Source organism: Narcine bancroftii, chromosome 5, assembly GCF_036971445.1.
Source record: "Narcine bancroftii isolate sNarBan1 chromosome 5, sNarBan1.hap1, whole genome shotgun sequence".
NCBI classification, from domain to species: Eukaryota; Metazoa; Chordata; class Chondrichthyes; order Torpediniformes; family Narcinidae; genus Narcine; species Narcine bancroftii.
The window spans coordinates 6,633,144-6,705,232 of NC_091473.1; the positions used below are offsets into that span (position 1 = coordinate 6,633,144).

Here is a 72,089-nt window from a genome sequence, read left to right on the forward strand (position 1 = left end):
GGACAACATTTCTTAAAAGACCATAGTAGACTGAAGTCATTCCACCCATTGATTCTGCTCCACCATTCAAATCATATAATGTAAAACAATACAGCTCAGTCTATGCCCTTTGGCCTACAATACTGGGCAGCACAGTTAGTGTAGTGTATAGCGCAACGCCGTTAAGTGCCAGCGATCGGGACCTGGATTCGAATCCCGCGCTGTCTATAAGGAGTTTGTACATTCTCCCCTTGTCTGCATGGTTTTTCCCCGGGTAGGTGGGGGGTCTGGTTTCCAACCACTGCTACATAGAAACATAGAAGATAGGACCAGGAGTAGGTCATTCGGCCCTTTGTGCCTGCTCCGCCATTCAATGAGATCATGGCTGATCTTAAAGTTCAGTACCCTGTCTCTGCCTTCTCTCCGTAACCCCTAATTCCATTATACTGAAGAAATATATCTAATTCTCTCTTAAATATATTCAATGAACCTGCCTCTACTGCCCTCTGTGGCAATGAATTTACCTCTTGGTAAAGAAATTCCTCCTCATCTTGGTCCTAAATGGTTTGCCTATTATCCTCGAACCATGGCCCCGGGTTCTGGACTCCCCCACCATTGGAAACATCCCTTCCTCATCCATTCTGTCCAGTCCTGCCAGAATTTTATATGTCTCTATGAGATCCCCTCTCAATCTTCTAAACTCCACCGAGTACAATCCCAAATTGCGCAATCTTTCCTCATAAGTCATTCCTCCCATTCCAGGTATCAGCCTGGTGAATTGCCTCTGCACTCCCTCCATTCCAAGAACATCCTTCCTTAGATAAGGTGACCAAAACTGCACACAATACTCCAGGTGTGGTCTCACCTGCAGTAAGGTATCCTTGTTCCTATACTCAAACCCTCTTGATATGAAGGCCAACATACCATTTGCCTTTTTAACCGCCTGCTGTACCTGCATGCTCGCCTTCAGTGACAGGTGCACAAGAACCCCTAGGTCTCTCTGCACTTCCCTATCTCCCAATCTATTGCCATTCAAATAGTAATCTGCCTTCTGGTTTGTATTACCAAAGTGGATAACCTCACATTTATCCACATTGTAGTGCATTTGCCATGTATCTGCCCAGTCCCCCAATTTATCCAAATCACACTGGAGCTTCCTGTCCCCCTCTTCAGTGCACACAACCCCTCCTAGCTTAGTGTCATCTGCAAATTTGGAGATATTACATCCAATCCCCTCATCTAGATCATTAATGTAAATTGTGAACAGCTGGGGTCCCAGTACAGATCCCTGTGGCACCCCAACTGGTCACCGCCTGCCAGTCAGAAAACGAGCCATTTATCCCAACTCTCTGTCTTCTATCTGCCAGCCAGTTCTCAGTCCACATCAATACCTTGCCCCAATCCCATGAGCCTTGATTTTGTAAGCCAGTCATTTATGCGGGACCTTATCGAAGGCCTTTTGGAAGTCCAGGTACACCACATGCACTGGCTCTCCCCCATCTAATTTACCTGTCACCATCTCAAAGAATTCCAATAGATTTGTCAAGCATGATTTACCTTTTGTAAATCCATGTTGACTCTGTCCAATCCCTTCTCTGCTAGTCATATGCTCCGCTATTACATCCTTAATAAATGGATTCCATCATTTTACCCACTACTGATGTAAGGCTCACCGGCCTATAATTCCCCGCTTTTTCTCTACCCCCCTTTTTAAATAGTGGGGTAACATTAGCTACCCTCCAATCCATGGGTACTGATCCTGAGTCTATCGAGTTTTGGAAAATAATTCTTAAAGCATCTGCTATCTGAAAGCTCACTTCCTTAAATACCCTAGGATGTAGATTATCAGGCCCTTGGGATTTATCGGCCTTCAATCCCTTCAATTTCCCCAAGACCATGTCCTTAGAGATACTGATTTCTTTCAGCTCCTCCCTTGCATTAGTCTCTATGTTTCCCAACATCCTTGGGAGGTTATTTGTATCCTCTCTTGTGAAAACAGAACTAAAGTAAGAATTTAATTGGTCTGCCATTTGCTTATTCCCCATTATATATTCCCCTGATTCTGACTGCAAGGGACCTACTCTGGATTTCACCAATCTTTTCCTCTTGACATATCTATAAAAGCTTTTGCACTTGGTTTTTATGTTTGCCGCAAGCTTACTTTCGTAATTTATTTTTGCTCTCTTGATTAATCCCTTCGTCCTCCTTTGCTGTATCTTGAACTGTTCCCAGTCTTCGGATTTGGTACTTTTTTTGGCCAATTGATATGCTCTCTCTTTGGACCTAATGCTGTCTCTAATTTCCCTTGTTATCCATGGTTGAGTCACCATTTTTGGTTTATTTTTATGCCAAACCGGTATAAACGATTTCTGCAATTCTTCCATTAGATCTGTGAATGCTTTCCATTGTCTATCCACTGTCAACCCCACTCCCCCCCCCCATAAACACCACCCAATCAATCTTACTCAACTCCCGTCTCATACCATCATAATTCCCTTTATTTAAATTCAGGACCTTAGTCTCGGTTTTAATTTCTTCACTCTCCACATCGAGTGAGAATTTGATCATATTGTGATCGCTCCTACCCAAAGGGCCTCGTACAACAAGATTGCTGATTAGCCCCTTTTCATTGCATAATACCCATTTCAAAATGGCCTGCTCCCGAGTTGGTTCCTCAACATATTGGTCTAGATAACCGTCCCGTAAACATTCAAGGAATTCCTCCTCCTCAGTATTTTTACTAATTTGGCTAGTCCAATCTATATGTAAATTAAAGTCTCCCATGATGACAGCTGTTCCCTTATTGCAAGCTTCTCTAATTTCTCTTTGCTAGAAACATACCAGGGGTGTAGGATTTGGATGTAATTGGGCGGGACAGGCTCGTGGGCCAAAAGGGCCTGTTACCGCGCAGTATGTCTAAAGTTAAAATATTGTGCTGACCTATGCAAACCTACTCCACAACAATCTAATCCCTTCCTCACACTCATAACCCTCTTTCTCTTACATCCACGTGCCTCTTTAAGAGTGGTTTGAATATCCCCGTTGTACCAGCCACCACCGTCAATGCATTGCAGGACCCCTCTCGGTCAAAAAAAAAGTACCACCGCTTCTCCCCTAATCTCTCCTCCACTCACCTTGAACTATGTGATCTCATATTTGCTATTGTTGCCTCAAGGAAAAATCATGGCTGATGTATTTTCCCTCTCAACCCCATTCTTTTGCTTTCTCCCAGAACATTAGACACTCTTACTAATTAAGAATTTAATCACAAACTCCAGATTATTAACGGAATTTAAATTTTGCAGCCACCAATCGTAGGATTTGAACTTTGCTTCAAGTTTGGTTAATGTAGGCCTCTAGGTTATTAGTGAAACAAGAAAAGCTGTGGATGCTGCAAACAGACAAAAGTGGTGGAGAAAGTCAGCAGGTCTCTCAGCGTCCAGAGGAGGCAAAGATACATAACTCACATTTCGGGCCTGAGCCCTTTGTCAAAATGTGAGTATAAAGCAGGCAGGGTCCCGAATAAAAAGGTTGGGAGAGGAGAAAATAAGGGACAGGAGGAGGAGCACAGGCCAACAGCCAAGAGGGCAGAGGTGCACATGGGTAGGAGGGCAGGAGAGAATCGATGGAGGGGGAGGGTAATCAAGTTTTGTCATCTGATTGTACAAGCATATAACCCAACAAAACAGCATTCTCTGGTCCTTGGTGCAAGACATGCAGGAACACAACCAGATCTAACACACATACAGACAAACAATACCTATGCAGGACAAGTATTTTATCAATAAAAGTAAATAAATATTGTTTTGTACTTGATTTACCATCAATATTTCACAAAAGGCTGATTAGTGAAACAATCAGGCTTACAACAGCTAAAGACCGGAACATCTATCAAACAACCATCCACCTCCTTGACTGATCAGATGAAAAGGAAAAGGGAAGGTGCAAGGGGCTATGGGTAGGATCAGTTTTGGGGGGCATGACCAGTCGATAGCAGCCAAATCAGAGTGTAACAGTGGTTTACCATAGTGCAAATGAGAGTCTCGGATGGTCAGTGTGAGCCGTTCCTTTAGGCATTCAACGTTCTCACTGCCCATGGGAAGAAGCTGTTCCTCAGCCTGGTGGTGCTGGCTCTGATCCTCCTGGATCTCTTCCCCAACGGGAGCAGCTGAAAGATGCTGTGTGCAGGGTGGAAGGGGTCCTCAACGATTTTGGGCGCCCCCTTCAGACCGTGATCCTGGTAGATCATATCAATGGGGAAATGGGGGGGGGGGGGGGAGTGAGACTCCAGTGATTCCCCTTTGCCACTCTTATCGTCCAGTGGATTGACCTCTGATCCATTTCTCTGTAAATGCAGAGCTAGAGGAAAGGTGTCAGTAGGGTGGAGAAAATAGACAAGGACTAGGGAACTGGAGGAAAGAGAAAGATGGAAGGGGTCTAACAGAAACCAGAGAAATCAATGTTAAGGCTGACTGGTCGGAGTTTATTGCATAATTTAAGGGTAGCACAGTTAGCTTAGCGATTAGTGCAAATTCTATTAGAGCACCAGTGACCGGGTTCAAATCCAGCTATCTGTGAGGAGTTTGTATGTTCTCCCTGTGTCTGTTTGGGTTTCCTCCAGGTCCTCTGGTTTCCTCCCACCCTCCAAAATTGTACGTTAATTGGTATATTTGGCCAGCACAGGCTCGTGGGCCAAAAAGGGTCTGTTATCATGTTGTAACTCAAAGTTCCTTTGGAGGAGAATAAATTGCTGGTTATCAGGTATTAATAGTTTTTCATGCAGAACTATTCTTGGGGTTATGGATTAGAGGTAACAACTGATGAGGGTTTCGATGGGGTAAATGCAAGCAGGCTTTTTTTTCCCACTGAGGTTAGGTGAGACAAGACCAGAGGACATGGGTCAAGGGTGAAAGGTGAAATATTTATAGGAAGCATGAGAGAGAACTTCACACAGAGAGTGGTGGGAGTGTGGAACCTGCTACGAGTTGAAGTGGTGATGGATGGGAGGCGAATGGAGGGATATGGTTCCAGTGCAGGCCAATGGGACTTGGCAGAATAAGATTTTGGCACTGTACTGTACAATTGCAGAGACTAACCATCGTTAGTTACGGAGGGAATGTCATCTTCAACCCATCCGCCATGATTACAACTCTCAGCATTTGGCCTAGGCCACACAACCTATTCTGTATCCATTGAGAAAATATTTAATTGTTGCATGCCACAGTAGAATATAAAAAGGAGGGATGTAACGTCGAGGCTTTATAAGCCATTGGCCAGAATGCTCTTGGAGGATTGTGAGCTGTTTTGGGCTCCTTATCCAAGGAAGGACATGTTTACATCAGAGAGGGTCCAGAAGACATTACCTACAATGATCCTTGGAATGAAAGAGTTACCATATGAGGGACCATACTCGTTGGTGTTTAGTAGAATGAAGGAAGATCTCATTGAAACTATTAAATACGGAGATGACTGGATAGAGTAGATGTGGAGAGGATGTTTCCTCTAGTGGGGAGGTCTGGGACCAGACTACAAAAAAGTCCCTTTAGAGCAGAGATGAGCAGAAATTTCTTTACCAGAGGTGGTGAATCTATGGAATTTGATGCTGCGGACAGCTGTGGAGGCCAAGTAATTGGGCATATTTAAGACAGAATTAGATATATTGATAATTAGGAAAGGAATCAAGGCCATGGGGAAAAATCAGGAGAATGGGGGTTAAAAAGAAAGTAAATTAGCCATGATAAAATGGTGGGGCAGACTCGAGGAGCCAAATGACTACATTCTGCTCCACTATAGGCCACAAATTTGGAGTGTTGAGTGTAGTTTTAGGAAAGATATCAATAAGATAGAAAGAGGGCAGAGAAGGTTTACTAGGATGTTGACCAGACTGAGTTACAGGCAAAGGTTAAACAGGTCAGGACTTTAATTCTCTGGAGTGCAGAAGAATGAGGGGAGATTTGATAGAGGTATTTAAAATTATGAAGGGATAGACAGAGTAAATTTAGTTAGGCTTTTTCCACTGAGGGTAGGTGAGATACAAACCAGAGGACATGGGTTAAGAGTGAAAGGGGAAAAGTTTAGGGGGCGGGGGAACATCTTCATAAAGAGAGGGGTGGGGGTGTGGAATGAGCTGAAGTAGTGAATTCTGGCTCAGTTTTAACATTTAAGAAGAATTTGGACAGATACATGGTGGGGAGAGGTTTGGAGGGCTAAGGACTGGGTGCAGGTCGGTGGGACTAGGCAAAAAATGGCACAGAGTAGAAGGGCCAAAGGGACCTGTTTCTGTGCTGTAATGTTCTGTGGTTCTAATGGGTTTCAGCACGGTTCATTGAGCTGCATGCAGCTGAGGTCCAGGGATTGAGAACGAAACATGAAAGTCTGCAGACGTTGTGATTGTAGTAAAAACATAGAAAGGCTGGAGGAACTCAGCAGGTCTCGCAGCATCCATAGGAGGAAAAGATATATTACTGACGTTTCAGGCCTGAGCCCTTCCTCAAGGTATGAGTAAAATAAGACAAGTTTATATAATAAAGGGCTGGGGTAAAAGGGAAGAATGGGAGAGGGAGAACTACGGACAAACAGACAAAAGAGACAGAAGGTGTAAATTGAATATGATAGGAGGTCAGGAAAGAGGAAAGATGAGAATTTATGAGGGGGTGGCTCTGTGAAAGGAGACAGGGGAGAAGGAGAGAGAGAAAGAGATAGGGGAGGGGGAGAGAGAACTGGGGGAAAGAAGACGGGGGAAGGAGAAGGAGGGGTTTAACGGAAACTGGAGAGGTCGATATTAATGCCATCCGGCTGGAGGGTGCCCAGTCAGAAGATGAGGTGTATCTCCTCCAATTTGCAGGTAGTCTCAGTCTGGCTGTGCATGACACCATGGACAGACATGTTGGCAAGGGAATTGAAATAGGTTCTCATTGCAGCGGACAGAGCTGAGGTGCGATCTCCCAGTCTCTCTGATGTAGACGTGACCACAGTGGGAGTACTGGGTGCAGCAGATGGCCCCTGAAGATTCACAAGTGAAATGTTACTTCACTTGGAAGGATTGTTTAGGGCCCCAAATATTGGTAAAGTAAAAGGCATGGGTGCAAGTGGAGTATCTCCTGTGGTCACAGGAGTAGGCGCCATGGGGGCGATTGATGGGGAGGGAGGAGTGGACAAGGGAGTCACGGAGGGAGCAGACTCTGCAGAAGGCGGAGAGGGGAGGAGAGGAGACAATGTGTATGTGTTGGTGGGTTTACATAGTAGGTGGCAGAAATGATGGAGGAGGATGTGTTGGATGTGGAGGTTGGTGGGGTGGGAGGTGAGGACAAGAGGAATCTTCTCCATGTTACACATTGGGGTGGTGGGGGCTAGGGGGTGGGTAATTGAGGATATGCAGGTGAGGGCTGAGTTGATGGTGTTAGAGGGAAAGCCATGTTGTTTAAAGGAGGAGGAAATCTCTGATGATCTGGCATGGAAGTTCTTGTCCTGGGAGACGGAGGAATTGAGAGAAGGGAATGGAATCCTTACAGGGGACAGGGTGGGAAGAGGTGTAGTTGAGGTAACTGTAGGAGCCGGTGGGTTTGTAGGAGATGTCTGTCAAGAGTTTGTCTCCCAAGATGGAGACAGGGAGATCGCGGAAAGGGAGAGTGTTGCTAGAGACGGACCAAGTGAATTTGAGGACAGGACTGAGAACCAATGAGGTGGAACCTTCTCTGTTTCAGTCTGACTGTGAAACCAATGTCTGTGAAATTAGTTTTATGTTTTCTCTCCTGTTTTCCTGATATTTGCAGTGAAAACGCTGCCTGCGACCAGCAAAAGGCTCCGTAATCGCCCAGAGAAAAAAGAAGTCTGCAGGGGCTGGAATCTTGAGCAATGAGCAGCTGGAGGAGCTCAGCAGGTTTGACAGCATCGGCATGATGGGCCAAAGGGCCTTCTCTCCCTCCCCTCCCTCTCTCCAACCTCTCTTCCTCCCTCTTTCTCCCCATATCCCTATCCTTTTTCTTCCTCTCTCTCTTTCCAACCTCTCTCTACCTCCTTCTCCTTTCTCTCTCCTTCCACTCTGCCTCTCCTTTCTCTCACCCCTTCCCTCCCACCCGCACCCCCCCCCCCCCACAAGTATGGACACCTTTCCCTTCGAGAACACCATTAAGCTTAGCTTCCAAACCCTGAGGAAGATTCGATGATGGTTGAATGGAGATAAGTGTGGGTTAGCTGTGGAGAGGAGGGGAGATGATGAGTACTCAGAAGCAGGAACCTTGATTGATGTCCCCCTTGACACTCACTGCCACCAATTCCTGAGACTTCGGATGCAACTGTCCAATCACTGAACGATGTCTTGCACTATGTCATATGGCCACTGGAGGGAACTTGAAGCAGGATTGAAGCAAGTTGTGATGCAAACTACACAGGTAGGGGGTCACAACAGGGAAAAGACACACACACACCAGATTCTCCGGCCACTGGCAGCCGCTCGGAGATATAAGGCTTTATAATCAGCATACAATACCCGCCACCCCTTGATATAGTGCTGGCTTGGCTCTTAGCTGCTCGAAGCGAGGGACAGTGATTTCTAAGCGCACAATGCACCGGTCCCCACCCTTTGCCTGCGCCCACCTTACCAATGCCTCTCCAGCGTCGCCCACCTCTCAGGGGGCTGAAGCAGTCCAAGTTATTGGACGTACGGGTTACCCTGTTACCACTTTAAGGGACAGTGGAAAAGGAAAGAAGTGAAAATGGTCCCTGGAAAGATTGACTCTGTAACCAGGAGAGCAAACTTCAAAAAATGGGCTCTGACTGATGTTGGGACTTTTTTTTAAATTAAATTTTAAATTTAGACATACAGCACCTTTTGGCCCACGAGTCCGTGCCACCCAATTAACCTACACCCCTGGGACGTTTTGAACGGTGGGAGGAAACTGGAGTCCCCAGGGAAAATCCTCGCAGACGCGGGGAGAATGTACAAACTCCTTCCAGACAACGCGGGATTTGAACCCCCAGTCGCTGGCGCTGTAAAGACGTTGCGTTAACCGCGACACCAACTGGGACACCCAACTTGGGGGAAATGCAATGCCAAACGCAGGGTCAAAGAGACGGCTGTCTATCAAACCTGATTGAAAGCATGGGTTGAAACCACAGAAGATGAGTGAAAGGTATCAGTGACTTATGTTAACTTACTGAACATCTCCCCCATTCCCAAAATTGGATTCCGACCTGTTATCCCGCAGATTCAAGGGCATTTTCCTCCCAGTGGCGGATTAACCATTAGGCCGAGGAGGCTGAAGTCCAGGGGCTCGGAACCAATGTAACCACTTGTCATTATGGGCTCGCGTTAGTCCTGGGTCCACCTGTCAATCAAGGCTCGCAGAAGTGCTGTGTTCACCTGTCAATCAGCAGTGGGGGCTCGGTCCCATTTATCGGCTTCACCATTCCCAGGGCTACCTGTCAATCAATGCTCGCATTAATACGCCCGTGAGTCTGAGATCCATCTCCTGCAGCAGAGCTCGGCTCATGCAGCGTCGCTCACGGGAGGGTTATTTCTTTTAAAAAAAGACTCTCTTCTCCCGTGTTATTTTCTATCGAAACTATTTATCCTTTTGTAACATTTCAAATTATTCAGGGCCGGCAGACGGCTTCAGACAGGTTTGTTTGATAATGAAGTTTTTCCTCTCCTCCTCCAACCAAACACCAACTGGTGTATTCCCAGCACATCCCCAGCAGATACATTTAGAACCTGTGAGGGCATCACACCTCAAGGCTAATAAATGGAACAGCTTTACTGTATTCTATTCAACAAAGGGTGGGGGTCATGGGGCAGAGGGGGGCAAGGTCGGGGGTGTCTTACTAAAGCTCAGCCTCGTGCCCAGGTGGTAGTTAATTCGCCACTGTTTCCTCCCACTGTTATCAGGCTCCTGAATTAGCCTCACTGGAGTAAAAACGATGTCGCCTTTTCTCTGTACTATCTGATCTCTTTCTGCCACCCTGGACTTCTGTACTGCGTTTTAATGGCCATACTATGCATGAGATATCTCGATGGTCTGCTTGCAAAACAAACTTCATCACGGAACTTTGATAAGTGTGACAATAAACTTGAACTTCCATTCGAATTTTTGGTATTTAATTTAGACAAACAACACAGTAACAGCCCATGCTGCCCAATAACATCCAATTGACTTACAACCCTTCTACATTTAGAAGGGTGGGAGGAAACCAGAGTCCCCGGAGGAAACCCAAGCAAACACGGGGAGAACGTACTAACTCCTTACAGACAGCACTGGATTCATTCCTCGGTTGCTGGCGCTGTAACACATGGCGCTAACCTTGCGATATTAATGATCTGAGTGTCTCAATTGAATTCTTCTCTGGAACACGTTTACAGGAGTCAAATATCACCCATAATTAAAGATCAAAATCAGTCCCCTTGATCGGGAGGAAGTTATTTTTCCAAAGAAAAAGTCCTTAAAAGCTGCCAATCAATTCCATTCTCCAAGGCAAAGGCCACCAGCCCAGAGTTAAACAGGAACATCTGCAGATACTGGGACCTAGTGCAATACACAAAAGTGTTTTTTCCAACAGCTCAGAGATGGAAATCAACATTGGTTTCCAGGGGTACCTGACAGCTAATTCCGACCTCACGTACTGTCTGCACAAAGTTCGCATGCTCTCCTGTGACTTCAAGGGATTCCCCAGATCTTCCCGTTTCCTTTCACGGGAGGGAGATACAGGAGCATCAAAGTCAGGGCATCCAGATTGGGAAGCGGCTTCTTCCCACAGCCTGTGAGATTGATGAATGGTATCTTGTGACCTTGAGTCTCTTATAAATGAAACAATAAATTATTCAGAAATATTTATTTTATATCTTTTTTTTAAGTACATGTGTGATGATTATGTGCTGTGAACTGTGGTCTGGAAAATTGCTGTTTCATTGGGTTTGTTTATGTACAGACTGATGAGGATAAAGTTGAATTTGAACTTGTAATAATTACTTTCTTGGAGAAGCTTTCTGCCCTGTATCGTTAAAGTAGTTTCAGGTCTCTCCCAAGGGTATTCCCTCCTTATTTTGGATGAACAGTAGATGGAGGCCGTATAAACACAGTGCTGGAGAAACTCAACAGGTCAGTGTCCTTTATTCTTTCTTTTCCCTCTTTGGCTTGGCTTCGCGGACGAAGATTTATGGAGGGGGTAAAAAGTCCACGTCAGCTGCAGGCTCGTTTGTGGCTGACCAGTCCGATGCGGGACAGGCAGACACGATTGCAGCGGTTGCAAGGGAAAATTGGTTGGTTGGGGTTGGGTGTTGGGTTTTTCCTCCTTTGCCTTTTGTCAGTGAGGTGGGCTCTGCGGTCTTCTTCAAAGGAGGCTGCTGCCCGCCAAACTGTGAGGCGCCAAGATGCACGGTTTGAGGCGTTATCAGCCCACTGGCGGTGGTCAATGTGGCAGGCACCAAGAGATTTCTTTAGGCAGTCCTTGTACCTTTTCTTTGGTGCACCTCTGTCACGGTGGCCAGTGGAGAGCTCGCCATATAATACGATCTTGGGAAGGCGATGGTCCTCCATTCTGGAGACGTGACCCATCCAGCGCAGCTGGATCTTCAGCAGCGTGGACTCGATGCTGTCGACCTCTGCCATCTCGAGTACCTCGACGTTAGGGGTGTGAGCGCTCCAATGGATGTTGAGGATGGAGCGGAGACAACGCTGGTGGAAGCGTTCTAGGAGCCGTAGGTGGTGCCGGTAGAGGACCCATGATTTGGAGCCGAACAGGAGTGTGGGTATGACAACGGCTCTGTATACGCTTATCTTTGTGAGGTTTTTCAGTTGGTTGTTTTTCCAGACTCTTTTGTGTAGTCTTCCAAAGGCGCTATTTGCCTTGGCGAGTCTGTTGTCTATCTCATTGTCGATCCTTGCATCTGATGAAATGGTGCAGCCGAGATAGGTAAACTGGTTGACCGTTTTGAGTTTTGTGTGCCCGATGGAGATGTGGGGGGGCTGGTAGTCATGGTGGGGAGCTGGCTGATGGAGGACCTCAGTTTTCTTCAGGCTGACTTCCAGGCCAAACATTTTGGCAGTTTCCGCAAAGCAGGACGTCAAGCGCTGAAGAGCTGGCTCTGAATGGGCATTCAGAGTGTCCTTTATACAGCAACGGTAAAAGTACATAACCAACGTTTCGAGCTTGAGCCCTTCATCAAGGTATGAAAAATGTCACCATGTGTCTGAATTAAAAGGGTAAGGGGGGGGAGCATGGTCACCAATGCAGGAGGTGATACAGATGGTCCTTTACTTACAATGGCTCAATTTACGATTTTTCAAAGTTACGAAGGTCGATATCGCTGTATTTTATGATTAAATTTTTTTTTTCCATTGGAATAAAAGGTGTTCAACATTTAATTAAAAATAGGCTTTGCTTTAGATACATTTTTCCCAGCTGAGGCTATGGTAAGTGGTCTGAGCACGTTTAAGGTAGGCTATCCTATGGTGTCTTTTTCGACACGATTTTTCCACTTCCGATGGGTTTATTGAAACGTAACCCCACCGTAAGTAGAGGAGGAGGGAGAGAGGTGACAGTAGCAAGCAAGGGGAGGAGGGATAGTGAAGTGAATAGAGAGGAAAGGGGGTGGAGAGCTGACAGGGGGAAGGGAAGGGAGGGGGAGAGGAGAGCAGCTTAGCAGAAACCGTAAAAGTCGATGTTAATGCTGTCTGGTTGGATACTGCCCAGACAGAAAATCAGGGGTAGTTCCTCCAATTTGCAAATGGGGGTTTGGTGGGATAGTACATGAGGCCATGGACAGACATGTAAGTGTGGAAGTGTGACACAGAAATGAAATGGTTGGCCACGCGGAGGTCTCTGTTACTGGTGCGGACGGAGCAAAGGTGTTCAGCAAAGCGATCTCCCAGTCTGCACTTAGTCTCTCCATGTAGAAAAGGCCCCAAAGGGAGCACTGAGTGCAGTAAATCCGTCCTGTGGATACACAAGTGAAGTGTTGCTTCACTTGAAAGGCCTATTTGGTACCCCAGACTGTGGTGAAGGGAGGAGGTATAGATGGAGACCTTTTTGGGGAATATTCCTAACCTTCCTCCTTTGGAAGGTTTCATACTTTGGATCAGAAAGGTTTAGAAGGAAATGGGCCAAATGGAAGGAACTGGGATAAGCCAGAAGATCAACTCAGTGAGCGAGGAGGATTCGGGACGTAAGGCTTCTCTGTGTCATGTGACCATGACTGGGCCAGCAAGGCAGATTCTCCTTCTTCTAAAATTCCTGCTGGTGTCCTCTCGAAAAATGATTTTGCATCAAAATAGACTTCTTCCTTTTTCTGTGGATAATCAATTTTTGAGCATTTGGAGTCAAATGGGAATTAAAAAGTAGAGGATTGTTTTGAAGCTAATAAACTTATTACTTTTCAACAAATGAAGGAAAATTTTAATGTCCCATAGAGAAACTTATTTTGTTACTATCAGGTTAAGGCTTCCTTAAGTTAGGCTCTAATTTGACACAACGTAGCCAGAATGAATTAGAATTATTGACATGTAAAGGTGGTACAAATAAGCTTATTTCAGAGAGGTATTAATTGCTTCATAAAGTTGCTCCAAAGTTAGGAATTCATATTCAAAATTGAGATGGGAGGTTGATTTAAATAGATGAATAGATGAAAATGACTGGATGCAACGATGTTAGGAAAATATGACGAAAATTATTAATGTTAGAACAGTGGTTCTCAACCTTCCCTTCCCACTCACATCCCACCTTAAGCAATCCCTTACTGATCACAGAGCACCAATGGCATAGGGATTACTTAAAGTGGGATGTGAGTGGAAAGAGAAAAGGTTGAGAACCCCTGTGTTAAGTATAGACTGGTTCAATATAATTTTCTACATCAATTATATTTAACACCTCAAAAATTTTTAAAAATTGAAGCCAGCACTATCAGATTTATGTTTTAGATGTGATCAGGGAATTGGTTTGTTTTTTCATTCTTCTTGGGTGTGTTCTCAAGTAATCCCTTTCAGGTTAGAGGTTAAAAAAAATTTTGGAGAAAATATTAGAGGTAAAACTCCCACAGGATCCAATGTTATTTTTGTTGGGTAATATTAAAGTGGTTAGTCCGATATTACGATTAATTATGTATCAAATTGAATTTTTACCATATAACATGGAAACAGGCCATTTTGGCCCTTCTAGTCCACACCGAACTAAGTACAATTGGCTTTAACTGTTTCTAGGAAGTGCATAGCCATTGCTTGAAAATCTGTAACGGATTTAGGGATGGAGAGATGGCATGCAGGATTACGTTCTTGTATTCCACTTGAGAAAATAACATAATATACGTAATAAATATAATTTTTTCTTGGAAAACATGGAGCTCATACTTATAGAATGATGGTTTGAAAGTATGATGGTCCCGTTGGTAAACCTTAACTCCATCACTGTTTGGATTGAGAATTATATTTCTTTTTCCTTTCTTTCTTTCTTTTATACTTAGGGTCGGGTTGATGGTTGAGGGGGGGTGGGGAGGGATGGAGGATGGGAGGGATTTAAGTGTTTTATGGGTTTTTTTTCTTCTTTCTACCACATTTGTACTTGCTGTGGTTTTATTAACTATGTATACTGCACCATTTCATCGGATGCAAGGATCGACAACGATCCTTTCCAAAGACAAATAGCGCCTTTGGAAAACTACACAAAAGAGTCTGGAAAAACAACCAACTGAAAAACCTCACAAAGATTAACGTATGCAGAGCCGTTGTCATACCACACTCCTGTTCGGCTCCGAATCATGGGTTCTTTACTGGCATCACCTACGGCTCCTAGAACGCTTCCATCAGCGTTGTCTCCGCTCCATCCTCAACATTCATTGGAGCGACTTCATCTCCAACATCGAAGTACTCGAGATGGCAGAGGCCGACAGCATCGAATCCACGCTGCTGAAGATCAAACTGCGCTGGGTAGGTCACATCTCCAGAATGGAGGACCATCGCCTTCCCAAGATCGTGTTATATGGCGAGCTCTCCACTGGCCACCGTGACAGAGGTGCACCAAAGAAGAGGTACAAGGACTGCCTAAAGAAAGCTCTTGGTGCCTGCCCCATTGACCATCGCCAGTGGGCTGATATCGCCTCAAACCGTGCATCTTGGCGCCTCACAGTTCGGCGGGCAGCAACCTCCTTTGAAGAAGACCGCAGAGCCCACCTCAGTGTCAAAAGACAAAGGAGGAAAAACCCAACATCCAACCCCAACCAACCAATTTTCCCTTGCAACCACTGCAACCGTGTCTGCCTGTCATGCATCGGACTTGTCAGCCACAAACGAGCCTGCAGCTGACGTGGACATTACCCCTCCATAAATCTTCATCCGCGAAGCCAAGCCAAAGAAGATATATGAATGCGGGCTTTTTTACATTCGTAAATAAAATGTTCAAAAAAATGTTCTTACTGGTGGCCCTGACAGATGCAGTGATCAGCACAGAGCAACAGACATCTTCTATCAGTGACTGACAGTTATCCAAGCCTCCTCAAGGTTTGCTTTCATTAAAAGACTCCCCATCTGAAGCAGCCCCTCATCAGGGGTTCGACTGCTTGCTTCTCATGGTGCAACATGGTTGCACCCTCGATAATATTACGTGCCACCCTTCCATACTCGGCAGTCTGCAAGCTCCCCTGTGGTGCTAGTTATTGGTTAAACCCCCTGAAAGCAGGCAAAAGACGGAAATTCATTTTGTTTCTCCGGCAATAAAACCAGTGTCACTTCTCTATTGCCGGAGGACGCTTTGAGAACCCATAGCCTCTTCCCTGAAGAGAGAGCCAGCCATTTCCCCATCCATCTAACATTACCCTGAACTGGTTCAGCAGTTGAGCAAACTTCATGGTTGACACTGCACATTTACCTCCAAATACAATCTGCAGTTAGCAGAACCCATGCAGGTCCAGTCCAACACACAACCATGCTGGGGAAACTCGGCACATCATACAGCATCCATGGGAAGTAAAGGATAACTCAAGTCACATGAACTGCAGACCAAGACTCTGAAAAGTGGAGGAATAACACCTTATATTCTGTCAGGGCACTCCCCAACCAGACAGCATTAGTATTGGCCTCAAATTTCTGTTAAACCCCTCCCCTTAGTTTCTCTGTTTCCTTTCCTCCAAGTCCCCACTTGCTTCCCTCTCCTCTCCTCTCCTCCCATCACTTCTCAGCCTTCCTCTCTTTCACTCTTCCACCCATACCCAGCTACAACCTTTTACCTCGGGGTTAGTAGGTCAATGATTGGCGTAGCAGTTGGTGCCATGCCTTTATTACGCCAGGGATCAGGACCGGGGTTCGAATCCCGCGCTGACTGTAAGGAGTCTGTACGTTTTCCCCGTGTCTGCGTGGGTTTTCCCCGGGGGCTCCGGTTTCCTCCCACCATTCCAAATGTACACGAGGTTGTAGGTTATTGGGGTGTAAATTGGGCAGCACGGACTGATGGGCCGAAATGGCCTGTTCAAGTGCTGCATATCTGTTTAAATTTAAATTGCTCTTCCCTCTGCTGGTTCCTCTCTCTTCTCCTCTCCACCTGCAACCCCACCCCCATCTTTACATTCAACTGCCTGCCTGCTTTTCTTGTCCCTGATGAAGGGCTCAGGGCTGAAAGGCAGCCACTCTTTTCTTCCAGTGGATGCTGCATAACCTACTGAGTTTCTGTATTGCACTTGACCTCAGCGTCTGCAAACTTCCTTGTTCCACAATGTTACTAACAACATCAATACTGCTTTCTGCTCTGACAAGGAGCACCAGGTACACCAATATGTGATCACACACCACCAGGTACACCAATGTGTGACCACACACCACCAGGTTCACCATCGTGTGATCTCATTCCACCAGGTTCATCAGTGTGTGATCTCGCACCACCAGGTTCACCAGCATGTGATTACACACAATCAGGTTCACCAAAATATGATCTCATACCACCAGGTTCACCAGAGTGTGAACACACACACACCAGGTTCACTATCATATGGTCAGACACCACGAGGTTCATCAGAGTGTGATCTCGCACCACCAGGTTCACCAGTGTGTGACCACACACCACCAGGTTCACCAAAATATGATCTCATACCACCAGGTTCACCAGAGTGTGAACACACACACACCAGGTTCACTATCATATGGTCACACAACACCAGGTTCACCAGCGTGTGATCTCATTCCACCAGGTTCATCAGTGTGTGATCTCGCACCACCAGGTTCACCAGCATGTGATTACACACAATCAGGTTCACCAGTGTGTGATTACATACCATCAGGTTCACAAGCATTTGATCACACACCATCAGGTCACCAGCATGTGATCACACACCACCAGATTCACTTTCATTTGGTCACACACCAGGTTCACCAGTATGTGATCTCACACCACCAGGTTCATCAGTATGTGATCTCACTCCACCAGGTTCACTATCGTGTGATCACACACCACCAGCTTCACCAGCGTGTGATCACACACCACCAGGTTCACTATCATTTGGTCACAAAACATCAGGTTCACTAGTATGTGATCTTGCACCACCAGGTTCATCAGCATGTGGTCACACACCACCAGGTTCACCAGCGTGTGATCACACACCACCAGGTTCACTATCGTTTGGTCACACAACACCAGGTTCATTAGCATGTGGTCACATACCACCAGGTTCACCAGAGTGTGATCACACACACCACCAAGTTCACTATCATTTGGTCACACAGCACCAGGTTCATCAGTATGAAATCTCACTCCACCAGGTTCACCAGCATGTGATCACACACCACCAGGTTACCATCGTGTGGTTACATAGCACCAGGTTCACATGTGTGTGATCTTGCTCCACCAGGTTCACTATCGTGTAATCACACACATCATCATGGTGTGGTTGAATCCTGACGTCCAATGCTGTCTGTTTGGAGTTTGCACCTTCTCTCTAGGACTGTGTGGGTTCCTTTCAGGGACTCTGTTTTTTCCAGTCTCGGAAGAAAGATAACCTTTTAAAATCTCTGAACCAACAACAATGGGGTACAATAGAACCAGAATCAAGTGTAGCATTCAAAAACGGGCTGCCTAAGTAACTGAAAGGAAAATCACTTTTGAGGCAATTTCACTTCATTTGAAGAATTAACAGTTAAATTCAACCTTCCCAATAGGCATTTGTTTAGATATCTACGAATTAGGCATTTTGTTCAGTCTAATTTTCCTTGAATTCCTGATACCAATATTCTTGATTTATTGTTGGATTGAAAGTTTTCCCATGGTGGATCTATGAACTCTGCTGGGCGAATGATTCTGACGCAAAGTCCACAGACTGTACAACAGGCTTTAATTAGCTTAAACGTACACGTCAGGCCTCAGTATACTCCTGGCTCCACATGTCTGATTGCTCCCAAAGGGGTTCAGCTCGAGTCTTCATATGGGCCAGTGATTGACAGCGGGCAGGTGGGGCCAGCCTCCCAGGTTGCCTACCTGCAGGTACAGTGGTTTCCCCCTGCAGTAGGCCGGTAGGGGTGCGGCCAGTGTAGTACAACAGGATCGCTAGTAATTATTTATAGCAGATTGATGGACTTAAGAATATGTTCAGGGCCGGGAATCAAGAATGAATGGGAATGAGATTTGAATACATAAATTTCAGATGAAAATGGGGATAACACGCTTGATCTGATTACTATACTTCATTCTGTGTACAATATTTTAAAGTTGTATATAGAATACTATATACTAACGAGAAATTAGATGATCTTGTTTTTATCCTGATGTTGATGTGACAAATGTCAAATTTTGATTTGTTTATTCTGGGAGAAGATTGGGAACAATTCTTGAAAACTCTATCACAGATTCTTCAGATTAAATTAGAACTGTGTCCTTTTATCACTTTGTTTGGTTATTCTCTAGAAGAGAGGATTTCCTTGAATTCATCTTGAATGACAAGAATAGTAGCTTTGACAGCCAGAGGAGCAGTGTTGCTGAGATGGAAAGGCAGCAGAACACCAACTCCTAGGCCATGGTTACAGGGAGCTTGTGTTTGGAGAAAATTAAATCTAATGTTAAAGAGATCAGGGTTGATTTTGACAAGATATGGGGCCCATTCATGGGCTATGCTCATAACTTGATGACTTCGGCAGGGGTGCTCTGATGTCCGAGAGCCAAGACCCGATTCTTTACCATGTATTTGCTGGTGACCGTGTTTAGTGGGAGGGGTTAGATTAGTATGGGGTTTTTCCTTTTGTTCTTATTTTTGTTCGTTTCTATAACTAGAAGAGATTGGTCTATTTCGATATCACATTATTAGTATAGGATTTTTCACTTTTTTTCAAGAATGATATTAGACCATGTGACTCAAATACTGTATTGCATTATATAAAAGCTATATAATTAATATCTAAGGACCTCAGTTTTCTTCAGGCTGACTTCCAGGCCAAACATTTTGGCAGTTTCCGCAAAGCAGGACGTCAAGCGCTGAAGTCAGCCTGAAGAAAACTGAGGTCCTCCATCAGCCAGCTCCCCACCATGACTACCAGCCCCCCCACATCTCCATCGGGCACACAAAACTCAAAACGGTCAACCAGTTTACCTATCTCGGCTGCACCATTTCATCAGATGCAAGGATCGACAATGAGATAGACAACAGACTCGCCAAGGCAAATAGCGCCTTTGGAAGACTACACAAAAGAGTCTGGAAAAACAACCAACTGAAAAACCTCACAAAGATAAGCGTATACAGAGCCGTTGTCATACCCACACTCCTGTTCGGCTCCGAATCATGGGTCCTCTACCGGCACCACCTACGGCTCCTAGAACGCTTCCACCAGCGTTGTCTCCGCTCCATCCTCAACATCCATTGGAGCGCTCACACCCCTAACGTCGAGGTACTCGAGATGGCAGAGGTCGACAGCATCGAGTCCACGCTGCTGAAGATCCAGCTGCGCTGGATGGGTCACGTCTCCAGAATGGAGGACCATCGCCTTCCCAAGATCATATTATATGGCGAGCTCTCCACTGGCCACCGTGACAGAGGTGCACCAAAGAAAAGGTACAAGGACTGCCTAAAGAAATCTCTTGGTGCCTGCCACATTGACCACCGCCAGTGGGCTGATAACGCCTCAAACCGTGCATCTTGGCGCCTCACAGTTTGGCGGGCAGCAGCCTCCTTTGAAGAAGACCGCAGAGCCCACCTCACTGACAAAAGGCAAAGGAGGAAAAACCCAACACCCAACCCCAACCAACCAATTTTCCCTTGCAACCGCTGCAATCGTGTCTGCCTGTCCCGCATCGGACTGGTCAGCCACAAACGAGCCTGCAGCTGACGTGGACTCTTTACCCCCTCCATAAATCTTCGTCCGCGAAGCCAAGCCAAAGAATTAATATCTAAACAGTATATACATGTAATATTTCTCTCTATCAAATTAATAAAAATGTTTTGAAAAGAAAAAACAGAATTTGCAGAGGTCTGCGCAGAGAGCACAGGAGTGACTTGCTTTGCGGTAGCAGAGTAAATGAATCCATGCAACCAATCAGAGAAATCCTATCCACAGACTTCTCTGTTTCCCAAAAGACCCCTTCATAAATCCCTAAAAATTCACTTAAAGCAAAACAGAGAGAAAAAAAATCTCTTGAAACTTGACCACCTTATTTTCTGGCCAGGGACTGTGTCTTTTGATGACCTGGATGCTATTCCTAAAGCTGTCAATATTTAGAAAAAATAGTTGGAAGGTTTAAAGAAATGGTAGGAGTGTTGATCAGAGTTTTAATCACACTGCTCAATAGTAATTCTAGCGATTTACACTTTTGAATATACACCTTTTCAATTACAGCAGGTTCTACATTTCAAGTTTCTTAATATCTCAATTTTTAAAATATTTTCATGAATTTTTAATAGTTTTTGCATGTTCCTGGCATTCCACTGATTCTGATCCTATTGACAACCAGCTGTTAGGCAGGGGGCCACAGCCACACTGGTCATTTGATCCCACCACCATGCTGGAATTTTGCAGGTGGGATTTAATCTGTTCTCACCCACCCCCTGAAGATGTCAAAATCGTCTTGAGGGGAAAGCATTTGGCAATGAATTTTCGCAAGTGTGGACCCCCAGGAAGTAGGCTAGGGGTAAATGCAGGCTGCTTGCCGATGAGTAGAAGTTCCAAGACACATGTTATTAGTTTATGCAGGTGATTTTAAGAAAAGGCACTGATACAATTTTGCTTTAATTGTTCAAATTAAAAGAGATTACTTGGCATTTTTTAAAAAAAGCTATTTCCATTCAAGGTGGCTGCTTCGGAGAGGAAAGCATCAATGGCTAGCTTGATAATGTTGACACTGAAAGTATACTTGTTATGGGATACCTCAAGTGTCGTTCTTCAGCTTCACCTATGTATATCAGATACAGATTTCAGATTTATTGCCCAAGTACATACATGGCATCACACACAACCTTGAAATTCTTTTCTCTGCAGGCGCAGCAGAATTACCACTTATTGGCAATGCAAAAAAAAATAGACTCAACATACACATGTAAACAAAGAAATGTAAACAAACTGACTGCACAACACAGAGAGAGAAAAAAATCAATAAAGTACAAAAGTAACAGTCCTTAAATAAATCCCTGATTGAGTTTGTTGTTGAGGAGTCTGATGGTTGTCGTGCTTACTTCCTAACAATGAGTTCTATTTGAGGAGGCCATTCAGCCTTTCAAAGCCCTGCCAACACCTGTGAGAGAAATCTGGATTGTCTCACTCTGGACCTCCTTCCCCATCACCCTATATTTGTGTGTGAGAGAGAGAGAGAGAACAATAGAGCAAAAGTAAGAGATAAGTTTAGTATTTATATAATTCAATTAGCTCAAATGTGTTCATCTATCCTTTTTTACGAAAGAGGGTATTTATGGTTTGAACACCCAACATTCTTCTTCACCAAAGAGGAATGTTATTGGGTGTTCAAACCATAAACTAATCAACAAAAGCTTTGAGGGCAACATTTAGTTTGGAAATTTAAACGGTTGTGAACTCTATGAACAGGCTCATATGAGCAAACAATATTGGACGACATTGCTCCTATATGTTATGTAATACATCTGTATACTTGGCAAGGCTGAGAACTCTCAACAAAGACAAAACTGACAGCAAAATTCCATTGAAGAAAGGTTGTGGCCATAATCAAAGAATTTCAAAAAAGTTCTTGTTCCTCTTAATCAATTAAAATTAATGTGTTTTTAATTTCAAAACTTGCACATGTCTGATTATTTGATATGTACAAAGCATCTAAGAGATGCAAGGCTTCCTGAATGATTTCATCAATTATAAAACACAAAATATGCTTGTTCTCATATTTCTTAAAATATTATCATTGAAAGAGGGAAGAGAAATGTTCAGGTGCAAAGAAAAACACCAGAACACTGAAAATACTTAGTGGTTTCATCATTGCCTAACGAGAAAAAGGATGATCAATGGAAGATCAAGAGGTGGTGTCTTAAAAAAAGCAGCCTCTATCTTCAAGGACCCCCCACTGCCCAGGCCATGCCCTCTTCACTCTGCTACACATTGGGGGAAAGGTACAGGGGCCTAAAGATGAGCACTCAGCGGCACAATTACAGCTTCTTCCCCGCTGCCGTCAGATTCCTGAATGATCGATGAACCACAGACACTGCTTGGTTTTTCAGGCACTATTGACAGGGAGACAGAGAGATAAAGAGGGAAAGAGATGAGAAGATGTGAAAAGAAGGTTTCCAATGTTGGGGGCCATGGTCATTGGAATAAATAAAACCAGAGGTGCCCAGGAGAACAGTTTTGCAGGAGAGAAGCAGCAGAGGCTGCCTTATTGAAGGTATTTAAAATCTGGAGAGAGATTTTTGAAGAATAGGGGATTTAAGGGTTATGGGGAACAGTTCATGTTTGTTGTCACGTACCAAAATGCAGTGATAGACGTTCATCTTTGGAGTCGCGCCCACAGCCAGATCAGCCATGATTTTATTGAATGGCAGAGCAGGAGTGATGGGCCAGATAGCCTACTCCTGCTCCTATTCTTTCTTATGTGAATGGATTCTTTTGGCCCACGATGACCAGGATGCCTATCTAAGTGAACCACATTTGCCTGAATAAGACTCGTAAACTTTTCCTTTCCAAGTACGGGTCCAAACGTCTTTGAAATAGTGCCTGCCTATCTAATAGAGCAGTCAGTGATACCATTCTATGAAAAGTAATTCATCCACACTGCACTTGGAAGTCTTTCCATCCATTGGACTTTAACTTGAACCTACATTTCTGAATCAGAAAATTGCGCTAGGAACATGGGGTGGCAAGGTTTGATGTTACAGAGCCAGCGACCAGGACCTGGGTTCGAATCCAGTGCTGTTTGTAAGGAGTTTGTACATTCTCCCTGTGGATTTTCCCTGGGGGCTCCAGTTTCCTCCCACCATTTGAAGCGTACCGGGAGGGGGCTGGTGGTGTGTAGGTCAATGGATGGTAAATTGGGTGGCATGAACTTAGGCCAAAATGGCCTGCTACTGGGCTGTATGTCTAATTAATATAAATTAAAAGAAATACTCTCCGAACTGCCTGTGGCTACAAATTCCACAGATTCACCACCCTCTGGCTGAAGAAACTCTGTCCTAAGCGGACATCCGATGACCGGAATTCATTCCCAGAATCAATTTTAAAATATATTTTAAAAATTCCAGTGAACAATACTACAAGACCACCAAAGATTTGTTTTGCCTGGCTGACACACACACTTATTACACTATTGGCCAACTATAGTATTCAAGACTTATCTTTTTCTAATTTGTAGCACCTTATTTACACTTACATTGTTATTAATGTGCTTTAGATCATGGGAAAACTGCTGCAAGTTAGACATTACGCCTTTTTATAGAGAAAAAAAGCAAATGTAAAGACAGGGATTCTCCATCTGCACTTACCTTCATAAAAGGTCTGAAGGCGGATGGACTGCAGGAACTTGCTCCAGTTTCCATCCACCTGGGGAGGTACATTTAAATGTGGAGTGAAGTTGCTCCACCTCCTCTCTAAAAGGATGGCCGCTGAATATGGCTGCAAAGGGGAGGGCTGATGACATCACGATGATGCCGTCAGCCTGCGACCCAGCAGGGCGAATTTAAAAAAAAACCCATGTGGTTAATAGAGGCTATTATGTTGTGCAGGAGATCTGCCTGAGTCCTAAGGCTGCTTGCACAGATCTCCACTAGTGCTCGTACCTGCTCTTTGGTTGACATTTTCCAGTATAGGCCACTTTCCCTTCTTGGCATGTGAGTTTGACGTCATAGTGATGGGCGGCATTACTGCACCACTCACCCTGCCTCCCTCAGCTCTGGAAGCCGGTTCCCAACTCAGCTCTACATAAAGGGACTGCGGGATCCACCTTATAGGTAGTCAGCATAAGGTTAAAAATCATCTTTCTTTTACTTGAGATGGCTATAATCGGGATTTCACCATTAAAAAGGCCTTTCCATTACATCTGTATATTGTACTCTTGTATATAACAATATATTCCCATTCATACAAAGCAATAAGAATAATAAGCAATATTCCAGTTTGCCTATCGTAGTAACAGGTCTAAGACAGATTCCACCCCACTGACTCTACTCAAAGCCCTGGAACATCTGGACAACAAAGATGGATACATCAGGATGCTCTTTATCAACTACAATTCGGCATTTAATACCATCATCCCCTCAAAACCAATCAGCAAACTCCAAGACACACCTCACATCTATTGGATCATAGATTTCCTCAACTCCAGATCACAATCAGTGAAGATTGGTAAGAGTATCTTCTCCACAATCTCCACCAGTACCGGAGCACCATAGGGCTGTGTTCTTAGCCCCTTGCCCTATACACTTTACACTTATGGCTCGGTACGACAATAACACCATCTACAAATTTGTTGACGATATCATGGTAGTGGATTGTATAAAGGAAGGGGATGAGTCAGCAAACAGGATGGAGATTGAAAACCTGGCTGAATGGTGCACCAATAACAACCTTGCACAAAATGTCACCAAAAACTAAGGAGCTGATTATTGATTTTAGGAAGGGAAAGCCAGAGGTTTACAATCATTGGGGGATCAGAAGTGGAGAGGGTGAGCAAATTTAAGTTCTTGGGAGTGTTACAGAGTTCTGTGTTGTCTATTGGCCTATGTGTTGTGTGGCTTTATGTTAAAAAGTGGCAGTTTGCCTTAGAGAGTCAAGGTGAAGGTGGACTGCTGAGAGAGTGGGAGACTGACTGAGCATGTGCAGAAAATGAAAAAATTTTCTGGACTTGGATGATAAACTACCATTGGGTGGTGCTGTGGAGTGGAAGGAGACCCAGAGCACAAGTCATGGTCTGGAGGACAGTTTAGAATGTTGGGATTTGAAAAGGGATGAAGATTCCGAAGGCAGCCAGAAGGATCCGGACCAAGTCAGTGGTTCCTCTCTCTGCAAGCAACACAAGAAGACAACTTCAAATTTTGTGCTCTCAAAGACCTTTTGGCTTCAGTTTACCAAACAAACTGAATTTTGTTTATGACCTTTGCTTTGGTTGAGATCGAAGTTTTGTGAGTCTTGTGTGTTTTGTGTTTGTTTTGTGTCTAAGTTTTTCTGTGGGCTGGTTGAAAATATAACTTAGACTTTAATTACATATGTTATATTTAGGCTGGGGAATTTATTAGTTTTACACTGTTATAGGAATTTGCATAGTAACCAGTGGGCATTGTTATAAAAGGGATTAAAGATTAAGATGAATTAAAGATGAAGGTGAATTTTTGTTAATAAAGTAATTGTTCATCTTTACCCCTGTGTGATATGCCTTCTTTGTGGTTGCTGGTTTGATCTTGTAACAGGAGTCACCATCTCAGAGGATCTTTCCAGGACTGAACACATTAAAAGCTTCATGAAGAAATCACGTCAGCGCCTCTACTTCCTCAGGAGTTTGCGGAGGTTTGGTATGACAACGGAAACCCTGGCAAATTTCTACAGAGATTTGGTGGAAAGTGTGCTGACCGGCTGCATCATGACCTGGTATGGGGATTCCAATACCACTGAGCATAAAGCCCTGCAAAAGGTAATGAACACAGCCCAGAACATCACAGAACAAAACCCTCCCCACTGCTGAGAACATCTACAGGGAACGCTGTTCTCGCTGCTCCCATCAGGAAAGAGGTGTAGGTGCTACAAGACTCGCACCACCAGGTTCAGGAACAGCTGCTACCCCTCCACCATCAGACTCCTCAATGACAAACTCAATCAGGGACTCATTTAAGGACTCTTAGTGTACATTTTTAAAAATTCTCTCTGTGTTGGTTTATTTACATACATTATCTGTTTACAGTTCTTTATTTGTTTGCATGTTTATTCTGTGTACAGTTTATTTTGCACTACCAATAAGTGGTAATTCTGCCTGGCCCACAGGAAAAAGAATCTCAGATGTCATGCATGTACTCTGACAATAAATCTGAAAGGAAAATCAGTAGTAAGCCATTCAGTCCACCTGCTATTTAATACATGATGGCTGATGTTCTCCCACAGTGACACGTACCTGCACCAAACACATATCCCCTAATTCTCCTAATATCCACCTTCCTTTGTGCTATCAGGGCTTGCACATTAGGAAGGCTAAACAAAACTTGATTCACCCTATTGCAAAAATTCTTCTCCCAACATGCTGCAATGGACCCACACCATTCCCCCCCCCCCCCCCCACACCCCCATCTTGAGCTGATCCCAACCATTATCGTCATCCTACCATTTCACTTACACACTCTTAACCTAACAGATAAACTCGTGGCTGAGAAACTGATGCTAGAGGGCAGGGCTTCAGGTTCTTGGATCATTGGGATCTCTTTTGGGGAAGGTACGACCTGTATATAAAGGATGGGTTACACCTGAACCCAGAGGGGACCAATATCCTGGCAGGAAGGTTTAGTATAGTTGTTTGGGAGGGTTAAACTAATTTGGCGGGGTGATGGGAACCAGAGGGCTAGGGCTGAAGTAGGGGGAAACAACAGTAAAACAAAGACAGGGTGCAGCAAAGATGACAGGCAGATGACAAGACAAATAATAACCGGAGGGATGACAGAGACACAGTACATTCAAAAACTGGACTGAAGGTATTCTACTTAAATGCACACAGCATTAGAAACAAGGTGGATGATCTTGCTGCGCAGCTATAGATTGGAGGGATCGACATTGTGGCCATTGCTGAGTCAAGGCTAAAGAATGGATGTCACTGGGGGCTGAACGCCCAAGGATACATGGTGTTTTGCAAGGATAGGCAGGGAGGTAGAGGGGGTGTCGTGGCTCTGCTGGTAAGCAACAATATTAAATCATTGGAAAGAAGGGACATAGGATCAAAAGTGAGAGAGTTCTTATGGGCTAAGTTAAGGAATGGTGATGGTAAAAGGACCCTAATGGCAGTTATATACAGGCTGCCAAAATGTGGACTATAAAGTATAACAGGAAATAGATAAGGCATGTCAGAAGGACAGCGATACAATAAGCATGGGGGAATTTAACATGAAAATAGATTTGGGAAGTCAAGTCAGTATAGTCAATCAAGTCAAGTCAGTCTCTCAGGCGTGAGAGTTTGTAGAATGCCGATGGGATGGCTTTTTGATGAGCCCACCAGGGGATCGGCTGTACTGGACTGGGTGGTGTGTAATGAACCATAGAGCTCAAGGTAAAGGAACCCGGAGGAGGCAGTGATCACAATGTGACCGAGTTCACTTTGAAACGTGAAAAGGAGAGGCTAAAGTCCGATGTGTCGGTATTTCAGTGAAGCAAAGGAAAGTACAGTCACGTGGGAGAGGAACTGGGCAAAGTCCATTGGAAAAAGACACTCGGGGGAAGACAGCAGATCAGCGATGGCTGGAGTTTCTGCGAGAGATGAAGTAAGTGCAAGACAGGTACAGACCGAAAGGAAAGGAAGTTGTGAATGGAAAGATGAGACAATTGTGGTTGACAAGGGAAGTTAAAGCTAAAGTAAAGACAAAAGAGAGGGCCTAGAAGAAAGCAAAAATTAGTGGGAAGGTGGAGGACTGGGAAACTTTTAAAAACTGAGAGAAGATAACTAAAGTGATTAGGAAGGAAAAGATGAATTATGAAGGGAGGTTAGCGAGTAATATTGAAGAGGATACTAAAAGCTTTTCTAAATATGCAAAGAGTAAAACAGTGACCAAAGTAGCCCTAGGACCAACAGAAAATTGTAATGGGAGACAAGGAGATGGCAGAGGTACTGAGTGAATATATTGGATTAGTCTTCACTATGGAAGACATTTAGTAACATACCAGACTCTAATGGCTCACGTGAAAGAAAAGTGAGTGTGGTCAAGATCACGAGAGAGAAGGTACTTGGAAAGCTCAATGTCCTATGGGTAGATAAGTCTCTTGGACCGGATAGAATGCACCCTTGGGTTCTGTAGAGATTTGTGGAGACATTGGAAAAGATCTTCCAGGAATCAATGGATTCTGGCATGGTTCCAGTGGAGTGGAGGTTCCAAATGTCACTCCACTGTTCAAGAAGGGAAAGAGGCAGCAGAGAGGAAATTATTGAGCTATTCGCCTGATGTCAGTGGTTAGGAAGCTGTTGGAGTTGATTGTTAAGGATGAGATTATAGAGTAGTTTAAAGGAAAATCATGCCTGTCAAATTGACTGCAATTTTCTGAAGAGATAACAGGATAAACAGGGGAAATGCAGTGGATGCTGTGTATTTGGACTTTCAAAAGGCCTTCGACAAGGTGCCACACATGAGGCTGGTAAACAAGATGAGAGCCCATGGAATTGCAAGAAGGATACTCATATGGGTGGAGCATTGGCTGGTCGGCAGGAAACAGAGAGTGGGAATAAAGGGATCCTATTCTGGTTGGCTACCTGTGTTGTTCTGCAGGTGTTGGTGATGGGACCACATTTTATACATTATATATAAATGATTCAGATTGTGAAATAGATGGCTTTGTGTCTAAATTTGCAGATGATACCAAAATAGGTGGAAGAGCAGGTGGTGCTGAAGTTACAGAAAGGCTGCAGGGGACTTGGATAGATTAGGAGAAGGGGCAAAGTGGCAGACAAAATGCAATGTTGGTAAGTACACAGACATGCACCTTGGTAGAAGAAATAGATGGGCAGAATATTATTTAGATGGGGAGAAAATTCAAAATTCCAAGGAGCTAAGGGACTTGTGCAGGATCCCCTAAAGATTGACCTCCAGGTTGAGTCAGTGGCGAAGAAGGCGAATGCAACATTGGCTTTTATTTCTAGAGGGGTCACATGCAAGAGCAGGGATGGATGTAATGTATAAAGCACTGGTGAGACCTCACTTAGAGAACTGTGTACAGTTTTGGGTGTCTTATTTGAGAAAAGATGTGCCAGTATTGGAGAGGGTTCAGAGAAGATTTACTAGAAGAATGATATCAGGAATGACAGGGTTAGCACATGAGAAATGATTGTCTGGTCTTGGGGTACAGAAGGATGAGGGGAGAACTCATAGAAGCATTTTGAATGCTGAAAGGCCTGGACAGAGTAAATGTTTCTCATGGTAGGAAATACTAGAACAAGAGGGCACAATTTCAGGAGAAAGGGGTGTCAATTTAAAACAGAGATGCAGAAAATTTTCTTCAGCAAGAGGATCATAAATCCATGGAACGTTGCCACAGGCAACTATGGAAGCGAGGTTGTTGGGTGTATTTAAAGCAGAGACTGACAGGTATTTGATTAGTCATGGCATCTAGGGTTACAGGAAGAAAGCCGGGGAGTGGGGCTGAATGGCTGATTAGATTAGTATGGTAGACTCAATTGGCCTACTTCTGCTCCTGTATCTTGTGATATTATGGTGACTGGCAGGAAGAAAGGTAATTTGCGTGTAGTGGTTAGTAACACGCCTTTATAGCACAATCGATAGGGACCTGGGTTCGAATACCCCGCTGTCTGTATGGAATTTGTATGTTCTCCCCGTGCCTACATGGGGTTTCTCTAGAGCCTCCACCATTTGAAATGTACCGGGGGGTGTAGGTTAATTTTGGGTAAATTGGGTGGCACTGACTCACAGGCTTGTTACCGTGCTGTATATATATAAATTTAAATCTAAATTTAAAAATTTTTGTAAATTTAAACATTTTAAAAATTAGACAAAAAAGAATTTCACTTAGTTAAATGGAATACAAAGGGAACTGTAAAGAAAGTGAACAAATAAAAATGCTTTATTACCCTAGCAAGGTAATTCAGGGCCATACGTTGCCTTATTGTTTCCATTGTAATTCAGTTAAATGTGTTTGAAATTCCTTGGAGCGAATGGGGAAAATAAGATTTCTCGGGCGTGCAGCTTTGGTTTCAGTTTTCCTTAATTAAGTCCCAGGATGTGAGTTGTTTCGGCAAGGCCATATTTATTACCCAGCTGTGGTTCAGTGGGTAGCTCACTTGGCCTCTGAAGCATGGCGTTGTTCCGAGAGTTGTGCAGGAATCTGGTCTGAGGTCCCAGAACCACACAGTGTTGGATGAAATGCTAAACCAAAGCCAAGTCCATTGTGTCAGTCAATTGAAGACGTCATTGGAACTAAATGAAAATTTTAAAAAACCTGCAGATGATGGAAACCTGAAATTTAAAAAAAAAGAAAATCCCCACATAGCTTCATCTGCAGCTTTTAATCATGCTCTCATCCTAACAGATATTCCCTTTGTCCTTCCCTCCCCACATTTTCTGCATACTAAATTTGGTGATGGCAATAGAGGAACAGGAAAACCTCTGGTACCCGGCACCTATGGCAATTGTTAGATGCCAGATAAGTGAACTTTCCGGTTGTTTGAGATTGCATTTTGCGTGATTGGCAAAATAATTACAAAGCACACCAATTTTAAACCTGCACTTTTTACTTATTTATTTTCCACGATTTGTTTTTGCCGGTTGCTTGAATTGGAAATAACAGAGGTTTTACGTAGAACATAGCACAGTACAGGCCCTTCAGCCATCAATGTTGTGCCAACCCATATATTCCTTAAAAAAAAGGACTAAACCCTCCCTTCCTTGTAACCCTCTATATTTCTTTCATCCATGAGTTTGTCTAGGTGTCTCTAAATGCCCCCAATGTTTCAGCCTCCACCACCATCTTTGGCAAAGCATTCCAGGCAGCCACAACTCTAAATTTACCCTTAATGTCTCCTTTAAACTTCCCTCCCTTCACTTTGTACATATCCTCTGGTGTTTGCTATTCCTGTCCTGGGAAACAGGTGCTGGTTGTCCACTCTACCTATGTCTCTCATAATCTTGCAGACCTCTATCAAGTCTCCCCTCATCCTTCTACGCTTCAAGGAAGAAAGGTCCCAGCTCTACTAACCTCTCCTCAAGACTTATTTTCCAATACAGGTAACATCCTGGTAAATCTCCTCTGCCCCCTCTCCATAGCTTCCACATCCTTCCAGTACTGAACGCAACCTTTTTACTCCTGAAATAATTCCTCCTATTAATGAATCCCAGCTTCCTATAGGCCTTCTTAACTATCCTTTCAACCTGTGCAGCAACCTTGAGGGATGTATGGATTTGAACCCCCAAGGTCCCTCTGTTCATCTACACTCTTAAGTAACCAACCTTTAACCCTGTACTCAGCCTTCTGATTTGACCTTCCAAAAATGCATCACCTCACACTTATCTGGATTGAACTCTGCATCCTGTCTATATCCTCTTGTAACCCTCAACAACCTTCAGCTCCATCCAGAACTCCTCCAACCTTTGTGCTATCCAGAAACTTACTGACTTATCCTTCCACCTCTTCATCCAGGTTATTTATAAAAATCACAAAGAGCAGGGGTCCCAGAACAGATCTTTGCCCCACTCCACTAGTCACCGACCTCCAGGCAGAATACTTTCCTTCCATGTATATGTGGGGATTAGATAGGGGGAAACAGCCAGCAACATTTTCCTGGGAAGGCAATAACAAATGTCAGTGCTGAAAAGTTCAGGGGAGTTGCAAGAGATGTTTTGTTTTATAGGTAGAGTGCTAGATGCCTAGAACTGATTGCCAAGGGGTGTAACCTTGAAATTCTTTCGAAGGCTGAAGCTGTCCAGTCATTGGGTATATTCAAGATTGACAGCAATAAAGTTTTAATTAGAGATGCAGCATGGTAACGGGCCCTTCCAGCCCACAAGCTGTCATAGTGTTGTGCTAACCGTTCCTTGGAAATCAACAGTGGTGGATTAACTACCACACGGGCCCTAGGCTGAGCTTTAGTAAGGCCACCCCTCAACCCTGCCCCATGTCCCCAGCTTTTGTTGAATAGATTAAAGTGGAGAAGGAGATTTCTGATATACTAGTTGAGGTCTCAACCTGAAACGTCATCTGTCCATCTACCACCCAGCTGGCTTGGTTCTCTGCTCTGGAAGTAGTTGGCCACCACGTTCTGATGTAATCAACATGGTGGCAGGGCAGGCCAGCTCCTGCACCCTCTCCCCCATTGTTGCACATCACTCTTGTCCTCTGATCCACAGCCTCCAGGCATAAGCAGTGGCCAGTAATACCGAGAAATCATGGCTGTGAGTCAGGGCTCCATCCAGGCCGATGAGCCCCAGCCAGAATCACCCATCATTTTACAGCAGACACAGTAAACACAGAGTGGGGCAGCACATGGAAACCATCGCCATCCCTGCCCACAGCAGAAGCATCTATTCCGGGATGTGACCCAGTTCCGATGGCACAGCGGTACTCACTTTGCTCCGGGCCTGAGCTGTTGATGGGTAACAGTCTCCAAGGCTACTTGACTATGGTGTTTATGCTCAAGGCAACAGTTGCTACCGATCCCTATTCATGTCATCGGCTGCTTGATGTAACTGCCCCCCCACACCCTCCTAACATCTACTTTAATTGACCGTATATCATGCCCTCCACGCGATGCCAGCACTTCATTGGCCTGTTGAGCTATCAGTCACCCTTACCTTTTTGGCCCCTAGGCTTCAGCCTTTTCAGCTTAATGGATAATCTGCCACTGGGAATCAAGGAACTAAAAGATGTCACGGGCAAGAGAAAGAGGAGTAAAGAGTCAGTAGTGCTCTTACTGTTAGCAAACCGAGCTCAATGGGCTGAATGGCCTGATAGTTTCTTTTTCTGATATTCTGAACTAGATTTGAGGGAGCTGCATGTTTGCATAGCGTGTCACCAAGCTAAAAAGTTGCTGCAATTTTGATTAACCATCTCATCTTGGTTAGGCCCCCTCAAACTGCTTTGAAGATAAGTGAAGAAATGTTACCACTGAGGAATTATACCACCCTGGAAGAAAACTGATCTCCATTGACATTCTATGACCCGAAATAGTTTGTGTCAATTTTTAAAAATTGAATAGGCATTTTAATATTAAAAAGCTTAAAAAAAATTCAAGACTACTCATGCAAGTCAAGAGGGAACAGGTCACATGAGAGTGAGGAAGGTGAAAAAATGGGAGAGTTAGCATAATGGCTTTACAGCGTGGTTAACGCAATGCCTTTACAGCGCCAGCGATCAGGCCTGGGGTTTGAATCGCACTCTGTCTGTAAGGAGTTTGTACGTTCACACCGTGTCTGCATGGGTTTTCCCTGGGGGCTCCAGTTTCCTCCCATGCTTCGGAACCTACCTGGGGAGTGGGGGTGTAGGTTAATGGGGTGTAAATTGGGCGGCACGGACTCATGGGCCGAAAGGGTCTGTTACCAGGCTGTGTGTGTTCTTTTAAATTTAAATCTACAGAAGACCAGCAGAAGCGCGAACTACAAGCCAGAATGTTGCAACTTGGACAACACCAGTTCAGAATACTGTGCTTATGCAACTACTTGGTCCAATTTGAAGGGAAGTGCATTGCGTGTATCCTGGCTGATTTTTGAGTAAGCCAAGCCATTAAATGGAAATTTGAATAATTGCTCCAAGCAGCCAAGCTCAGAAGAATGGACCATTCGATATCTGTGCATTGTGCTGAGGTCATTATATTCCTGACTGAGAGATCCATAAAACTATAGTTCACAGCAGGCGCACAATTTAATCAGTGTCAAACTCGGCTCACGTGGGTCTCTTATTCCCACCACTCAAGTATGTAATCCAGGCTGCAACATTAATGCAGTGCCTACAGAATGGCGCACTGTTGGAGGAGCGGTCCTTCAGAGACAAGGTTAAACTGAGACCACGTCTGCTTGCTCAGCTGAACCAAGATGGTCCCATGTCATATATGAAGAGCGGTTCATCCTCCTGATCTTCTAAAATCATATCTATCAATCAAGTGACATCTTAAAAACTGATTTTCTAGTCACTTATTTCATGAAAATGAATCCAAAAATGTTAATTTGGGCACTGAGCCTTGGACACACCAGCTCATATTATGGAAACCCAAAATAAAACTGCAGATGCTAGAAATAAAATGGAGAATACGGAAGATACTCAGCAGATCAGGCAGCGTCTTGGGGAGAGAAATAGTTAACATTTCAGGTCCCGAGACTCTTTCTATATTGCGTTTATCTTGATGCAGATGGAGGACATTCAGCAGCTCCCAGACCAATCCTTTTCACCACGCTCTCCTTCTTACTTCCCTGTAGCCCATTCTCCTTTACACAAGCACCAACTCCCCTCCCACTTACAGTGGCCAGTTAACCAATATGGCTTCAGGAGTTCCATTCAGAGCATCTGGAAAGATATAAATTGGCTCTGTGAACACAGATTCAGTAGCAGGATACCATGGCTTAACAGGTTAAATTACAAGGACAGCTTTTGACTCAACTTTTCTGAGGATCACTCTGTAAATAACTGGGTCAGGCAAAATGTTTAACAAGGGGTGAGATCTTCTCATTTCTATCCACCAGTCAGATTTTACTATTGGCAGGGAGGTCTCATGTTTGTGATTTGGCATCAGTGATATCCTTGCTGTACATGACCCATCTACTACCATCTTCTCCACGGATTGCCACTTTGTCGTGGTGGAGAAATTTGTGTGGTCCTGTGATTCTGAGAGCGATGGTGTCTGGAGCTATGTTACTGGTAGGGTCACCCATGGCGGTAAGGTCGAGGGGGAGGTCCTTGACAAAGAACAATCCAACCAAGTCCTCGATGGTGGAACAGGCGAACGAAGTTACTTTGAACTCAATGGCTATGAACACAGCATCAAAGCCATCAACTCCACTTGTTGTGGTTTCCATGCGATTGGAACTAGTTGGTTGATGTGTGAAGTTTCGTGTGCTTCTTGGAGTGCAACATCAAGTACACGTTAAACAAATACAGGGACAAGCATCTTCGGTCTGTGGGCCACTTTCCAGGATTGGACTCATAAGCCACTTGAATGCCCATAGGAATGAAGACCATCATCCTATACTTCAAGGGATAGCCACGATGAGTAGCAGAAGGCAAACCAGAAGATACTGAATGGCCTTTCTTTCAAGTTCATAGCATGGCCTGATTTCACCATGTTGGCTCGTGACTGCCCGTCTTGGGTACAGAGGTAATGTAGGGCCTTCTTCTGCCTCGGTAACTACAATGAACTTTATAAAGTCTGCACATAGTTCCTCATTTCTCCATAAGTGTTCGTTTATTATCATCTAACTGTACCTATACAACCAGGCGAAACAATATTCCTCCATCCACGGGGTGCACACATGCACAGCACATAATATTCACATTTATATACAAAGCTATCTTTCAAAATAAATATCTCCTAATATTTTGGGATGATTTGCTTGGTTCATCAACCTTCCAATTTGGAGTGGCACAGTTAGCTCAACGTTGTTACAGCGCCAGTTACCTAGGTTCGAAAATGGCCCTGTCTGTAAGGATCTTGTATGTTCTCTTGTCTGTGTGGGTTTCCTCCCACCCCTCGAAATGCACTGGAATCATAGGTTAATGGGGGGTGGTCCTGTGCTCTTGGGACAGAAGGGCCTGTTACTGTGTTCCAAGTCTAAATTAAATCTCACAGCCAGAGAGAAGACACAATTTCCTTGCCAGGCAGTCCTCATCTTGATGCTCCTGTACCTCTTTCCTGATGAAAGTGGATCAAAGATATGGTGCGCTGAATGGAAAGGGACCTCAATAATTCTTCGAACCATATTTAAGCAACACTCACAGTGAATGTTGTCATCAGAGGAAAGGGAGACCCCAGTGATCCTCTGCATCAACGTCCAGAGGGTACAAGCCCTCCTCAAGCCTGAGAGTTGAGCAGATGTCTTCTCTGCAGGGGCCTGGGAGAATGCGAAGGATCAGCTGGGGGCATAGAACAATGCAGCACAGTACAGGCCCATCGGCCCTCGATGTTGTGCTGAGCCATACACCGTAAATATTCGTGTATAATGTGTTTCGTGTACAATGCGACCCCTCCATTTTTGAGGGGAAAAGGGGGAAGAATTTTACCCCCATCTATAATATGACCCCCCTCCCCTCACCCGCCCGATTCGCGCTGGTGTCTCTCCCTCTTTGCCTGCCCGAGTCATGCTGCTGTCTCTCCCCCCTCACCTGCCCGAGTCGCGCTGCCGTCTCTCTTCCCCTTGCCTGCCCGAGTTGCGCTGCCATCTCTCCCCTTCACCCACCCGAGTCGCGCTGCCGTCTCTCCCCCCTCGCCCGTCCGAGTTGCGCTGCCATCTCTCTCTTCCCCCCTTGCTTGCCTGAGTCGCACTGCTGTCTCTCCCCCCATTCGCCTGCCCGATTCGTGCTGCCATCTCTCCCCCCGCCCCCCCCCCCCCCCACCGTGGTGCTGTCAATGTCGGCAACTGCTGATAATCTTACTGATCATTCTTAAAATAATAACCTCATGTATAATGGGACCCCCCCCCCCCCCCACTTTGAGCTCAAATTTCGGTAAAGTTTTTCACATTATTCGTGAATATTTACGGTATTCCTTCCTAAAAAAAATACTAAACCCTCCCTATCCCATAACCCTCTATTTTTCTTTCATCCATGTGCCTGTCTAAGAGGCTCTTAAATGCTCCCAATGTTTCAGACTCCACCACCATCCCCAGCAAAGCATTTCAGGCACCATAGCTCTCAGTATTAAAAAAACCTACCCCTGCTGTCTCCCCTAAACTTCCCTCTCTTAGCACATGTCTTCTGGTGTTTGCTGATCCTGCCCTGGGAAACAAGTGCTGACTGTCCACCCTATCTACGTCTCTCATAATCTTGTAGACCTCTTAAGTCACTTTTCATCCTTCTATGCTCCAAAGAGGAAGTCCCAGTTCTGCTAACATCGCCTCACAAGATTTATTTTCCAATCCCCAGGTAACATCCTGGTAAATCTCCTCTGCACCCTCACCATAGCCTCCACATCCTTCCTATAATGAGGTGACCAGAACTGAACACAATACTCTGTGTGGTCTCATCAGAGATTTGTAGAGTTGCAACATGACCTCTGAACTCTTGAATTCAATCCCCCTATTAATGAATCCCAGCATCCCCCTAGGTCTTCTTAACTATCCTATCAACCTGTACGGTGACCTTGAGGGATGTGAAGATTTGAACCCCTAAGGTCCCTCTGTTCACACTTTTAAGTAACCAACCATTAACCCTGTATTCAGCCTTCTGGTTTGTCCTTCCAAAGTGCATCACTTCACACTTATCCGGATTGAGCTCCATCTACCTCTTTTCCACCCAACTCTGCATCCTGTCTATCTCCTCTTGTAACCTTCGACAACCTTCATCTCCATCCACAACTTCTCTAACCTTCGTGTCATCTGCAAACCGACTGAGCCATCCTTCCGCCTCTTCATCCATTGTAGAAAGCACAAAGAGCAGGGGTCTAACCAATGGTACATAATAAGAACAATAAATGCAGAAGTAACATGGGAGATTATGGCAAGCAAAGGCTGGAAACTGGGATTTATAAAGTTCAGTAAAATGACTCATGTATGAAGTTATTTCTTCCGAAGAAACTAAAGTTGAAAGACGTTAAAATAAATCTCCCCACAACTTTAATGGAAACTGACTTTGATGCCACAAAATTGGGTGAAGAGGGTCACAGAAACTAAGGGATAATGTTATGAATAATGTATTATTACAGAAAAAATATCTGCTGTCAAGTAAACTGGGTGTAGTTTTAAGTCTGCTGGGTTATTGGTGGTTGATTAGTGAATTACATTCTGGCAAAATAAACTTAACACACATTCAGCTTTAATTGATACCAGCTCTTGAAGACAGAACATACAGGGAATAGCATTGTCTTGTTGGAATCAAAAGACCCTTCCCCCCCACCCCCCCCCCCCCCCCGCCGTTTTAGCTCGCACTCCAACACCACAATAGCAATCACAATGTTTTTTGTTTGTCAAGGACTTTGAGGCAATGTGAAGTGTCTATAGAACCATGAGATATAAGAGAAGTAGCCCATTCAGCCCATTGAATCCATTCAGCCATTCTATCATGAGCTGATCCACTCAGGCCCACTCCCCTGCCTTCTCCCCATAATCTTTGGTACCCTGACTATTAATCTCTGCCTTAAAAAAAAATCACCAAATTTCAGAGGTTCACCACTCTCTGGTTGAAGGAATTCCTCCGCACCTCAGTTTTAAGTCGACACCGTTCAATCCTGAAGTTGTGCCCTCTTGTCCTAGACTCCCCTACACTGGGAAAACAATTTCCCACATCTACTCTGTCCATGCCTTTCAACATTCAAAATGCTTCTATGAGGTCCCCCACCCCCCATTCTTCTGAACTCCAAGGAGTACAGTCGAGAGCCGACCAACGTTCCTCATATGCCAATCCCTTCATTCCAGGAATCATTCTAGTGAATAGTCTCTGAACCCTCTTTAATACTAACACATCCTTTATCAAATAGGGAGCCCAAAACTGCACCCTTTACTCCAAGTGAGGTCCATATGGACCATCTAAATGTTCTCATCCATGAACCTGTCCAAATAGCTTTTAAATATCATAATTTTATCCACCTGTACAGTTCCTTCTGGCAGCTTCTTCCATATACCCATCAGCCTCTGTGTGAAAAGGTTGCCCCTCAGACCCCTTTAAAATTTTTCCCCTCTCTTCTGAAACCTATGCCACTAGGGGGGCACGGTTGGCGCAGCGCCTTTACAGCACCAGTGATCGAATCCTGCGCTGTCTGTAAGGAGTTGGTACTTTCTCCCCATGTTTGCATGGGTTTTCCCCAGGGGCTCCGGTTTCCTCCCATCCTTCAAAAGCATACTGAAGGTGTAAATTGGGGGGCACGGACTCGTAGGGCTGAAATGGCCTGTTACCGTGCTGAATGTCTAAATTTAAATTTTAAAAAACTTCTACTTCCTTACCCTGGGGAAAAGACTATTCACCTTAATCTATGCCCCTCCTTGTTTTATATACGTCTACAAGGTCATCCTTCACCTGCCTCATCCCAGCCCATCATTCTATCCACTCAACTGAAGCTGTCCTACAGGTCGAATACCCCTTATCCGAAATGCATGGGACCAGAAGTGTTTCGGATTTTGGAACACAGTTTTAAAAAAAAACAGTCATTAACTCAGACTTAAAGCTACGTGCATTCACATTACAATAGATATTTACAATGTGCATAAATTAACTGAAGTAGACATATATTTAAAAATCTACACTCTATAATGCACTACTTAAGTCTGTTATGTCCCATTCTCCGATTGGGGATTAGTGAACTATTACCTTAGAGGGCCACAGACTAAAAAAGTTTCAGATTTTGGATCATTTCGGATTTCAGGTATTCAGATAAGGGGAACTGTGCCTGTAATATCGTTGGGATTTTTTCTTTTTTAAAACACCCTTCTACTCACAAGACTACTGCAATCAGGGGGACAGCAACTCAAAGAGGATTTCTCTACCACCACCTCAAGGGGAATTAGCAGTGAAAGTTGGCCTCATTGAAATGAATAGAAAAAATAATCTTAAATCAGAGCATGAGAACAAAGGCATCATCTTTCATGGTCTTGGCAGAAGAGCACGATATCCTCCTCCTTAGGCTTTCCAAAGGAGACGTATCAAGGTAGACACACAGCACGATAACAGGCCACTTCAGTCCACGAGTCCGTGGCGCCCAATTGACACACAAAACCCTCGGTACATTCTGAACAGAGGGAGGAAACCAGATCCCCCAGGGAAAATCCATGCAGACACGGGAAGAATGTACAAACCCGTTCCCGATGACTGGCGCTGTAAAGGAGTTGTGCTAACCGCTACGCTCACCTTGCTGCCCGAGGATTTAGCCCTTAGGATTTTATAAATCTCTAAAAGTTTACCCCTCAGCCTTCTATGTCCCAGTGAATAAAGACCAGCTTATCACTATACATCAGTTGTCTATGTGAGTGGAGGGCAGGTTCCTTCTGTAAATCCTGTTGGGCCAGGACTATCTGGACTAATCATAATCTGCCAAATTCATTTTCATATATTCTGATGGTGGGATTTCAAACTTACATTGTGCAAGAGGATGGAGCTGGGGCAAAATAATATGAGATTTTAAAAAAAATTAATTTAATTTTATATTTAATTAATTAAAAAATACAGCACAGTAACAGGCCCTTCCGCCCCATGAGCTCCTGCCACTGAAACACACCAATTACCATACAAACACTACATATTTGTTTTTGGAGGGTGGGGAGAAACTGGAGGAGACCCTTGTAGAAGCGGGGAGAACGTACCGTACAGACAGCGTTGGATTTGAACCCGGATTGTTGGTGTCATAATCATGTTGTCCCAACTGCTGCACTAACCGTGCCTTTATATGTCTTCTTCCTTGCATTTCAACAGCACAACATGCCCTTGGTACTGCACTGAAAAGTCCACTCAGATTTGTGTGCTTTAGCGACTGAAGTGCAGCCTCAATGCACAGATTCAGAAGCAAGAGTTCTTCCCATCGAACAAAGATTTCTGAATGCCCATTGATTAGTTGAGTTTATCAATGAGTGCTTCTTAAGAGTGGTACTTCTGAAAGCTCTGGATAAGCAGCTCCATTTGTGCCTCTTGATCTTGGCACCTCATACAGCATGCCTTTCTTTATCAAATCTGGCCACACAGAAACTCAACTTGGAAATATATCACCTCTGGATCATTGGTAGGCCAAAATCCTTCTCACCACAACCTTCATCACCATAGACTGCTCTGGTTCAAGGTGGTAGCTCTCCACTGCAGATAACAGACATACCACACAGAATTAGGCCCTGTGTCATCCCATCTAAGGCAATCCTCAATAGATAATCCTACACCAACCCTATTTTCAAATACTCTGCTGACATTCCCCTCCCGTCCAAATCCATACATCCCTCAAGGTTGACACACAGATTGATAGGATATTTAAGAAGGCCTATGGGATACTGGGCTTCATCAATAGGGGGATTGATTTCAAGAGTAGAGAAGTCATGTTACAACTCTACAAACCTGTGGTGAGACCACACTTAGCATATCGTTTTCAGTTCTGGTCACCTCATTTTTGGAAGGATGTCGAAGCAATGGAGAAGATGCAGAAGAGATTTACCAGGATGCTACTGGATTGGAAAATAAGTCTTATGAGGCAAGGTTAGCAGAGCTGGGACTTTTCTCTTTGGAACGTAGAAGGATGAGAGGAGACTTCTTTGAGGTCCATAAGATTATGAGAGGCATAGATAGGGTGGACAGCCAGCACCTGTTTCCCAGCGCAGGATCAACAAACACCAGAGGACATCTACATAAAGTGAAGGGAGGGAAATTTAGGGGAGATGTCATGGGTAAGTTTTTTTTGGCAGAGAGCTGTGGGTGCCTGGAACGCCTTGGCATGGATGGTGGTGAAGGCTGAAACATTAGGGACATTTATGAGACTCTTAGACAGGCACATGGATGGAAGAAAAAGAGAGGGTTCCGGGTGCAGGGAAGGTTTAGTACATTTTCTAAAAGGAATATATGGGTCAGCACAACATCATGGGCCAAATGGCCTGTACTGTGCTGTAGTGTTCTATAATCAACTTAATGCGCGGCAATTTTCAGTGGCCAATCAACTTGCCACCCTCCAATTAATGCTTCAGTAATGTTCAATGGCTGGCAGTTACTGGATTGAGTTTGCCTTTTAAATTTGTCAGAGAACACGGTCACACTGAAAATGTGCAAACAAAGTCAGTAAGGGAGCTCTGGATTAAACCAGGGCACGGTTAGGCAGCAGTTCCACTAGCCACACCACTGTCCATCTTCTCAGGATAGCTGTGCGGCATTGAACACCAACCCTGACAGTGCCAGATGTCCAGTTTTTCAACAGTGTTGAGCCAAGCCAATCCAAGCGACTTCAGACATGTACGAACCAATTGGAAAGAACGGAGGGCGAGCTGTCAGAACATTACGATAGGCCCATCGTTCCACTCAGGGAGATGAACACACATTGGAAGATCTCAAATCTCCAAACTAGCTGAAAGCAGCTAACTTGGCACAACCTAGGGGTTGAGGGGCAGGCTATATGATTTTCCCTAGGTCTGTTTACAGAGCTGGCGGGGAGAGGATGGTTTCAAATGAGGGATATTCGCATATTTTCTCTCTCCCCCTCTCAGCAGCTAACTTGAAACAACCTAGGGGTTGAAGAGCAGGCTATACTTTTTTCCCTAGGTCTGTTTTACAGACCTGACAGGGGAGAGGATAATTTTGAATGAGGGATGCTCTCTCAACTCTGCTGCTCCCAATGTGAATCCAATTAGTTTGAACCGCTCTTGGCCACTAGAGTAGCCAAACATTCTCACGGGGTTCCTGCTTTGTTTAGTCTTTTTTCCAAAGAGGGAAATATACATCCAAGCGCAAGAGTAAAAGTCGTACCATAAGTAAATGAGAAATAAAATGAATGGTGATTGGAGTGACATTAGGTATAATTAATGTTTTGTCAGCCCAGGACTTATTTTCATGTTATAATGACAATATTTATAGCAAGTGACAGTGTTAGAGATGGCTGCTGATTGATTGAAGCATAGAGCATGGAATTGGCCCTAGTTCTGGGCTAATTGACACAATTCTTGTGATTACACTTTCGGGAGACACAGCAAATGAGAGACAAATGGAAACATTCAAACAGCGTGGAGGTCCTTCCATTCTTTGGGGCAACCGAGGGAGGTTGACCTACAATTGACCCGCGTTATGCATGGTCTGATTGCTGAGATGGGGGTAGTGCTGGTGGCAGGCCTCAGAGTGTAAATTTTAAATGCTCGACATTTGTTGGAATTGAAACTGGCTGGAATTCAAACCAGTTAAAATTTGGATTTATAAGTCCTTTTGAAACAATGGTGGCGTCCATGTTCACAAGGGCAAAAATCAACATTACCTTCTTCACACAGAGGGTGGGGACATGAAACAAGTTACAAGAGGGTAAAGTCTTAGAATGAGAAGGAACATATTTAAAACAGAGATAAGGAGAAATTTATTTCGCCAGAGGGTTGTGGATTTGTGGAATTCGTTGCTACATACAGCTGTGGCGGCCCGACCACTGGGGGGAGTTTAAGGAGGAGATTGATAGGTATCTAATCAGTCAGGGCATCAAGGGAAAAGGGAAAAAAAAGGCCAGAATTTGGAACTAGATGCGAGAATGGTTTAGCTCAGGATGGAGTGGAGGAGCAGACTCAATGGGCCAAATGGCCTACTTCTGTTCCTTTATCTTGAGAAGTTGCCATAGGAAGTAAAGAGGTGGGTTCAGTTGTAATGTTCAAAAGATGTTTTGACAGGTTCAAGATTTAGAGGGATATGGGCCAAACACAAACATCTGGGATTGCCTCAGGTAGATATCTTGGTCAGTGTAGCAACTTGGATCCAATAAATAGTTACTTGAAGGCTAAGTGAGATACTTATTAGTGATGCTTTTTCAATTATTTTCAATTCAAGTCCAGACACATTTTTCTTCTTTGGCTTGGCTTCGCGGACGAAGATTTATGGAGGGGGTAAAAAAGTCCACGTCAGCTGCAGGCTCGTTTGTGGCTGACCAGTCCGATGCGGGACAGGCAGACACGATTGCAGCGGTTGCAAGGGAAAATTGGTTGGTTGGGGTTGGGTGTTGGGTTTTTCCTCCTTTGCCTTTTGTCAGTGAGGTGGGCTCTGCGGTCTTCTTCAAAGGAGGCTGCTGCCCGCCAAACTGTGAGGCGCCAAGATGCACGGTTTGAGGCGTTATCAGCCCACTGGCGGTGGTCAATGTGGCAGGCACCAAGAGATTTCTTTAGGCAGTCCTTGTACCTTTTCTTTGGTGCACCTCTGTCACGGTGGCCAGTGGAGAGCTCGCCATATAATACGATCTTGGGAAGGCGATGGTCCTCCATTCTGGAGACGTGACCCATCCAGCGCAGCTGGATCTTCAGCAGCGTGGACTCGATGCTGTCGACCTCTGCCATCTCGAGTACCTCGACGTTAGGGGTGTGAGCGCTCCAATGGATGTTGAGGATGGAGCGGAGACAACGCTGGTGGAAGCGTTCTAGGAGCCGTAGGTGGTGCCGGTAGAGGACCCATGATTCGGAGCCGAACAGGAGTGTGGGTATGACAACGGCTCTGTATACGCTTATCTTTGTGAGGTTTTTCAGTTGGTTGTTTTTCCAGACTCTTTTGTGTAGTCTTCCAAAGGCGCTATTTGCCTTGGCGAGTCTGTTGTCTATCTCATTGTCGATCCTTGCATCTGATGAAATGGTGCAGCCGAGATAGGTAAACTGGTTGACCGTTTTGAGTTTTGTGTGCCCGATGGAGATGTGGGGGGGCTGGTAGTCATGGTGGGGAGCTGGCTGATGGAGGACCTCAGTTTTCTTCAGGCTGACTTCCAGGCCAAACATTTTGGCAGTTTCCGCAAAGCAGGACGTCAAGCGCTGAAGAGCTGGCTCTGAATGGGCAACTAAAGCGGCATCATCTGCAAAGAGTAGTTCACGGACAAGTTTCTCTTGTGTCTTGGTGTGAGCTTGCAGGCGCCTCAGATTGAAGAGACTGCCATCCGTGCGGTACCGGATGTAAACAGCGTCTTCATTGTTGGGGTCTTTCATGGCTTGGTTCAGCATCATGCTGAAGACGACACATTTTAATCTTTTATTTAACATGCAAACTTGAAATCATATTCTTTAACATTGTTGTGAAATATTCATAAATAATATCTGCACTGATGCTCTGTGAATATACCGAATAATATTAGTGCTAACGGTCAACTAAAGTTAAGGCAATCTCACTCATCCTTTTTCTATGTCGCTGCCGTCATGTTTTATATTATATCAAGCTCCAAATTTGTGTACTGCCCCACCACGTATGCTCCAGCCGGCACTCCAGCCTAGAACGCACTGTGCGTGCTCCTGGAACCGTGCATGCGCGTAACAAAGATGATGGTGAAAAGTTAAAAAAACAACTCAGGACCATGCGGGGGGCGCCAACCTAACGAGCCAAGTATATTTTTTTTTGAAAATTTTACTTCATTTCACATATGCATTAAAATGCATACATACATTACTTGTTCAAAAACATTAAAAATTATAGTGATTTTTTTAAAAAAATCCCCCTCCCCAACAGCAAAGAACATCTGGATATTAAAGTAAAAACTTACTAAAACTATCAAATAAAATCCAACATATCTTAATTTCTTAATTTTAGGAGTTGGAAGATTCAGGTTGGGTGATACAACCCAATTCCTACAATTTGTAAATATGGTTCCCAAATCTTTTGAAAAATTTCAAATTTGTTACGTAAATTATATGTAATCTTTTCAAGTAGTATCCAACTCCCTATTTCAGGACGGCCACCTACCCATTCCAAAATACGCATCTGACTTCCAAGTTACTGCCACGCATTTTCTAGCTACCACTAGGGCTATTTTAATAAATTCTTTTTTATATTATTTAATTTCAATTTCAATTCTGTATCAAAAATATTTTCAAGTTAAAAAAAATGGATCTTAAGGAAATTTAACTTTTGTATCTGTGACAGAGTATATAGAGATGTTTGGGAGATAAATTGGGAAAGGTGTGTTGGAGCAGGTCACACACAAGCACTTTAAAACACAGAATTTTGTATGAGATTTTTCAAGATTGCTCACAGACTTATGATGGACTGTTATTTGCAAAAGACAATATATGTAACAACAGGCTTTGTCTGGAAAAGAGCATTTACTGTCTGGAAGGTTATGCGATCTTTGCAGGCAGAGAGCAAGTAAAAAATATTTTTGCTCTCAGAGAGGAGCGGGGGGGAAGAGAGACAGAGAGAGAGACAAACACAGACAGAGGTTCCAGAGGGTCAAGCTGGCAAAGTAGAGGACTGGCTGTCTGGTGTTTCCCTTGGAATAGGTGAAACAGAAAGGAACTCTGTGATGACCTGAAAGAAAGAGGTTATCATCTGGAGAACCCTGAAGAGGGGGCATGTTTCATCAGCAAGACACTGGAGCGGCTGATTAAAAAGGAATCAGTTGTGGATGCCCTGGAACAAGAAAAACTCTCTCTCTCTCAAGAACTCTCCTGAGTGGTAACCATCTAAACACAAAAGCCTGATGAACTTTATTAAATGTTAACTTCTGTGCACAGTACAAGCATTGCTGCAACCAGTGAGATTGGACTGTGAACCAAAGAACTTTGCTGAACTTGCACACATGCTTAGAATTAGAAAGAGGTTAAGTAGGTTGTGAATCAATAGAGATAAGTTAAAGTTTGATTCTATTTTTATGTTCAAAGATAATTAAATGCAACTTTTGTTTAAATAACCCTTTGTCATGATGCATATCTATTGCAGCTGGGTTTTGGGGTCCTCTCGACTCGTAACATAACTCTTTACAAAAATAAACCCAGTTCTATCCAAAAGGGTCTTAGTTTTGAACGTTCCCACATAAAATGTAAAAAAAGTACTTTTCTTTATTACATCGAAAACATTTATCTGAAAAATTAGAATTTCATCCTTTTAATTTCTGTTGAGTAAGATGTAGTTGATGTAAAAAAATTATATTGTACCATTCTGTAGTGGATATTAATTGTGTTAGCCATACTATCCTGACAAAGCTCTAACCAAGTTTCCTCTTGAATATCTATTTTTAAATCTTTCTCCCATCTTTGTCTTGACTTATAAACTCCTGGTTTATACATTCTTTTGTGTAAAATTGTATACCTAATTGTGATTAATTGTTCCAAATAACTTTGTTCAGGGAATATCAAACCTGGACCCAAATTATCTGTTAAATAGGCCTTTAACTGATAATAAGAAAGGTAAGTAAATCCTTTACACATTTTTAGCCCCTCCAGTCAGCATAGAAAGTTGGGCTGAATGCCCTGTTTCTGTGTTGCAAAATCCATGATTCTAGCGTTACCAAGAATAAAGCCAAGAAACTGCTGCTCTAGATGTCTCCTCTCTGTACCATCTGAATCACTGTTGAAATACATGAAAATAAGTTAATCCATCACTCTTAATGCACAGATGTGAAATGAACCAGAAAAATGTTACGTCTTGTCCATTTTTAATGATACTATTTCTCCAGTATAGAGAATTTAATGTGTAGCATATTCCTCATTCAGATTTTAATCACAATTCAGAAAAGTAAAGATATTTCAAATATCTCTTAAATGTACTTCCTTCCTCTTTCTTGCCCATCTCTTTAACCAATTTATTAAATCTCTTCTTACTGCTTTCAGGGATTGGCTCCAGAAGCTCATCTTGAGGCTGACTTGTTTCTTCTATTCATTCAAGTTTAAGAAGTCATGGCACTTAGACATTCCAGGAGTACATGCCAAGGTTGGTGAAGCTTGGCATTGGAAGAAGACTAACCTCCAAGGTCCTGTTACCACTGAACATGGGTGGGGGGGGGGGGGGGGGGGAAAGAAGAAAGGGTCCGGGTCTTGTGTAACACCACAGTCCAGATATCAATAGGTCTATTGTTCAAAGATGCCATTCCATTAGTACTTTTCCGTTAAGTGTGTTAACGTGTGGCCACTATGAATGCTGGAGATGGCCATTGTGGTTAGAGCACAGATGCTCTGATAACAATGGACAAGAATCTTTTTTTCCCCCCCCACAACAGGGTTGTTTCCTGATTGTGATAGACAACTTCAAGCTGAACGTAACGATAATTTCAGATTTGCTCTATCATGTAGAAAACTGGAGAAACATTAAATGAACTTTTATTGAATTTAACATGTTCACTCGCATAATGATGTTGACACATTGCATTAATTCAACTGACCTAAAAATGTTTTGCCGCTGGTTTTCAATTGTACTCAGCATCTGATGCCTCTCATGTCAGTGTCCAACAATAGTCAGCTAGTACCAATGGATTCCAGTTGCCCTGATACCACTTTTCCATGGTTGCAATGTTACTGACTGCACCAAGATTAGCAGGGAAGTCCAAGTGCGTATGAAAAAAATGAATTTTCAATAACATTTTGCATTTCATGGTTTTGTGTGCATGAAGCATGTTGTCATTCAGCAGAATGTAGTTTGGTCCTCTGTAGTTGCCACAAATGTAACATAATGTATCACAGTTGTGACATTGACCAGACATTTCTGCTGTATTGAATCTTCCTGAAGACAATAAATGTTATTGCACTGAATGCATGCTTGGACTAACCAAAACAGGGTTCTCTCAACCATAGCAGAAGGGTAGCTACGCTTCCTGAAAAAAAGGAGGGCATTTCTGGTGTCCATGAATGGAAAGTCTCACCTTGAGGTGTGGCAGAAACAGAAACCTGGGAGAAGGATTTTGCATCTTTATAAGAGAGAGGGAGGGAAGAGGCAAAGTCCAGGTACAGCAAATATCAGCGGATGGTTGTGTTCTGAGATGGAGACAGAGAGATCTAGATAAGAGAAAGGTGTCCGAGGTTACGAGGGCAAATTCGTGGGCTCATCATCTCTGAAGGCGTATGGCTCCTCTTTCTGTACCTTTAAATCAAACAAAAATTGACAAATTTTGTGCATTTTGTCCTTGACCATTAAGGAATCGAGAAATTTTAAATTTTGCCACACAGCACAGTAGCAGGCCAATTTGGCCCACGCTTCCTTGCCACCCAATTAACCTACAATTAATTAACCCCATTACATTTTTGAAAGATGGGAGGAAACCGGAGCCCCCCCCCCCCCCCCCAGGGAAAACCCACAGGGAGAACAACTGGGGGTTTCAAACCCCGGTCCCGATCACTGGCGCTGTAAATGCGTTGCACTAACCACTACGCCAACTGCATCGCTCTAAACCAAAAGAATTGTCGAGTTCTGCATGGCTTCAGGAAGTGGCATCAATGCATTCATCGATGTAATGGAGAAAGGGTTGGAACAGGGACTGTCCTAACAGAGAAAAAAAATAATTGACATTATTCCAGAGGTTCAAGGAACTACTTTTCCCCCTTCAATGTTTGCATGTCTAGTTCCAGTCTGTGGAACTTTATCTCAGTTTCGTCAACAAGTCGCCTTTGGAGAGTTCCCAGATTCTCACTGGAATACTGCCAATCCACCTATTGCTGGCCCTGCTACACACATTTTAAGTTCTTTTTATAATGTAATGCTCCAAGGCCTTTCTCAAGAGAGTTATTAAAAGCTACTTAATCCAAAGAATGGTTAGAATGTGGAATTCATCATCGCAAGAGGCTGCTCAGGCTAAGAGCAGCATCCGTTAAGGGAAGGAATGGAAACCTCGGAGAGTGATAGACAGAAATGTCCACAGATAGTGATTAGGTGAAGCAAGTGCAAGGAGGTCTGTGCGGACACCACCACGTCAGTGACGCAGTGGGAAGAGGCACAGCCTCATGGTTCCAATGACCCGGGTTCAATCCTGATCTCCAGTCCGCATCAGAATTTATTGTCACGGACATGCCTCAATCTGTTGTTTTGCGGCAGCGCTAAAGGTGCAAATATTGCTGTAAAGTTACATTTAAAAATAAATAAATAATGCGAGAAAATAGGAGAAAGTGAGGCAGCGCCTGTGGTTCATTGTCTGTTCAGAAATCTGATGGCGGAGGGGAAGAAGCTGACCTTGCGCTGCTGGGTGCTCATCTTCAGGCTCCTGTACCTCCTTCCATCAGTGAAGTGGGCATTAGCCTGGGTGGTGAGTGTCTTTGAGAATAGAGGCCACTTTCTTTATACATTGCCTCTGTAGATGACCTCAATGGAGTGAAGGCTGATGGCAGTGATGTCGCTGGCCAAGTTAAAAACTCTCTGTAGCTTTTTCCTGTCCTGTACATTGGTACCTCCATACCAGACAGTGATGCAACCAATCTGAATCTTCTCACAGTACACGTGTAAAAATTTGAGAGTCTTTGGTGATGTGCCGAATCTCCTCAAACTTCTCACAAAGTAGAGCTGCTTGAGAGCAGTTTTCGTGATTGCACCAGCCATAGAGACTCCAGAGATGTTGACACCCAGGAATTTGAAGTTCATAACCCACCCCACTCATGGATGAGGACTGGTTCTTGTTCTTCTCACTTCCTCCTGAAGTCCACAGTTATCTCTTTGGTTTTGCCAAGTTGAGTGCAAGTTTGTTGGCATGACACCCTGTACGCTTCCTCATTGTGGTCCACGATTCTTCTGACAACCGTGGTGTCGTCGGTAAATTTGCAGATAGCATTTGAATTGTGCCTAGCCACCCAGTCATGGGTGTGGAGAGAGAAGAGCAATGGGCTAAGCACCCATCCTTGAGGCATGCCTGTGTTGATTATTAGTGAGTAGGAGACATTAAGAGGATACTCAGTGTGCAATTTGAATGTAACTCTGTTCTCCAGTTTCCTTCCACATCTCAAGGAAGTGCTGGTTAGAGCATAGAAAGGGCAGCAGAGGAACAGGCCCTTAAGCCCACGTTGTCTGCACTGAACAGAATGCCAAATGAAACCAAGTCTCTTTGCCTCCACATGATCCCTACCCCTCCATTCGCTCAATATTCCAGTGTCTATTTAATAGTTTCTTAAATCACAACTCTTATATCTGCTCCCACCTCTACATCTCTTCCAGGTATCCAACACCACACATCTCCTTTAAACTTTCCTCTTCTCAATTTAAATGCCCACTTTCTCAGGATTCTCATCCTGGGAAAAGTATTCTGACTCTTTACAATCTATGCCGCTTATAATTTTATAAACTACCCTCAATTGGTAAATTACTTGAGGACGATGAATCTCCCCAGGGTGGGTCAAGTTGATGGGCATGTGTGAGAAAATGGTTTTTGGGGATTACAAAGGAGAAGAATGGGATAGATCTGGGAAACGGTATAGAATCAATGGGCCAAATAGTCTCCTACATTGCAAGTTATCTGAAATTCATTGGGGTTAATGCTTTGTTTCTACGCTGCTGAATTTGTGTGACCTGTGGCTAGGTTTGTCTCGAGATTTCAAACCTTGTGATTCACGACTTTCACAGTCATAGAGAGGTGCAGTGAAGAAGCACACCCTTCGGTCCTTCGAGTCTGTGCAGACTGTCAATCACCCGTTTACATCTATCCCATTCTCGCGAAATTCTGCAAGAGTCAATTAACCCACTAACCTGCACATCTCTGGGATACGGGAGGAAAGGTGACTTACAGAAAAAGAACAGAGGGAAAAGAACAGAGGGAAAAAAAGATGCTGAAGTAGTTCTGTGGCATATTGAGAGGCCATAGCAAGAGATGAAGCTGCCCCACCTCCTTTGGTATTAAATTACAAACCTAACCCCTTGCTGGATTTGGAAAAGAGATGCAGGATTCTGGCTTAAATTAGTACCACAGCATGATCTAGAGCAGGGATAGCCAACTTTTTAATTTTTAATTTAGACATACAGCACGGTAACAGGCCATTTCAGGCCAAGTGTATGTACCAGGAGTGTAGGTTAATTTGGTGCCATGGACACATAGGCTGAAATGGCCTGTTACTGTGCTGTACGTCTAAATTAAAAATGTAAAATTAAAAGGTTGGCTACCCCTGATCTAGAGAGCAAAATAGTCCTTTCAAAATGTCCCACACTAATCTATCGCCTCCATTGAACAAGAGTCCTGTAGTACTGTGGAGTAGGCTTGAAGCTCCCCAGTTTCTCTTCATAAACTTGATGTTAATTTTGACTTTTTTGTATTTCTTTCTCATCGTATGGATATGACATAGCATTCGCCATGAACATAATGCACTGTTCCCCTTGGAGGTGGTTCATCCTTCACTAGCATTGACAAGCCTGATCACTATGGTATTTGTATTGCTCACTACAGATATGATGTTTTCACTGTAGCCATGGTAAATTGGCCCCAGAGGAGAATCGTATTACTCCCCTGGTGAATGGTTTATCTCTTCAATTGGGATGTTCCAGAAGGCCTGGGGGAAAATCACTCTCCTCTGATCATTGACCGTTGAGTTTGTCAAGAGTCAAGTTCCTTAGGGTACACTTGGCAAAGAATCTCATCTGGTCCTTTAATATCAACTCCATACCCAAGAAAGCCCAGCAGCGCCTCTACTTCCTGTGAAGGCTGGGGGGGGGGAGTCTATCTCCCACCCTCCATCCTCACTACATTCTACAGAGGGTGTATTGAGACCATCCTGTGCAACTGCATCACCGCCTGGTCCGCAAGACCCTGAAGCGGATAGTGAAGTCAGCAGAAAAGATCATTTGGGGCTCTCTTCCTACCATGAAGGACGTCTCCAACACTCGATGAAGGCGAAAGGCAATAAACATTGTGAAGGACTCCACACACACCTCACGTAAACTGTTCTCCCTTCTGCCATCTGGTAGGAGGTACCATAGCACTCGGGCCCTTATGTCCAGATTGGGCAACAGCTTTTCCTCCCCCCAATCTATCAGGCTCCTGAATTCCCAGAACAGATGTGGATAGGGTACCGTGGACTTTTACTGTATACATCTTAATATTTTAACTTCTTTTCTAACTTATATGTATGTAAATATGCTCTGTGATCCTGGAGAAATGCTATTTCATTGCTACTGGTTATGCCCGGTATGCATGACGAATGAAGGTGACTTGACTTGAGTTGTGGTAAACTGTTTCCTCAGTCAGAGTATATTGTGCATGTCCAGGTTCAAAGGCATGATTCAATGTTCACCATGAACGTGATAAATTCCCTGCCATGATCATGGTCAATTTTTATACAGTATTTGAAATAAATTGTTCACGGTATTCATGATAAATTGTTCCCAATAATAGTGGTAAATCTTTCACGTAGACACAATATCTTATTTCCCATGACTATGGCAATCCCTTCACCAGATACAGTCAACTACAGTCACACAAATCATTTTCCATGGACATGAGTAAAATCGATCACTAGGATCAGGGTGAATCCATCACTGTGGACATGTCAATTTGCGCAGTTTATCATTTACCATTGATGCACTAATCCAGCAAAATTACAGTGACTCATTCATGATGGATGTGATAAATTGATCGCCAGGGCTGCGGTTGCAATAAATGATTCGCCGTGGAGGTAAAGCCTAAAACACTTCAAAGCACTAAAGGGATGTCAGATTTTGTCTCATTTGAAGTCCTGATGAGAAAAGGAAGATACCCAATAACTGAACTTTGTCCCAATTTAATAGCAGATTAACACATTCTCTTAACAGCATGGTGGCACACAACAGGATTCGAAACTTAAGTAAATACATTCTGGTAAGAGACGTTTATGGGGCTGGGAAACAGAGGTAGAATTTCAGTGTTAAAGACCAGACACAGGGACAATAGAACAAATGGCCTCTTTCTGCATTGCATCTTACCATGGTTATGTAGCGCCACTTCACTCTGAGCCCATGCTGGTAAGAGGTTTCACCAATCACAGGAATTTAAAATCTTGGGAAAAAACCAAGGAAAAGAGTGATTAAATCTATTTTTGGTCTGGGATTGATGGTACAGTTCTCAGAGGAAAAAAAACAACATTCAAATTCTGTAAATAGCTTGGTCTAAACTCCTCCATCTGGCACATGCCCATAACCATTGGCAAAGTACAAAAGGTGATGAAATGTGAAAGGGACAGTAGCTGATTGCTTGCTGTGGACCATTAACTGCCTTGAACTCCAATCCCATCTAAGGACAGTGGAGACAAGACACAACACAGGCTGGGAGTGGACCACACATCCCATCACTCTCTGGCTCACAGAGTATCTTTGAACAACACTTCCCCAGCCAATTCCAGAGGAGCCAATAGCTTGGGTGGCATGGTTGGCGCAGCAGTTAGCGCAATGCTGTTAGAACGCCAGCGATCAGGACCGGGGTTCGAATCCTGTAAGGAGTTTGTACATTCTCCCGGTGTCTGCATGGGTCTTCCCCAGGGGGCCTCCGGTTTCCTCCTACCATTCAAAACGTACCGGGGGGTGTAGGTTAATTGGGCAGCATGGACTCGTAGGCCATCATGGACTGTTGCCGTGCTGTATATGTAAATTTAAAATAAAAAAAAATTAACAGAGAGGTGACATGGAAAATTACTCCCATATCCATAGAGAAACTATGGTAGAATCTGACCACCTGGGAGTCTGACAAATAGGATGCTGAAACAGAGATAAAGGTGGGGGTGGGGGAAGGTTTAATTCTCTGTTGCCTGGTGGGTCTGTTAGAAAGAAGCAAGCAAAGGAGAGTTTGGAATAGCTAGTCATCGTTAAGTTGGAAAGTTAGAAAGAGTGGGGAGAGAGAGAAAGGATGTTACTAGGGCTTGAGTTCTAAGGAGAGGCTCTTATAGGCAGTCTTTATTCCCTACAGTGAAAGGGAAGAGGGATGGACTTGTATAGATATACAAAATCACAAGGGGCATGGAGAAAGTGAATCCTCAGTTTTTTTTTCCCCCAGCAGACTATTCCAAAACCGGAAGGCTTAGGTTTAACACAAAAGAGATCTGAGGGACAATTTTTTTTCCCCTCAGAAATGTAATATATTTGGAGCGGGCCTCCAGAGGAAGCATTTGAAGTGGGTACAATTTTGACACATCTTGGATTATAGTGGTGATTACATTACTACTGTTCAAAATGTACCAGGAGTGTAGGTTAATGGTGCGTAAATTGGGCAACACGGACTCATGGGTCAAAATGGCCTGGTACCATGCTGTATGGCTACATTTAAAATTTAATTTAAATACAAAGGAGTGTAAAATGGTTTGAGAATTTTGCCAAAAGGCACAGCATGAACTCGCCTCAATCTTATTTTTCAAAGTAGCTATCAAGCAGATCCAATTGTAAATTGAAGGGATGTGGGATACACAGGCTGAGCCAGCATTTAATTGGCCATTACTAATTGCCTCCGAGAAGGCAGTGAGCTTCCTCCTTAAATCATTGCAGTCCTTGAAGTGTGTGGGTACCACAATGCTGCTAGGCGGAGAGTTCCAGGATTTTTGACTCTGCAACCGTGAAGGAACAACAATAATATTCCCAATAGAGGGAAACTACCAAGTGACAGTGCCCTTGAACCTCGAGGTACCCCATAGTATAGCTATTGGGGCAACACTATTGCAGCTCCAACGACCTGGGTTTGAATCTGGCACTGTCGGTAAGGTTTGTTCTCCCGTAAGATTTCCCAGAGTACACTGGTTTACTTCTACCCTCTAAAAACACATTGGATTGGTTGGTTAATTGGGTGTATTTGGGCAGCATGGGTTACAAAGGCTGGAATTGGCTTCCACCATGTTGTAAATACATTAAAAGATTAAACATGGTTTCTTTAGCTTCTCTCTGTTAGCAGCAAGAAGAGAGAGTCACTACCCCCCTACCCACCTCAGATTCTGCCACTTACTTACTCAGCAGGACAATTTCTTGTGGTCAATTACCCTGCCGACCAGCAGGTCTTTTGGATCTGGAAGAAAGCAGTAGCACACCAAGAGAAACCCACAGCCACAGGGAGAATGTGCAAACTCCCCATGGACAGCATCTGATGTCAAGATGGATCCTGGGTCTTCTGTGCTACTAGGAAGCACCACTATCTGGAGCCATTGTAGTCCAACAATAGTGACTGTACTTCGGAGGTACATCAGCATCCCCAACGTGCTTCAGGCAATAAAAGACAGCAAGAGAATGATTTAAAAAAAACTTTTGGGGTGGCATGGTTGGCATAGCAGTTAGCACCAGTGATCAGGACCTGGGTTCGAATCCCCCGCTGTCTATAAGGAGTTTGTACATTCTCCCCGTGTCTGTGTGGGTTTTCCCCGGGGGCTCTGGTTTCCTCCCACTGTTCAAAACGTAAGGGAGTGTAGGTTAACGGGGTGCAAATTGGGTGGCACAGACACGTGGGCCGAAGTGGCCTGTTACCATGTCTAAATTTTAAAAATCAGATTTAAAAACAATTTTTTTTTAATTAAATTTTTTTTTAAAGTAAAACAAAATCATTAAAAAAAATTAAATTAAAAATTAAAATTAAAAAATTAAGCTTGAAACTTAAAAAATACAAATTACATTAAAAAAATTCAAAATTAAAATAAAAAGTAAATAAATAATTTTTAAAGAAATAACATTAACGAATAAATAAATAGAATTAACTTTTAAAAAATTTTTAAAAGCCTCTTACTATGGAAGACAAGTGTGGCCCATTTCCGCAAAAGGTAACAAACTTCCCAATCAAGCTGCCGGAATGTTGGGGAGGGGCATTCCGATTTTATGGAAATGATGGCAACAGCATGGGACCGCAACAAATTGTTTCCATTCCAGGGGTCAGAGGGCTACAGCAGTGGAAAATGAATTTTAATGTCCATAATTAATGCAGAGCAGAAAATCCAAACACACAGAGAAAGGTGCCAGGTGCTATTGTGCTTTTTTTTTGGCGAGGTCGACGAGAGATTGTTTAAACCATGCCTGGTCTGTAGCTCAGACAGGGAATGGTTAGAGCTACCTCTGGAGATTTGCCAAATGCTCATTGCCAATATTTTGACAGTTGTGTGCAACACAGTGCAACCTACATGCCAATGTCAAATTAACTTGAGGCACAAACGAAAGCCCGAGTGAGATGTATGCAAATCCTTCTGGCCTCAGAGTCAATCATAGATCCAAGCTCAGAACACAGGGTGCCCATTTGTTTTAAATCCCCATCAGCATTTCCCACATCGACGTGGCTGCCCTAGGCCTTGCCCGTTGCCAGGATGAGGCTAATTGTAAACTTGAGGATCAACATCTCATTCTTCCTGGACAGCCTCAGACCCAATGGTATGAATATTAAATTTCCCAGTTTTTAGGCAACCCTCACCTCTATCTAGTTCCACTTTTTCCATCTATCCTTTACCTGCCTCCTTTCTCACTTTTCTATCTATCCTTCCCCCTTGCCAAGTGGTTGACTTTCCACCTCTCCCATCTTCTTCCAACCCCCCCCCTTATATACTCGACATCTCTCCTTCCCATCAGTCTTGATAAAGGGTCCTGAAGTCCATGGCTGCTGCCTGTTGCAGGGTTCTTCCAGCTTCTCTTAGCCCAAAGAAAGACTTGCCTGCACTATTCAAACACTGCTTTTTAAAAAAAAATTCAACTAATTGTAAATATCTATTATCAGTTTCGCTGTAGCAGATAAGAATTTCTCTGCACGCGTACATTGTATGACAAACTGGCTATCATAACTTTAGCTGGGGATCCACTATGTTCTGTTTTGAATTATGTGGGACAAAGCCAGTCACTTTACCCTGACATCCAGAATAAGGTACAGTCACTTTTTAAAGGATTTTCAAAGAATTCTCACTCATTTCCACTCCGGGTAAGAAAAATTACAAACATCACCTCTAATTAACCAATACCAAACTAGACTGTTACAATTGTTGAGTCGATATTAACTGCCTACAAGTTTCATCAAGGGGTAGATTGAGCAGAAGGTTCAGTGGTTGCAATAAACATGACAAGGAAGGTGATTTTGTATCTGTAGACTCAAGATGATCTTATTGTCTTGAAAGTGTGACATTAAATGAAAATTTTCTTTAGTCTGCCTTAAGATTAACATAGATTCACCATCAGCAGAAATTCCCCAGTGTCCCAAAAGAGTCCCACAGAGTCGGAGTGTCCATGAACTCACCTCCAGCACATCTGCAGCCTCCATAGATTCACGCCTTCAGTCTAAATCATCGGCAACCCAAGGTCCAGATGCAAATCTCCAACATGATCAGGAAGCCTTCAGAGCCCTTGGCACCCTTTTGCATCTCAATTCCAATACCCCCTTCAATCCATTCTCCAGCAGTCTGTAGCCTGGTGAGGGTTCCTTGATCGCAGTCGCCTGCAGCCCGCACGGATTCCTCACCTCAAGCCACCAACCACCTGTGGGTTCTTCAGCCTCAAAGCCCGTCGCTGGTCAGCTGCCATGGTCACTGTCCTGTGGGTTGTCTTCTCTGCTTCTCTCTCTCTCAAGCAGATGGTGGTATCCCCATTTTTCTGGTGTCCTGCACCAGCTCTCTGCTTCCTGGGAGTCTGCAACCCCTCGTGGATGCCGCCATACATACCTGTAGATGCCACCTGTGATGATACGCTCGGCCAACAGGTGGCCTAGAGACACGGCACCCGGCCAAATGACATCTGACCACCAGATGGGCCCAAAGGACCCATGGTATAAAGCCGAGGTCCTGACCATGTGTGTGCGCGTTTTCTCGTTTTCTCATTTTCTCCCTCCCTCGGGATCACTGTAAGCGCAGCGAGCAGCCAACTAGATATTTATGTGAGTGGAATAAATTTGTGTTGCCCCAAACAGTATCGGGCCTGCGCTTTCCTTTGGCGCAACCTGCCACACTACCATCTTGGACCGCACAGTTGCAGGATTTTAAAATAAACCACCATCCGCTCCTGTAATGGGCCACTTAAAGCCTGAATGGAGCCAACAGCAGTCAGACCTTGCGAGGGAAATCACTGCATCTCAACTCCCCTCTCTCCAAGCGTCCTCACCAACATTACTCTTACAGCAGCACCGCCATTTTAAAAATTATATATCTGTACATGTGTAGACTGCAAATATCCTGCAAATTACTAAATGCAGATCAATGATTTGGAATTAGTGTCTTTCCTTCACCATCACTGGAGGTATGCAAGTTCCACCCCAAAATCACTGCAGTGGTACCTTCACTTGGAGAACTGCAGTGGCTCACCACCACCTTCTCACAGCTTATGAGCAATGAGCAATAAATGCAGGGCTGGAGTATGGCTCTGGGAATCTGGAGGCATACAGAGTATCTTAATAAAACCTATCCCCATGATAGAAACACATGTAAGAGTCAGAGATGGATCAGACGAAAGCAAGATCCCTGTCTTAGAAATACAATTCATTTTAATAGGTTTTAAAAACTCATCACTAATTTGTGTATTTGGGAGTGATGCTGTTGGAAAATCCAGCATTTATTGCTCATTCCTAAATACTTCAGGGAGCTGTAGAGAGTCAACCAGCGAGGCAGATTCTGCAGTCAGACATAGGCCAGATTGGAGAAGGAATTCCTTCCACGAAGGCATTACTGAATCAGATAGGATTTTACAATGGTCACTGTTAGAGAGTTAGATAGGGGTTCAAACAACAAGCCAATAGATTCATGGTCACCAACAGTGCACCATGATTTATTTTGTGACTAGAGTTTATACCTGGAAGTCAGCCTGAAGAAAACTGAGGTCCTCCATCAGCCAGCTCCCCACCATGACTACCAGCCCCCCCACATCTCCATCGGGCACACAAAACTCAAAACGGTCAACCAGTTTACCTATCTCGGCTGCACCATTTCATCAGATGCAAGGATCGACAATGAGATAGACAACAGACTCGCCAAGGCAAATAGCGCCTTTGGAAGACTACACAAAAGAGTCTGGAAAAACAACCAACTGAAAAACCTCACAAAGATAAGCGTATACAGAGCCGTTGTCATACCCACACTCCTGTTCGGCTCCGAATCATGGGTCCTCTACCGGCACCACCTACGGCTCCTAGAACGCTTCCACCAGCGTTGTCTCCGCTCCATCCTCAACATCCATTGGAGCGCTTTCATCCCTAACGTCGAAGTACTCGAGATGGCAGAGGTCGACAGCATCGAGTCCACGCTGCTGAAGATCCAGCTGCGCTGGATGGGTCACGTCTCCAGAATGGAGGACCATCGCCTTCCCAAGATCGTGTTATATGGCGAGCTCTCCACTGGCCACCGTGACAGAGGTGCACCAAAGAAAAGGTACAAGGACTGCCTAAAGAAATCTCTTGGTGCCTGCCACATTGACCACCGCCAGTGGGATGATAACGCCTCAAACCGTGCATCTTGGCGCCTCACAGTTTGGCGGGCAGCAACCTCCTTTGAAGAAGACCGCAGAGCCCACCTCACTGACAAATGGCAAAGGAGGAAAAACCCAACACCCAACCCCAACCAACCAATTTTCCCCTGCAACCGCTGCAACCGTGTCTGCCTGTCCCGCATCGGACTTGTCAGCCACAAACGAGCCTGCAGCTGACGTGGACTTTTACCCCCTCCATAAATCTTCGTCCGCGAAGCCAAGCCAAAGAAAAAAAGAGAGTTTATACCACTTTGCATCTTTGGTGAGATTCAAACAGATTTTGTTTATTTCAGAGGAGAAAATGGCCATTCAGCTCATCTTCTTTGTTCTCGTCCTGTGGTTCTCAACCTTTTTTCTTCCCACTCACATCTCACTTTAAGTATTCCCCATGCCATCGGTGCTCTGTGATTAGTGAGGGATTGCTCAAGGTGGGATATGAGTAGGAAGGGGAAGGTTGAGAATCATGGCTCTAGACCCAATTGTGACTGAAATATTTTGCTTGAGAAAAATTGTCATTGGCCTATTTCCTTTGGAGTTCTGAAACTGTGCACATAATGAGTCAATGAGGTATGATTAAAACAGTGGTTTTCAAACTTTTTCTTTCCACCCACATCCCTCTTTAAGCAATCCCTTACTAATCACAGAGCACCGATGGCACGGGGATTACTTAAAGTGTTATGTGAGTGGGAAGAAAAAGGTTGAGAACCATTGGTCTAAAGCAACCCAACCAAATTCTCCAGGTCAGTAGAGTGTAATCATGTAATTTCTCATTCCTTCACCCAGGGAGTTGGAGATCTACACCAATCTCTATTCAAACCCCACCCCTCTCATCCTCCTCTTCCTCCTCCAAACCCTTCTCCCAATTCCTTTAAAACAATACCCATTGGTTCACTGATCTTTCAACTAAGGAAATCATTCCAATTCTAACTAAACCCCTCAGAATTTTGTGCAAGTTCAATCTCTCCCCACACTACTCCATTCCAAAGAAAACATCTTTTCTCACGGCTCAAATTTTCCTGTCCTGAAAGCACCCTCATCAATCAGTCAGCTGCACACCCTCTCCAGCATAGAGATATCTCTTAGCAATGTTCTTTATGCCGTACTCAAGTTGTTGTCTAACTAGTTTTATGCACTTCCAGTTTAATTTCATTTGAGTGGGACTCTCACTTCAAGAGAGCAAATCAAGCTGCAAGCTTGGGAGTTTGACTGTGAGCTAGCAGGCTGAAGACAGCGTGTTCCTAAAATTGGTGGGGGGGGGGGGGGGGGGGGGGGGAAAGAGGAGAGAGACCATTTTTTAAAACGATCAGCTTAGGATCAACAGCTCTTTGAATTATACTGAGCGGAAGTGGCTAAAGGACAGGTGACTGTGAAGGGGAATTGTTAAATCCCATCATGGCCAAAGGGGATTCATTGAATGGCAAAGGAAAAGTCACTTCTGAAGGGGCCATTCTAAGGAAGCAGTGCTGTAGAGCAGAGATCTTGGAGGTAATACAGCACTGAGGTGGCCTCCTGTGTGGTTACAGACAATCTGTCTGGTTTCTCCATATTATAGGGGAATGATAACACCACTCCGTAACCAAATGTGAAGGTCACTGTGAATGGCTGACCCATGGAAAGGATTCTGGAAGCAGAAGAAATACTGCAATTTGTCTGACCCACAAAAGGGCTTCTTGAAGCTTTGTGAAGATTACTCACTTTGTGTTCCCTTCACCAAAGCAGATGAGAGTTTTGGTCTGCAAAGGACATTGGTCTTGAAGAACCTCAACAAGTATTTTGTGAGTTTACAACTGTCTGTCTATAGTCTGGCCTCTCCCACGTACTTCATGAACTTCATTGCATCCGTCTAACACCTGCAGGTCGATACTGAATTTCTGAAACTGAACTTTAAACTGCCTTCTGAGAATTCAACCTTGAGTTGTAGTGGCTTGGGGTGTTCCACATGCCGACACCAATATATTCGCACATAGATGGGGGATTAGATAAGTTTTATTATTGTTAACTAATAATTAAAAATATTATTTTAAATATAACACTGCTTGGGTTCATTTCTATTTCTGTACATAACACTAGTTACAGTCATACAGCACAGAATTAGTCCACAAAGTTCATGCTAATCTAACACCCTGTTACCCAAATCTTATGTTAATTCCACTTTCTTCTCCCTATATTTCCCCTGAATTTTGCTTCTTGTCTCCACACTCGGGACAGGTTACAGCAGCCAATCAACTTACCCATCCTGGGAGGAAACTGGAACACCCAGAGAAAATCCACAGTCATAGATAGCACCAGACACCATCATGATCAAACCCACACCACTGAAACTGTGAAGCAGCTGTTCTGTGGCAATTATAACCTTGTTACTCTTCTTGTCTGTGCCACACTGAAGGAAAACTCCCATTGGCCTTTTCTTAACTGCCTTATTAACCCACTTTCTTTCTTTAAAAGGTCTGAGCACATACATTTCCTGCCTCTATGTTTCTCCACACCTCTACGTTTGCTCCCATTTCATGCAAATTCACCAGCCCACCCTCCTGTAGTAGCTAATTAACCTATCAACCTGCACATCTTTAGAATGAGGGAGGAAACAGGAGCACCCAGTGTAAGTAGGATGATTGGTTACGTGAGTATATTTGGGCGGCAGAGGCTTGTGGGCCGGAAGGGATCGTTACAACGCCGTATCTCAAAGTTAAATAAATTATGATCTCTTGCCATGGCACCTCCTGGAACATGCAGAACTTGAAAATGTTCCAGGGCAGCATGGTTGGAGTAGTGGTTAGTGCAATGCCTTTACGGCACCAGTGATTGGGACGTGGGTTCAAATCCCGCGCTGTCTGTAAGAAGTTCATACGTTCTCCCTGTGTCTGCGTGGGTGTTCCTCGGGAGGGCCTCCAGTTTCCTCCCACCATTCTAAACATACCGGGGGTGTAGGTTAATGGGGTGTAAATTGGACTCATGGGCCGAAAGGGCCTGTTACCGTGCTGTATGTCTAAATTTAAAATTTAAACTGGGAACCTCAAGTGCCACAAGAGCAAATTAAAAGGAAAAAAAATTGGGACAAGCCACATTATTTTGTTTTTAAATTGTTCCTATTGGGGAATTTGGCTGTCATGAATGTTAACTTCCCCAAAAGTAAATCCAAATGTATTAAAATTGCTTTGGCGATAGCCAGGAAATGTCTAGTGGTAACATGGAAATCTGATTCCCTCTTACAGATTGGTTGTTTGAATATGGAAATGCAAAGTTGTGTACCCCTATAGCCTTAAAAAATGAATATAACATGTTCATCAATATTTGGCAGTCTTATTTGAATTATTTAAATGCCCGAATAGTTTAGGCTATTTATTAAATATTTTATATTTAATTTTCATCTCTTATTAGTAATTTAAGAATTTTACTTTTATTCCTTTTTTGATTGTATTAAATGTTGATGCCAGTTCTTTTCCCTCTTCCTTTCTTTTCTTCTCCCCCTCTATCCACTGGCTCTTTTCCTTTCTCTGAGGTACGACCGGGTTATTTCTAGGCTTAATGCCCATTTTAAAGATATAGTTTTTTGTATATTTAATTGAGTCCTTTTTGTGTAGGTGTGTGTGTGTATACAGACACATTCATATATATCTAGCAGCCCGCGGCCCGCTCCATGGGCTGACACTGGAATGCGGCGATTGGGCAAACGAGAGACCCACTCCCATAGGCCAAAGTAATAGCAGTCAAATCGGCCACTCATCATCCAACGGATGCAATCCAGGCCTGCGGATCCTGGGGAGCCAATTGGCAGCCAGCCCCAGTGGTGACGCAGCCGGCTGCCTATAAAAGGCAGGGCTGCAGCCCAATAAAGTCAGTGTTGACTACCCTCCCTTTGTGTGAGAGTTTTCTTTCTTCTACCTTGAGCTATAACTACATTATACCTTGAACTATAAACATAGTGATGTATTGTGTGTATTCCTTTCTTAACAATTAAATAAATAAAATATAATATAAAGCACAAAGATGGTGCTCTTAATTCAAGAGTGTTCGAAAAGAGACAGGTTGTCTTTGCAGAGTGAGCCCCTGTCATTTTAAATTTTTTTAGACATACAGCATGGTAACAGGCCCTTTCGACTCATGAATTACACCCAAGTAACTGATAAACCCATAGGTTTTGAAGGGTAAGAGAAAACCAGAGCACCCAGGGGAAACCACCCCATGGGTAGAGCACACAAACTCCTTAAAGACAGCAGCAGGTTTGAACCCGGGAAGCTGGCAATGTAATAGCATTGAGCTAACTGCGAGGCTAACCATGCTGCTGAGATCCTCATTAAAGAACACTGAGGTTCATCAGCCGTGGGTGCAAGTGGGGAAAGACAAGAACTGCAGGAGCTGGAACATTGAGCAGCTCAAGTGACTCAATAGGCCAGGCAGAGAAATGGAAAGTCAACATTTTGGGTCAGGACTCCTTATCAAAATGAAAAAGGGAAGGACCAAAGGAAGGAGGGAGGAGATGAGAACTGATAGGATACTGGACAAAGGGAAGTGAGAGAGGTGGGAAATAGGGAAGGAGGCCACTGGATGTGGGGTGGGAAGGAGGGTAAAGTTGAGAGGGATGAAGAAACCAACAAGAGATGTCATCCAGGGAACAGGGTCAAGGGTTGCACCAATCACAGCTGCATGGTTGGTGTAGTGGTTAGTGCAACGCCTTCACAGCGCCAGCGATCAGGACTAGGGTTCGAACCCTGCGCTGTATGTAAGGATTCTGCATGTTCTCCCTGTGTCTGCGTGGGTTTTCCTCGGGGGCTCCGGTTTCCTCCCACCATTCAAAATGTACCGGGGATGTAGGTCAATTGGGTATAAGTTGAGTGGCCTGGGCTCGTGGGCTGAATGTAAAATCACAGATGGAGAGTTAGAGGTAGAGGTGGGAGAGGATAACAAAAAAGAATGACCACCTCCCTCCCTCCCATCCACCAACTGCCCAGAGGAATCCCAAGGTTTTCCCACTTGATGGGGCAACAGCCCCTGACCAACAAAGTCCTACACAACAATTCATTCTGAGTACCACAGCTATGGCCCTGACAAATTTATCTCAGAGTCACTTGCATGGATACTGTGCTTCAGAGCTCAAATGATCCTGGAGAGCAGTTACACCACTGCAGCTGATTGCTCAGCTCAGTACAAATAGCCTTCATGTTCCTGGAAAATTAAACAGTGGGATTACGGGGGACGTCACGTGATGGCGTGAGGAGCAGCACACAACCTTACGACTACCATGGGAATAAGTAAAAAAGTACTTTTTTCGAAAAGTTTTTTGAATAAAAATTACTTTAAGTTAATATAAAGTGTTTAACTGAAAGAAGATGTCCCCTAAGAAGGAGAAGACATCTAAATGAACTGTGACTGAAAAGAAATAAGGAAGCTGGGCCTACCTCAGCGATGAAGCAGGCCGCTGAAGTTCTTTCTGGATCCGCCGGCGAGGACCTGGGCAAGGGACCTTCCTCCGGAGCCTCCTTGGTGGCCACCTATAAAGATGGCGCCAGAGGGAAAACTAAATCTGCTTCGCGCATGCGCAAGAACTCGGGCATGCGTGGTGCAGAAGAAAAAAAAAGTTGGAAAAAAAGGGCCAGGTCTCTTAAAGGGGCACTCCGGCGTGTCCACTTCTGAACAAGAAGGGGATACACCTCCAGTGGAAGAGGTTTCAGAAGAATATGAGAGTGAAGAAGAAATGTCGTTCAGAAGAGGAGCAGTCCAGAGGCAAGAAAAAGACTAAAGAAGGAAATGAATAAGATTGAGTCAAAAGTAGACGAACCTCAAATTGAAATTAATTTGTCTCTGGAAAATAATTTTAAATTGTTGTGTAAAGAATTGAAGCAAGCTAAAACAGATTTGACAGTTAAAATAGATAATTCATTAAAGTTGATGAATAATGTTTCACAAAGAGTGGATAAGTTAGAAAGAGTGGGAATATTATATAGTAATAAAACAGTGCCCGTTTTGCATTGCCCTATGGATTTTAGGAAAGCTTTAAAAACTTTGGGAGAACTCTCTTAGATATCTCTCCAGGGAACCATCTTCTTGTAGAAATATTCCCAAAACTAATTTCAGTCTGGGAGCCAGTAGCAAGACTCAACAATAGAAATTTCTTCACAGCGTGTGATAATAATCTAGGAATGATAAGTTACTTGCACAATAATGGTCTGCAGAGAAGTGATTGTGGACTCCAGGGTCTCAGACCCTTTGGTTCAACTGTAGCCTTACAATGAGTTCAGAACACCCTGGAACATAACACATAGACATCCACAGGGTTAAGAGGTTGGTTTAAAAGACTTAATGTGTTGAGTTCCTAAGATGCTGTTGCAAACTGGATGTCTAAGGACTGGCAGACACACGAGAGGCTGCAAATGCTGGAATCTGGAGCAACAAACGGCCTGCTGGAGTAACTCGGTGAGTCCCACAGATTGACGCTGAGTTCCTCCAGCAGAGTGTTTGTTTAAAGAACTAAATTATTTGAAAGTAAGTAGCTCCATGCAATCCAGTATGATTTAAACCACACACACACACACACACACACACACACACACACACACACACACACACACACACACACACACATGCTTCAGAACACCTTCCATTTACCCAACAGAGGCAAAGTTGTCATTACTTTGATCTTCCATTTCTATATCATAATTTCCAGTTGAATGGATTCCTTGTCATCTGATCACATGACCTCATTGCTCCAATTGCCCTACAAATCTACCAACCATTAATCAAATGGATGACTGTTCGAACATAGATAATTACAGGCCCTTTGAACTATGTAAACCTAATCAACAATCTGAACCCTCTCTACCTCACACCAATTACCCTCTATTTTTCTTGCATCCATGTGCCTGTCTAAGAGTGTTTTAAATGTCCCTATTTTACCAGCCTCTTCAACCACCTCTGGCAATGCATTCCAGACACTGTGGTGAGCTGTGGTACAGTAAGCAAACACAAAACACAGAAAGACTGTACTACAGGCATTAATCCACTTAAAGTCTTGTACACGAGTTTCAGTCCCGATGGTTCCATGTGTGACTGGCCCGGGATGGGCCAGCTCAAGCTCCATATCCAGATTGGTTGGTTGATAGCCGGCCAGGTGGAGTCAGCCTCCCAGGTGGTCTTCCTGCATGTACAAAGGTCACCCCCTGCAGTAAGCTGGTTGTTGAATAGCTCTTTGCATAAAAAAACTGACCCCTGATATCTCCCCTAAACTCTCCTCCCCTCACCTTGTACAGATGCTCTCTTGCCCTGGGGAAAAGGTACTGGCCACCCACCCTATCCGTGGTTCTCATAATCTTGTAGTCTTTGATTAACTTACCTCATCCTTCTTTGTTCTCAAGAGTGAAGCCCTAGCTCTGCTCTTCTTGCCTCTTAAGACACGTTCTCTAATCCAGGCAACATCCTGGTCAATCACCTCTGCACCCTCCCCATAGCTCTCATATCTTTCGTGTAATGAGGCGCCCAGAACTGAACACAATATTCCAAGTGTGGTCTAACCAGAGTTTTATGGAGCTGTAACATTACCTCATGGCTCTTGAACTCAATCTCCTGACCAATGAAGGCCAGCATACCATAAGCCTTCTTAACGACCCAAGCAACCTGTGGGGCGCCACGGTTAGTGCAGTATTAGCGCAGGCTATTACAAATTCGGGTGACCCGCATTCACATCCGATGCTGTCCGTAAGGAGTTTGTACTTTGTCCTTGAGTCTGCATGGCTTTACTCCACATTCTTCCCATCCTTCTAAAACACTTGGGGGTTGTAGGTTAATTGGTGTATTTGGGGTGGGATGGGGGGAGAGGGACATGGGTTCTTAGGGCAGAAGGACCTGTTATCATGCTGTATATTTAAATTTAAATTTTACCTTTAGAGATTTATGGATTTGGGCCCCAAGTACCCTTTGTTCTTTCACACTGTTAAGAATCCCGCCATAAACCATGTACTTCACCTCCAGGTTCAACTCTTTCCTGCCTGCAAAAAAATGAATGCTCCAATATTATGACTCGCGCATAAGGTGATGCAAAGGCTGAGTCTGCCTCCCCACTGTCATCAGTGTTGAAGAAATGTTTCTAATTCCTTTTTTTCTGGGCTGGCCTCAGCCATATGTCAGGGAGTGTGGGCAGAGGAGGGGGGGTGGGGTCAGAAGTCATGATGAAATGTCAAAGGGCAAAGAAGAATAAGTATTTCTGTGCTGTGCCTTTCAATGGGGGAGGGTGGGTGAGGTCTGGCCCTAATGTCCCGCCATTTTCCCTGGGTAAATGCACGCTTAATACATCGCCTCTCCTTTCTCGGGGTAGTGTCCGCCGCGTGGCTGCTGTCTGGCTCGCCAGGCAGGAGGTCACTGCAAATGGCCTCTCCTACATTACTGCATCAGTCACTACACCTTCTCATCAGTGTCCCCCATTTTCAATGAGTTTGCCATGCCATGGCGCGGCCGAGTGTCCGGTGGTGTAACTAGATGGTTAGGCTGGGCTCGTTAGCCTTGCTTGGTAGCCAGCCTAAAAGAAGGAAAACCCTGATTTCAAATCCGGGCAGATGGGGCACGTTAGCCTCGTCAGGCCATCCATCCAGGAGAAGGACACTCTGACGTAACACCTATGCCCCAAGGACCTGACTGTCACTGTCCCAGCATGCTGGGCCGCAGCAGATAAACCCCGGGTGTAAAGGTTGGGGCCAGTATTGCACACACTGCACTCCACCTAAAAAATCCACTGCGCAGGTTCGAAGGACACGCCCACATCTACGATCCTTCCTAAATCTTTGTCCATGAAGCCAAGCCGTGATGATGATGGCCTTCAATGTTGGTTGTTAGTTGGCACAGACTCTGCTAGGTGGCATTGATTGGGCACTCCTGTCAATGTTGGGGCTTTCACCATTTCACCTCACCATGAACAGGCAAACTTTGTGGTTGTCATTTTAAGGGTAAGATTTTCTTCCCTAATTCATTATTGTAAGAAATTAGGCCTCCCTGCTAAACCCAGCTCTCTAGCTGGTTGCATCACTGCCTGGTACAGAGGTGCCAACTCTCAGGAAAAGAATAAACTCCAGAGGGGTGTTAACCCAGCCTGTGACATCACAGGCACCAGACTTCACTCCATCAAGGATATCTACATGAGGCAGAGTCTTAAAAAAAGCAGCTTCTTTCCTCAAAGACCCCCACCACTCAGGCCATATCCTCTTCACTCTGCTACCATCAGGGAAAAGGTACAGGAGCCTGAAGACGAGCACTCAGCGGCACAAGGACAGCTTCTTCCCCGCTGCCATCTGATTCCTGAATAATCAATGAACCAAAGACACTGCCTTACTTTTCACGCACTCTTGTTATTTTTTTCATATGTAGTACTGTTGTAAGATGGCTATAATATAAACGCTTGCAATATGATTGCTGCCGCAAAACATCAAATTTCATAACTTATTCATGGCAATAAATTCTGATTCTGAAAATGTTCCAGGGAATTGGATTTATCTATTAACCTTGCTACTTGGCTATTAATAGATACAAGAAGTTAAAGAAAAAGTTCCAATGGGCCATGTCCTCTTTGCTCTAAGTGGATCCTCTGGGCCTCCACTAGAGAAAGAAACATTTTTCCCGGGACCTTGCTCTTGTCCATTTCAGTGGCTCCCAGTTTCTGCGAGAAATTCTAGATTGATCCCACCTGGCACATTCACACTATGTCAATCCCGAAACAAGGCCAGTTTGTGCGGAATTTGAGAAATATCACAATAAGACCCATTGGAAACTAGATACACACTTCACAGAAGTCCACTTCACATTTGGATACTCGAACACACTTCCCTAATCTCTTACAACAATGTATCTTGGATGCATTCAAGGAAATATTTTTCTTGATATAAATCTCTTATTTTTCCCATCTGGGAGCCAATCTTATTTGCCCACAGTAGTAACCAGCCTTCAAATTGGGAAATCGAAGACTTATATGAAACAGACGTGCTGGGTGAGTTGATCTCTCTGATCACAGGGGGGGAGCTGAGTTAGTCATTACATTACCTGCTGTGTGAGCCATAATATTGGAGTGTTAGGTTTGCTGGCGCAAGATTCCTACCGTGATCTCTGTGGCTGACGCTGTCTGCAAAGCTGACAACACCACTATCTCCGTTCCTTCGCCTTCACCCCTGACCCCTCCCATTGAGAACCAGTGAAACTTAATACACTTGTCCTCTGCAAACTAATGCTACAAGGTCATACTTCTTGGGTACATCACACCATTTCTCTTATTTATTTTTAAATTTAGTCATACAGCACTGTAACAGATCAATTCAGCCCTACAAGTCCAAGCCACCCAATTTACACCCCATTAACTTACACCCCGGTACGTTTTTGAATGGTGGGAGGAGACTGGAGCCCCCGGGGAAAACCCATGCAGACACAGGAGAATGTACAAACTTCTTATAAGCAGCAGGGGATTCAAACCCCGGTCCCGATCGCTGGTGCTGTAAAGGCATTAAGCTAGCCATGCCTGAGTTTGTAAGGTTGAGAACCACTACCTTAAATTTTCCACCACTTACCTAAAACAGATGTCCTCTGGTAATGGCCAAGGCCACCCTGTGAAAAGGTTCTCTCTGTCCACCCTACCTTTGCCTCTCGTAATCCAAGAACTTGAAACAATACCCACAAAGCACTTAGAGGGGAAGTTTAATAAACAAGCCAGAGAAGGCTATAGACCAAGTTACAAAGGTTAAATTTCAGGATGAGTCAATGGTATGCAATGTTGGCATTAGGTTTGAGAGGAGTAGAACATAAGAAACATCAAGGCATTGGTCAGATCACATTTGGAGTATTATGAGCAGTTTTGGGTCGCATATCTGAGGAAGGATGTGGTGGTGTTGGAGAGGTCCAGCGAAGGATTACAAGAATGATCCTCGTGACGAGAGTGTTAATGTAGGAGGAGTGTCGGGAGTTTAGAAGGATGAAGGGGGATTCTCAATGAATCACCAACTATTGAAAGGGCTGAATGAAGTGCACATGGAGAAAATGTTTCCTGTAGTGGGAGAATCAGGACCAGAGGGAAGAGCGTTCGAATAAAAGGACATGCATTTTGAACAGAAATGAGAATTCATTGCCATGGTCCACTGTGAAGGCCAAGTCATAGGGTAAATTTAAAGCAGAGGTTGATTGGTTCTTGATTAGCAAGGATGGCAAAGGCAATGTGGAGAAGGCAGAAAAATTGGGTTGTAAAGAAGTATACATCAGCTGCAATATGAATGGCGGAGCAGGCTCAATGGGCCAAATGTCCTAATTCTGCTCCCTATCTCTTATGGTCTTTAGTGAAGGTAAATGGTATTAATGGTAAGCATGGACATGATGGGCAGAGCACCTGTTTCCATGCTCTATGACTGTCCTGGCACTGAAAGGCCATACACAAATAGACATGCACCTTTTTCTACCCATGAGTCTGTGCTGCCTAATTTACATCCAATTAACCAACGAACCCTGGTACATTTCGAACGGTGGGAGGAAATTGGAGCCCCCGGGGAAAACCCACGCAGACACGGGGAGAACGTATTGTCCAATTTCAGTCACTTAGCCACTTTGTCACCATGCATTTAAATATAATGAGAATGAGTTCATAAATTAGATCAGCCATGATCGTATTGAATGGCGGAGCAGGCTCGATGGGCCTTTTTTGGCCTACTCCTGTTCCTACTTCCTATGTTCCTATGAGTTTATTGTCATACATATTGCACAATATACAGATGCCTGAAATGTTTATTTGCTGCAGCTGAACAGGCATTTTATAAAGAAAACCTATAATAGTAAACTCGTTGAGTTAAATTAAAAGAGACAATAAGTACATAAGAAATATAATATTCATTATGATCCCAGTGCAACAAAGTGACTTCCATAGAGCAGACAGCCCATGATTAGTGTACCAAGGAATGGTTCAAGACTCTGACTGCTGTTAAACTACTGTTGAACTTCGAGGTGCAAGTTTTCAGGCTTCTGTACCTCTGCCTGAAGGTAGCAGTGAGAGGAGGTTGCGACCAGGGTGATGGGCTCCTTTATGATGTTGGCTGCCTTCTTCAAACAGCGTCTCACATACACGTTTGCAATGAACTGGAAGTCAGTGCCTGCGATGGACCTGGCTATGTTTGTGGCCATATTTGTAACCACAGCAAAGGCTTCTAAATTTTAAATTTAGACATA

At 44.1% G+C, this 72,089-nt stretch overlaps 1 long non-coding RNA gene across 1 annotated transcript; it reads left to right on the top strand.

Moving 5' to 3' along the window:
- The first annotated feature begins 27,723 nt into the window (after positions 1 to 27,723).
- On the top strand, positions 27,724 to 47,924 carry LOC138763071 (uncharacterized). The gene is made up of 2 exons (XR_011357306.1): positions 27,724 to 27,829; positions 47,426 to 47,924. It is a non-coding gene; the product is annotated as an uncharacterized lncRNA (long non-coding RNA).
- The last annotated feature ends 24,165 nt before the right edge of the window (positions 47,925 to 72,089 follow it).